The sequence below is a fragment of the Aphis gossypii genome, chromosome X, assembly GCF_020184175.1.
Source record: "Aphis gossypii isolate Hap1 chromosome X, ASM2018417v2, whole genome shotgun sequence".
Lineage (NCBI taxonomy): Eukaryota > Metazoa > Arthropoda > Insecta > Hemiptera > Aphididae > Aphis > Aphis gossypii.
The window spans coordinates 57,107,692-57,179,780 of NC_065533.1; the positions used below are offsets into that span (position 1 = coordinate 57,107,692).

At 25.8% G+C, this 72,089-nt stretch overlaps 3 protein-coding genes across 3 annotated transcripts in view; 1 reads left to right on the plus strand and 2 right to left on the minus strand.

Moving 5' to 3' along the window:
- Window positions 1-22,365: 22,365 nt before the first annotated feature.
- On the minus strand, window positions 22,366-25,167 carry LOC114130828 (uncharacterized). Its single transcript, XM_027995895.2, has 6 exons — window positions 25,084-25,167; window positions 23,698-23,886; window positions 23,174-23,246; window positions 22,943-23,091; window positions 22,754-22,865; window positions 22,366-22,664 (listed from the first exon to the last, which is right to left on the minus strand). The coding sequence occupies exons 2-6, from the start codon at window positions 23,860-23,862 to the stop codon at window positions 22,513-22,515; spliced, it is 651 nt and encodes a 216-aa protein (XP_027851696.2). The 5' UTR covers window positions 23,863-23,886; window positions 25,084-25,167; the 3' UTR covers window positions 22,366-22,512.
- Window positions 25,168-52,932: 27,765 nt separating this feature from the next.
- Window positions 52,933-60,894, plus strand: LOC114130156 (uncharacterized). Its single transcript, XM_027995063.2, has 2 exons — window positions 52,933-53,483; window positions 59,525-60,894. The coding sequence occupies exons 1-2, from the start codon at window positions 53,045-53,047 to the stop codon at window positions 60,016-60,018; spliced, it is 933 nt and encodes a 310-aa protein (XP_027850864.1). The 5' UTR covers window positions 52,933-53,044; the 3' UTR covers window positions 60,019-60,894.
- A 7,666-nt stretch (window positions 60,895-68,560) lies between these two features.
- The window catches only part of LOC114130157 (uncharacterized), a 17,124-nt gene continuing 13,595 nt past the window's right edge, over window positions 68,561-72,089 (minus strand). Inside the window, exons 3-5 of the mRNA XM_027995064.2 lie at window positions 70,140-70,253; window positions 69,311-69,395; window positions 68,561-69,237 (exon numbers count right to left, since the gene is read on the minus strand). Coding sequence (XP_027850865.1) covers window positions 69,156-69,237; window positions 69,311-69,395; window positions 70,140-70,253 — 281 coding nt within the window. The 3' untranslated portion in view covers window positions 68,561-69,155. The remainder of the gene's footprint in view (window positions 69,238-69,310; window positions 69,396-70,139; window positions 70,254-72,089) is intronic.

Below are 72,089 nucleotides of genomic sequence, written 5' to 3' on the forward strand. Positions count from 1 at the left end.
CTTAAAAAATATTTCTAACAAGACTATATTTAATTATGAAGTAGGTATTTACTAATTAGGAGCATAAATTATTACGATCTATTTTAAAGTTCTGAATATTTTAGGATTCTTATTAGTATAACGATTAATGAATAATTTTTTTGTCTATATAATATTATAGTACGTATATTGTATATTAGGAATGGGCTGGTTCCGGTTTTCGATTCTTCTTTACAAATATTCATTGGTATCGGTAGTTTTTTTTGTAGTCATACAGGTTTTTGAGATTTCTGTTTTATCAAATAAAAATTATAAACACTAATATTTTGTATAGGTGATTATAAATTGTATTGATTTACATGCAGTTGATTTTAGGATCGCATAGTAATTGTGACATGTAAACGGTATATTCCAACGGTACCAATTTTTTTACTCGAAAAATGTAAATTTTACCGATAGTCAGCAAAACTGTGGATTACATCAGGAGTGTAATAATTATAATTTAGATAAAAGAATTAATGGTTCTTATGGGTGACTGCCATTTATACCGTTTGGACGAGTGAAATTATTTCTATCTGCGCATAAGCCATGTGCATTTTTGATGCTCATGTGATTTTAATATTTTTTATTTTATTAATTATCGACTTAACAGTACTATATTATATTATTTGAATAATGTTATACAAATGTCTTAGAGTTCACTATAATTATTATCAATATTATGTATATTGCGTATAAGGTTGTATTTTATTCCTTTTTATTTTTTGAATAGTATAGTTTTATTATTTATAAATTTTTTAGATTAATTTAGCCATAAATATATTTATACTTATTCGCTCAAACAGTACTTATGATGGTGGAATAATCACTCGCCCATATGACCACAGATTGAGTCGATTCGCTCAATGAACATTGCGTCTATATTATAACTTTATATTTTATTCAACTTATTCTTATGTTGATTGTTTTATTGTATAAATATTTATAACAATTTATATTATATTCATTTAATTGAACAGTATAGACAAGCCAAATAATTGCATACGTATTTTTCAGCAAGAACACGTACGTAATCTATACATTTTAAACAGCATAATAATTATTTCATTATTTAATGAATAATACTGCTACGTGTTCTGACGATATTCTGTATAATAAATAGAACACGCATGTAGGTACGCTGAGACGTACATAAATCTCGATACTACGCCGTAGGCTTTAATGACCAAACACTAGGGTAGAGATAAAAAGCGATCAATTATTATTAGGTTATTGGGAGAAAATGACCAATGTACTCGATTATAATAATAATTTAAACTACAAAAGTAATTATTGTAGTAATATTATAATCGGTGGCGGTGACAAAATAGCTTTTCATAGAAGCAATGACGGTTGTGGATGACGTGCGTGGGCGAATCGTCATCCGGACTACGTCATTGGATCGCAGGATCATCGCACGTATATACATAAATTCTAAAAGCACATAACCAACGGCCGATTGACGTAAATCGCGGGAACTCGATGACGCGCGTTAGACCGACCGGCAGGGACATATAAATAACACGGGGGGGGGGGGATAGGGCTTAGTGTATAAAAGGGGGTCTGAGATAGGACTCTTGCAGACGTGATTCTCCAGAGTTAACACGAGCACCTTCACGTCAGACTGTGAAATAAATCGGTCCTGGAGACTTAGTCTAATTTTCAATTAAATAAACATTATTAGTTATTTTTTCAATTTTTAAAACACGGAAATATTTTCAATAAATAAAACACTTTGAATTATTTTTTCAACTTTTATTTTCACCACATCACACTTCAACATCAATTAACGATTACTTATGTGCATGGCCCGTTACATTACCATATAATATTACCATGCATGCGATGCGTTTTTCGATGATGATTTGTCAAAGCAGCATATTATCATCATCAATCCAAATTAAAATTTTAAATTGCATTTAATAATTATACACTCATGATCGTCATTGATACATGTATAATTTTAAATTAATTTAGGCAAATATTATATAATTCTGTATTTATGTATAGTTATACATTTAAAAAAAAAATTAACCATCTACTCGTTGAGTGTTCGGAGGTTAAATTATTCTAAATTGTTTTAAATTAAATTAAATTTAAATAAAAAGAAAAAAATCTTATTTAATAAAAATTAAATTCTTGGAGTATACATTTATTATTTTGGTGTATAAAAAATAACGGTAGAATTTAAACGGATAAATTTTTAAAAATGCGGAAATCGAAGGAATTTCCATATTATGTATTTTAATACTGGTTTAATTATCAACGTTTTAATGTTTACGTTTTCCTAGTCTTACATTACTAATTATAGTAAAAATCATCTGATTAGAATCAGATGTTATTATGTTATTTAGCATTCGAGTAGCGCAGACATTGATGTATGTTCTAGTATTCTACTTATTGAATATTCTTCTTAATTACATTCTTTTGCGCTTTGTATATCTGACAAAATTGGCGTCGAATTTTCGAAAAATTGATTTGCTATAACGTTAAAAATTAATTTGCATGAAGCAAATAAATAAAATCAGTATTTTTTACTGTGACAGGTAGTTGGAACTTGGTAGTTGCCATTATTAATATACTAACCAACTTGAAAAAAATGTAATATATTTAATACAATGGTGCTTATTTAAATTAACAAATTATTTACTTAGATATTTAATGTTAGATTTTATTAAAAATGATTGTTTTTTGTATTAATTTAATATTTATATAAACATATATTAATATAATATCTAAGTGAAGTTTTTTCAATCATTTATTAACAAGAAATGTGTAATTAAATGTTAAACCTAACACGAAGAAATGATATTTTTAGGTACTTTGTTATTCTGTAGATATTTTACCATTAAATATACTATAATTATAGTTATAAGCTTACCTATATTCCACGAAAAAAACATAAAATAATTGGGTATATTCCCATGTTCATTGTTAATGAACAATTTAACACTTACCTACATATATAGTATATTTTAAATTATTGATCATTATTCATTACACGCATATTATGTCTAACAAATTACACTTTTTTCTAACGAACTACCAAAATAATATTTATAATTTGTCTTTATCATATTGGTGTACATTTAATGCACATATATTTGGTGTTTTATATAATATTTAGTTTGTCAGCATTTTTAGAAAATAAAAATTGATTTTTTTATACTTTTCACCTTACTAAATATTGTTAACCAAATAGGATGTTTTATTTAAAATAAATTTTACATATTTTTAATATTCATACTTATAATTTTTTTCCGGTCACAAAATATTTGGGCTTTTTTTGTACTGTTTATACATTTATGTTGTTTTTTTTTTTACATTTATAGTGTTATTTGATGAATGTACAATGTACAATGTGCAATTTTTTTTTTTTGGTAATAAGATAACTTCATTATATTTATTTTGCTATAAATACAATTTTAAAATTAGAGAACAAATTTGAATGCAAATTGTATTTCTCTCTGATTGTCCGGATACATTAGTTTATAAGCACAAAGTTCATTTCATACACCAAAGAATTAAAAAATGTAACTTTTATTTTATATTTTGAAGACTTTATTACTGTTTGACAGTTTTAGTACATTTTTATATTTTAGTCATTATTTATATAATAATCTATAAAACTTTATAAACATTTAGTAAAAATTCATTCCAAAAGAATAATATAAATTATTATTTATTTTACCTGGTCACAGTATTCGTACTTCTATTACTTTATCGATCAGATAAATCATAAATATGACGCCATCTATTATAATGCAGCTTGTCAAACGAAATTATTGTTGGTACGTGTGTACACTTAGGTATATATATACTATACATATACATATGCATGTATATAATTAGATAAAGATAAGCTAATATAGTCTTGTCGTTAATTGATTTCCTATAGTGACTTTTGTAGTATTGTTTCACTAATAGTCACCTATTTTTTTGTCTGCGTCAAAATTATGGAGAATCGATTTTTTCTACCGATGGAAGCAAACTATTTTGTTTTGTTAAAAATAATTTGAAAAGCATTTTTAAATTTTTCATTCTATTTTAAATATAAGTCTTAAGCTTACATTAAATTGTATTTTTAAGCTTTTTTTTTTGTTTTTTGGAGTATTTAGATCTGTTTCCTAGTCATTATATATTTTTAAAGCGTTTTAAAACGTAAGTTCAGGTGTTGATACATTTTGACAATATCACACAAAAATTCAAAATACTTTTATTTTTAAGACTTAAAAATGTATTACATTATTTTTGCAGTTAGCCTAAAAAATAATAAAAAGTAGAAAATAATTTATTTAATGGTGAAAAAGTTCAAGTTAGTAGTAAATATAGTAGACATTTTGTTAATTTTTTTATTATTTGTTATTACGATTTTAGTTATTAGATTTTTTCGAAAATAAATTAACCGTATTAACTTAAACTTTAAACTTATTTCCATTAAATAAATTATTATTTTCTATTCACAGTGATACGAGTGCTCTCTTAATATTTAGACTAGTTTTAAGCAATTTATTCTACGAACTTATTTACCTCGTTTTACGATACGTAATATTAAGTTAAATAACATATTTTAAAATATATATCTATTAATGAGATAATAATGCTAAAAATTAGTTCCATAAACCCATTAAGTTAAAATTTAATTTAATTTTTAAATAAAACATATTAGTAAAATACTAATAAACAAATTAATTAATAATATTATAACCTAGTGCAAATAAGTTATAAAATAGCTAGTTGTTGCCTTCTTGACTATATAATATAGTATTATTTTTCGTATGATATATGATTTATCATTGAATTCAATTTTAACACATTAAATTCTATGGTTCTAGATTCAATGGCGGTAGGTACACTTGAAACGTACTATACAATAGAGCGACATTCTCGTTTTTATTTTTTCAAGGTTTGATCTACTGTAAAACAAAAATAATAACAGAAAGAATTTTTAACAAAAATAGATGTGATCATCAAAAACGTATATGGACAATTGAATCATTTCGGTTTCGCCGTCGAACCACGCGTGATAATATTTAATACTCCCGGCTTGCATAGTTACAACTTTATACAAAGCAATATCATTTTCAATGAAAATATTGTAATAGGTACTAAAAAACGTAATATTTAATGGTTAACTGATTATTATGATATATTGTTTTTCATATTACAGAATTGATTTTGAATAGATTAAAAAGTTGGTAGATAAAATAAATGGAAAATTTTATTTGAATTATTAAAACAAATGTCTTTAAGTAAATATTTCATATTGCTATAATATTATTACCTAAATCAACAGCTTGAAACTTAACGTGAACATTGTTATGCAATGAGTAGAATAACAATTTGTACAAGATATTTATATTAAAAACAAAATTATCTCGAAAAATGTTTCAGAAAAAAACAAAACTTTTTAACATATTATACCGACAGTGTTATAATTTTATTTTTTATTAGGTAGAAGAAATTTTCATGCTGTAAATACATCATTAGATTAAAAGTTCACAAAAATGAATATTTTTTTCAAAATGTATATTTGTAAGTCATAAATACCGGGTTTAGACTATGCTATCATTGGGTTACATAAATATTAAAATCAAAAACAAAATATAATTTTTAAACATATAATAAGTAAAAAAAAATTATTACTAAAAATATAATACATTATGTCTATGCGCTACCTGTAAAGGAAAATTTTTTAGCTAGGGGGACTCATATTTGCCAATATTTTGGGTTTATGTTTAGGTATATAATTATAAAATAGTATCTAGACACTTTGTCAAATTCATAATTCATAAATATTATATTTGGTGAAATAATACTAATTTTTAAACTGTTTTAAAATGCTACGTTTGGTGTTCGCATTTAATAGACAATATATATTTTAAAACTGTTTCCTTATCTTCTGGTTATTAGTATAATACCGGTTTAGTGGCATGTCGTGGAAGTTGGTTGATCCTACCCATTATGAGAATAAAAAATATTAAAATTTTTTTATGACTTAATTTAACATAATTTAATTTTATTAAAATAAATAAACATTTTATTCAAAATTAAACACATAAAATATTTGTGATATTGATGAAAAGTAATTTTACAAAAAGTGTTTTCAAAAATTAATTTTTGACAGATTGATTTGTTTAATTAACTTTTTATGAGATGTTTTCGCTAAACTGTCTTAGATCCTTTAAAGATATAGCTGTTGGTTATTTATAAGATATTTTGCAAAGTAATAATTTAAAATAATAGTCAGTATGAATAAATTGCGATATTTTTATGTATTGTACATAAAGAGTTTTAAATTCTGAACAGCATGTACTTACTGTAGGTTTTAAAATGTAATGTGTGTAATACACACTTTGCATGTTTTTTTTTGGTGTGTCTGAAGACATTTTTTATACCAAAGAAAAAAATTATCAATATTGAGGATAGTTCTTTGTGGAAAATTGAATCTATAGTTTGTACTTTGGAGAATCAAAGATAAACAAATCCTTGAATAGTTAAATAAATGAAATAAAATATCCTTAAAAGTAGAGTAAACCTCGTTGTTTTTATTCAGAATGGTTTTTCGTATTTAATGATTTATAATTTAACTACATTTTATCACAAATTACTACAGTAAAATCAAAGGTGAGGTAGGTACGTCTGAAATTTACTATATACAGCATATAATGACTTCCTCGGGTTATTATCTGTTTGTGATTTGATTGCAAAAAAATAGAAATGTCTTTTACTAGAAATTTGTAATGCATTTTACTCAATTTAGACGTTTGGTGACGTTGCCCCGTACCTATGTTTTGCTTAAATAAAACCCATAAATTACCATTGAATTACCTAGCTTCGGGCGGTAAAGTGTACACGAGACTTTAGAGAAATTTTCAATTGGACATACTTATATATTTAAATAGACAATCCAACATTCTGTAGTCAGGTACCCACTTTACAGTATATATAATATCCTTGAATACCGTGTGAAGGAGAACACTATAGGCTATTATAATTTATAACTTTTTTTTGAATCTGCCAGCGATATACCGCACTTCACGAGGAAATTCAATGTCCTGCAATATTTTAATGGGATGACAATGAGAATGTTTTATTGTGTCGTTTATAAAATTTCAGTGTTACACAGTAGTGTGTGCCTAATACACATGCCTCTATATAATACGCTTTGGTCGACGAGTAGGCAAGTCAATAAGCCGGTTTCGGGGCAGTTGACCTATTACAGTATATGCACTATTAACACACCTGATATGCTTAGATCTCTAAAATTGGAAAGTGTTTTCTAGTCCAATTCTATACACTGTCCCGGTGCTTTACTAGATCGTTGTTTCATACACTTTAAAGAGTGCATACCGAAACCTCTATGACAGACGACAATATAATGCGGAGAGTTCTAATAATAATAATAATAATAATAATAATAAAATAATAATAAAAAAACTGTTAACAATAATACATTCTAGATAGACACCTAGCTACGTGATGCTTTTGTCGTCATTATTACGATTCGTGCCCATGAATTGCTATTATGATTACTACTATTATATATATTTTTTATTATCAAAGCACACAAATAACGAGATGAAGAATGCTGTTTTCGTTTCGTATTTTCTGGATATTTAATAAATTACTCATCTGGACAAATGTTTTATTTATTTTTTTGCATTGCTTAATATTATACCTATTATCTCGTGTTTGCTATTTTCAGGGTACGTGTTTAGTATCTCTCTCTCTTTTTTTTATTTGTTTAAAGTGTAAACTAACATTATAATATTATTGTATCTCTATATGAGTGTATATTTTTAGATGAAGGGTGTGTAAACCAAATAATTATTTTAAGTTGACCAGAATACTGTTCGCGATTTGTTTGAATGTGCGCTTTGTGCAAAACATTAATATTAGGATCCGTATCTTAATAATAATAATTTTATAATTTACACGTATAACTAGATCACTGATCCTTTTAAAATGTTAAAATGTTTTAGTCGTCGATAGTAATTAACAATATTTTTACCGGTTAATGTGACACTTATTCATTTTGAATATTTTTTATTATTAAAAATAAAAATAAATTATTTTTTAGTTTAAAATTTATTGAATTCTACATTTTTAATTAAAAGTAACCGATTATTTATTTAACCATCGGTAGGTAAGCGATTTTTTTACAAAGTTAAAACTCGAAATAACATAATTTAATTTAGTCGAAATCCTTTATAATCGTAGAAATTTACCATACTTACTTAATAAATAATAGGTAGGTAATTATAATAAAATATAATATAATATTATAATGTTATACAAATGTATACATCATAAATTTAAAGTTTATATTATAATTACTATCAATATTCATAGAACATATTTTGTAAATGTTGATTATTGTTTTATGTCCGGTTTATTTATTATTATTTTACATGATATTTTTGATGATTTAACAATAATAGTATTTGACAATGTCAATATTTACAAGTAAATACTGATAAAACAATAATTTTTGTATTTTACAACAACATACAATAATAATATGTTAACATTACATATTATATGAGTAAATAAATAAAAATAAATGCTATTTTTAATTTTAAACAGCGGCGTATGGGTTAACATGACGTATTGTAATAAGTGATGTGTGAATGTTGACACTCATTTTTAATTTTTAAATAACAGATATAGAATCCAAAAACTCGTTCAGATTAGTTTAATCAGCTTAAAAATTTGAAATCCAATATGGATAGTATTTTAAGCAGGATTTATACCCAATCATTTCTTTGCAGTTTTTTAGTGTTTGAAACACATAGAAAAAATCCATACATATTGTTAAAACTTTTTAATAAAATTTAGTTATATTTTTTTGTTACTTATATGAATACAATACTACGATATCTTTCAAAGATTGACATTTTAAGTTATTTAAGTATTTAAGTACCTATAAGGTTTCTTTACACACATAAAATATAAACATAGATTTTTACGTACCTATTATATATTTCAATTCACGAATTAAACTTTTAATTTGTAAAACCATTAGATACATTATATAAAAATTAGCCAAACTAACTTGTTATAGTTAAATTAATTGTTGTATTTAATTTATTTACTAAATTATTTATTTATTTATTAAAAATAAACAATTTACAATATAAGTAATTATATTTGAATAGAGAATACAAGAGGTATGGTAGACAGACAAAATAATTCATTTATCAGTGGCAATTTTTTTGGAAGGATTGTTATTAAGTACTAGTTTAATTTATATAATACATAGATTTATGTATTTTTATTTGATATTTTGTGAATTATATTTAAGATGAACACTACATAAGAAGCGGTGGTAAGGATTTTCGTAATTAACGTTTTAGTCAAGATTTTTAATAAGTGAATTTTGATAGAGTCTGAAGTAATCATGGAATTTTTTTTTCGATAATGAAGAAAAAACTAATAAAAAAATCGAAGTGAAGTTGTAAGATTAGAAACGTAAGGACGTACTCCTATATAACCAGGAAATTAATAATATAAATTGATTAATACTACGAAATTGTTAACACATTTATTTTAATACTTATTTATTAGTTATTATTAATATTTAAATCGGAAAGAAATAGAAATACTGATAAATGATACTACAGTGGACAATGTAAATTTCTATTTTAAAAAGTGTAATAATAGGTACCTATAGGTATGTTGTGAATTTTCTAATGTCCTGAAATTCTGATCTACATATATGCTTATAAATTTTGTTTGTATCTGACAGATATATTACAGTGAACTAATTACGATATCGTTAGCTCTAATTGAAATTCTGTAGTTGTATATCAATCAATATTTAAAATGATCATAAAAACTCAATTCATTCAAGTTAATTTAACATTAGTTGACGTTTGGACAATGCATACCTATAGATTACAGATCATAATATATTAGGTATATACTAAGTACTTACATCAATTCGGTTTACCAGTGGCCCGCGGCCATTTTATTATCATTTTTATTATTTTTATTATTTAAATATAGGTCATTGTTTTCGTCCGTGTATCAATTAGATAAATAAAAGACATAGAATAGTTGATTAACAAATTAAAATTATTTGCTTACAATCTAAATGTATTAAGTTTTTAGTTGTTTTATAGTCTCAAGCTCTGAGAAATGCCTTACTTGTAATTATTTAAGAATGATAAGTAGTGAATTATTATACATATTATTATTAATTATTGTTTAAGAAGTATTTATCATATATTTCATTGATTCATTCAAACACCATGTACTTACGTTTTACATTTTAATTAAACTTAAGTTAATTTGACAAGATTTTTTATAAATATTTAATTTAAGAATATTTTGAATTATTAGATTATATTGAACAGTGTTTCCCAACCGTGGGGGGAACTTTAGATACTAGGACAAGGAGAATAAAGTAATAATGAAATAACCTAATAATATTAAATTAAATATTTGTCATTGTGATTATTTGTATAATATTATATAGTTATTTTGTATCACTAAAACTAAAAAAAAAGATCTTTTTTAAGAAGGGCGGTGGGGAGGGTGAGATTTTTGAAAATTTACAAAGGCATAGAATAAAAAAAGGTTAGGAATCATTGACATAGAAACATATAATAATTGAGTTAAGTTAGGATTCATTAGGTGCATAACTATCAGTTTATTTTAATTAGCTGATATTGGTAACTACCTATAAGGAATAATTCAAAATAAATATACTTAGGAATATTATGATATTTGTAAATTATTACCACCATAGTAGATATATATCATATATTTATATGTAATATAGTATTATGTTATTATTTTATGATTTATGGTGTATAAGATAAAAAATAAAAAACAAGTTATCAATAGGTATGTAGGGAATTTCAAAGAAACGAGCATAGCATGTCGAGTAAATTAATAGATACTAGTTAATTTAAATATTTGTCAAGTAAAACACAAAACATTTATAAATATTTATAAGAAAACTACGACGTATTAAATAATAATTAATATTACATATTCTATACAAATCGACCCTATTTATACTTGGTTTCAGACAATTATTAATGATTTAATATTATCCTCTGTATAAAAAGTTTAATAAGTCAGAAACTTTTCGTTTTATATTTTGATACATCATAAATAGTGATTCATTTATGAATAAATACGTTTTTATACGTCACTTCTTAAATGGTTAAATGGTATAAAAATAAATTCTAGAAATCAGAATTTGAATACATTATTAAAGGATAAAAGGAGTTAGGAGATTGCTTATGCTTAGTGAAGCACACCGTACGTAAAAACCAATATTTAAAAAATTTAAGTTCCTAGAGTATAGTAATATGTTTATTTGTTTTTGAGGTCACTACGTAGTTTCCTGTGCACTTTCCTATTTATGTGTCCTCCTTATATTGAAGTGAAGCGCATCCGTGGATTATTAGTAGATGCCTAATGCTTGTGTATTTTACAGATTTTTGAATTTGATTTATTACACGATAACCGATGAATACAAACAACATCATCATTCCTCTGTGCTCATATAAATAACATAAATATTGTCATATTATACTATTATCCTATACCGTATTGTTTTATTACGTGTGTTATCTTTAGACATTTATAACCGAGAAAGTTTAGTGATTCTGAGTACCGTTTTTTCACTCCATTTATCGAAATGAATCTAAATAGTCGGTATACATACTTATAATGAAACAGGTTATTTTGTTGCTACCAAAAGTACTAATAGTATAGTAATTTTTTCTTTTGCGCTGAAAGTGCAAATGCATTTGATTTCATTTTATTTTTATATGGTTTTACGAGCAACGGACGAGTGTTTATTGTTTATTCTAGTTTCATTGAGTCAAGTTTTTAAAATAACGTTGTCCCGTATTTATATGGGTAAGCAAATATTGGACACTATAATACCACTAGGGGCCGGATGTAAATGCATTCTCGTGTTTTTTTTTCTACTAACAGCAGCTAAAAAAATATGCCATAGCTATGATTAGATAAATATTTAGATAATATAATAAAAAAAAATGTATAAATGAAGTAAAAAAAAATGTCCTTTAAACATTTTGTGTCATTTTATTATAATGTATAATATGAGCGTCAATTTTAGATGATTTTTAATTGCACGCGTAGTATATTTATTTTGATTATAGTTCATAAATGAATAGCAGTTAGCATTTTAACCAGACTTTTAATTTTCATTAAATATTTGTCTGATTGTTTCTTTATAAGCGTTATCAATATTCGATCTATATGTATACTTATATTTTATATTATTAAAGAATAGTTGATATTATTTGTCAACATTATTACCGCATGTATAAGTTATTTTTTTCATACTGGTTGATTTCAACTTTAGTTGTGTTAATAAAGTATTCGAATTGAATAATTTAAGTAGTTGGAAGTTATAACACGTACAAAAGTGGACGGTTTATTATGCCAGCTATTTGAAGACACGCTCAAAACCCGAATATCATTTTAAATATACTAGGTAGATGTTGTTCACATATAAACCGTTAGTCGTTTACATAATAGCATGTAAGTAGCTATTAAAAATAACCCCTAAAAAAAAAATTGTCTAATTTTGATTCGTACAGGCAGTTACATTGAAAATCTGTTTACCAAGTATAAATATTTTTTAAAATATATAATTAATGGTGATGGGTTATAAATCTATTCTGTATATATTTTACATAATATTATACAAGTATATAAATCATAACATAACATATTATGATGTGAACCTAGTACCTATATTAAATAGTCGAGAAGTCGGTAACCCAACTAGTTCATGGTATAAAACATTAGAGTAATTTTTTCAAAGCAATGAACAAGCTAACTAACTAACTCTTTAACTATAATTCAAAACCAAAAAATGCCAAAAACCGTTAAAACAATTTTGATTAAAAAAGTTACTTATTAATAGGTAATACGAAAAAATAAATTTGAAATCGAAAAGTTTGAAACCTTTTTAAAACTAAATATCAAAGAACTTGTAAAAGCCATCAATTTCATTCATTTCACTAATTATTAATTACTAAAAATAAATTGTTTTTTTTCTCTTAAATATGAGCTGTTATTTCTTCTAATAATTTCATCCGAGTTCTGTCTATACATCATTCTCCGTATAACAAAGCAGAAAAAGGTCAAACTTTTTTTTTTATTATGTGGAAAGGAATTGGAAAATCAACAAGTCGGCGAAAAATAAAAAAAGGATTTTAAATTACTAAAATAATCGTTTCTTGTGTTTTAGTTATAAGTAAAAAATGTTAGTAATTGAGAAAATTAACAAAAATTAGTGAAATAATAAGAATATTAATGCAAATTCTGTTTTCTGAAAAAACGTCCTTGTTTTTTATTTTAATTTAAAAATAATAAATATAAAGACTAGAATTTTCACAAAGGGACATAATATAATTTTCAATATATTATTGTTCCTTTTTGGTATTTAAGTATTTTAAATTGTCAATGTTTTTTTTTTAAATTTATGTTGATTACATTTTTTATTTGAAGTCCAAAAACATGAACACAATATGAAATCTATATAATAAATTATTTTTATAAAAATATATTAGTACAATTATATGTATAAGTGTTTGAAGTCAATTTCGACAAAATAACGGACATTTGCAAACTCTCTTGTAGTTAAAAATGTATAAAAACTTTACTTTTAATAACTGATATAACTGATGATTAAAAATATAATACAATAATTTTTGTAAGTTAGAAAATTCCAAACTCATATTTTAACGAATAATAATACATTTACTAAGTAGGTAAAAAGTTGTTGTAGGACAATATTAATAATTTTAGTCATAATTTGAAACTAGTTAATGGTCTATGTGTAATACATTACATTGCAAATATTGATAAACATTCACCTAATCTTGTTGTGTACAATAGTGCTATTTAAAACATACGTTTATAATTTATCTTACAGGAAAGTGTATTTTTAAATGTTTAAATTATTAATAATTAATAATAATTAGGCAGTACATCATATTTTGAAACCATATTATAGTTTTTTTGATATTAAATATTCTATTAAATACTAAAGACTAAATAAGTATGATCAAGATTTAAAATACTTGACTTCTTAATAAAATAGGTACCAAATATGTGTATTGATATACAAACAATAAAAAATATTAACAAAATATCTTTTGTGAAAATCTCAGTTATTTAAGTTAAAATCATAGATAAACATCATTTATTAATAATAATATTATCATTATTTATTATTATTATTATTATTTATTTTTTTTTGTAGTCTAATAATACTCAGAAAAACGTACTGACTGATAATAAATTAATATTCGTAGAGCATATTCGGAGTTCCGTACAGTTCAGTAAAACTGGTTTTTTAAAAATGTATGTCTGTAGAAAAATCCCTAATAAGCCATCGACGGCGATTCTTAACAGAGTGCCGGCGATAGTTCGATAAAAAAAAAGAAAACACGACGTCGTTTCAAGCATATAATCTCTTTCCACCAGTTTAACAAGACCAAGATATTAGTGTCTTACTGCGGTTCATAGAGTATAACAACGATATTATAATATAATATATTATGGTTGACGCGTATAAAATATAAATATAATAAATAGGTATGTTTAATGTTATAGTTAGTTTTTCTAAGAAGTATTTTGTACGCTAAGCATTTAATGTACATCTAAATACGGTAATAGTGAATTTGTGGTAGAGTTGAGTTGTACGGGCAATATGATGATTATTTCCCACTCACTTCGCCCAAAATACTTCATAATAATGTATGTGATTATGTGAAATTGTGAGTTACATATTATGACTTACGTGACGTTTCAAAAAAAAAAAAAAAATAAAATAAAATATTGTTACTTTTATAACAATTTTAATATATTTTTCTTATATACATAAATACTAGGCAATAGACATGCATATTAAAAAATTATATATCATGCAATTTTATTAAAAAAACAAAATTATTGTCAATGATTGTACTTATATAATATATGTGTAATATTTAAGTTTCTTAATATTTATTCCTAAATATCTAATTTATTTTTGATTATTAAAAATAAATAACTTACCTAACTTAAAATATTTATCAAGAGTAATTAGTATGATCTTATTCAAAATGTTGTGTAGACAATGCGTTAACGCATTATTTACCTACTCAACTTTCATGAGTAGATAAATACTATTGTTTTGATTGAATTCTACTCCATGTAACACATTTATTCTAATTTTAGCACTTATAGTATAGTATTTTACACATGAGATATACATAACATTACAATACATTTAATTATCGATCATACTACTTATTAAGTCCCGTCCACAAGTTTATAGCAAAACGCGGTGTAATATTGACAGCTATAATACCATGATAATTCATAGTAGGGCTTTGCGTCCGAATTAACCCAATACCCGGTATCGTTAAAGTACTCAAAATAATTATAATACCCAATAAAACCTGAAATTAAAATATTATATTGAAAAACCAATACCAAAACTATGTATGTTATGATTTTTAATGTGAACTTTTTTATACCCAATATATCGTAAAGGTCAATCACAAATTAAAAAAAAAAATAGTATTTTTAAATATTATAATTAAATTTCGAACAATATTATATTCATATTTTTATTAAACTTTAATTGTTTATAAATATTTATTTTATATAAATTTTAAAACACCCAATATCCAAAATTCGATTAAGACTTAAAAGTAAAAACATTATTTTGATGCAATATGGACACTTCATATAGGTATGTAAATCTAACTGCATTATAATTTTCTAGAATCTTACTTTACCTATTCGTATTTCAAAATTAGGTTTATTAATTTAAATGTATCAGTGTCATCATATTTGATGTATGTTAAGCATTAAGTTCATATTTAATAATGTGTGAAGTTATGAAGTTGAAATAATTTTTAAATGTTTATCTTATACAAAAAATTAAAGTAATTAATAATTATTAAGATCATTAGAGTGGAGGTGGAAATTACAAGGTGACTAAATCGCGAACATTATATAATGATAGATCCGGTCATGTGCAAATGCAATGCAATTTTTAAAACTTTAAATTGTTACTATTTTACTTCATAAAGATTTTTGCATTAAAATATGTTTTTTGAGCACTTAAATCCATAAAAAAATATACTTTACATAATTATTGTATAAAATTACACATAAAGTCATTTTATTTTTAAAGGTTTACCTCTCAAATCATTCTTAAAAATACCTATACCTAATTGAAATGATGAAGTTTTATTTCGTTTTGATTCTATTATTATTATTTTTTTTTAATTGCATATTAATATGAAGAATTTACTTTAACATGAAATTCCGATTTTACTAGATCATCCTTGTTTTTTTATAATAAAACGTTGTTGTTATTTAAAAAACCGGCTTATAAACTCTATATTTCCGCAATACACGGTGACCCATCGATTGGTCTGATAAATAATATGATTATTAAATGATCCGTCACGACTGGTCTGATGTAAAAAATATATTCTGTAAGTTCAAAAAATATCTGCCAAAAACCATATTGAATTTTTATAGCTAGGAAATGTTTTAAAATTGTTTTTCTGTTTATTGGAATCAGTTGTACGTTAATTTATTTTTTTGGGCGTTAATTTGGCGAATTGATTTCAATGGTTCAAATAGACGAAAATATGTTGATTCAATTTAGTAGCTAGGAGTTGATAATTTAATACGAGATTTTCCATAAGTTAAGCTAATGATAATTATAAAAGAACTTAAATTCTGGTGTGTTTAGGCCATTAAAACATAAACCACCTTTTTCACTAACCATTCGAAATGATATCCTAGGCTGTCAAATCATCTTCGTTCAGAATCGTTTTTCGTATACAATTATACCTATCATTGCATTCAAATTTAATACTCCTATATTATATAATAATGATCCATACGGCACCTAATGTACAGCAGAGCGGTACCCACTTATCCGCTTTTTTTGTTTTATAGTTACATATTATAGGTACATAGATATAAGATTTAATAACTTATAAAATGTGCATGTATAATGCATGATTTATACCATTAAAATACGCAAAAAATAAATGTAATATATTTTATATTTAAATAAAATAAATAAATAAACACAATAAATTTTTATTATTTGGTAACATATTCGATTATGCATGTATTCAGTACTTATATTAAAAATTAGAACTAAAACCTGTTAAAAATAATTTCAAGATATTTATATGTAGTAACTGAAAAGTAAAGATATGTAGATATGTCAGTTAATATAAACTATTTAATTGTATATAAGAATATTAATAACAGAATTAAAATATTTATAGTGTTTTTAAACATGTTTAAAAATGCATAATAATCGAAAAATTTTCAAGTATGCAAAAATATGCAATAGATATTAAATTTTGTGCATTTACTCATTAAGTTTAAGTTTAAATGTTTATTTTACATAACTGTTTTTATTTAGTTAATTTATAATATTATGTAAACGCATAAAAATAAATGTTAATAAATTATTAATTCTATCTTATGTAAAATAATACTTATTATTGAGATATAACTGAGAAAAACAATCATTAATACAGCTAAATTTGATGATATTGTAGCAGCCCAAGGGTGAGTAACAGTAAGCGATTATTTTGGGAATGAGGTAGTTGTTTGGAATAAATTGACAAAAATATTTCAAAGTGTATTTTTATTTGAAAATATTTCAAAATGTCTGACAATTGAAATTATTTCAAAATGTCTGACAATTGAAATTATTTCAAAATGTCTGACAATTGAAATTATTCTAAGTTTTTTATTGAATAAAAATATTTCTAAGTCTTAGAGACAGAATTATTATACTGGGTGAATATAGGTGCTCGCTCTAACTCTAGCAATTCACGTCTGACAAATGCCTATCTGGAACCCCCTTATAATAATATATGTTTAGTGTATCACCGACAAGTCCCTACTGGTCAGTTGCATGTGCAATGTGCATCCGTCGCGTTTCCACGCTATATGCTCCATTATACGCCGATTACGTCCTTTTGGAATATAGGCATACGATTGTGTGCGTCCGGATGACGATTTACCCTCCAACACAACCAGTAATATAATATATGTGTTTTTATCCTTCGCCTTTAGGCCTAGTTGTTCTGACTTATACTTAATAATTATTTATTTTAAGTATTTAGTATATGAGATATCAAAGCACGTAACAATATTAATGCATTTAGTATCGAAGTCAAAATATTACTATTGTATTGAAGTATACAATTATATAATTCATTGATTCTATTGTAATTTATTTATTTATTTAAACAGGCTAAAAGTCCAATACACATAGTACAATATGTGTAATAAAATAAACGAGACAAAATATAATTTTGAACGAATAACAATAGTTATCAAAAGGAAAACAGTAGAAAAATAATAATATTACAATAACTCATGAGTATAATATAGAAACATAAACGTAATACATTACTGATAATACTTATCTAATAATATTAATACAAAAAGACATGTAAAAAAATGAAAATCTAAACCGTATTAATAATAAAAAAAATAAATTACCAATAGTAATAATATATATACATACCTATATATAAAAAAATATATCCACGGAAATGTAGTCTAACTAATCATTTTTTGATTAGAATCGTTTTAAGTATTCATTGATTTATTATTGATTTCAAATTTAACACATCAAACAAAGTTGAAGTAGATACACTTGAAACATACAGCAGAGCGATTATCGTTTTTTTTTTTTTAATTTTTAATTAAAATTTTGGTTAAAATTTTATTACATCTTTTACTTTCTAGATTAAATTTCATCATACACAATAGGTTATACTTTTGTTATCATTTACGCAAATCATATTTTTTAAACCTGTTATAAGTTTCTGTTCATTAAAATTAAAATTTAAGTTGGGGATACCATAAAATAGCTAAAACAAATAGTCACGGGATATTCATTGTCTTTGTACAATCGTGCATCCCCACTTCAAGTATTAAATTATTTGACTAGCGGACTGGTAACAATTTTAAAGTGTTGTCACATCTAATTACATACGGGAATTCGAGTTCTAAGTACCATAGGTCAAAAATAATTATAATAATAACATCAGCTTCTGTAAAGAGTTTGGTGTATTAACACCGGAAGCAGCTTACAACAATTTGGTGTCCATCTGTGTTTTAGTAGGGAAGTACCTGACTATATAATTATTATTATACACGGTTATTATATTACCTATATTATTATAGTAATGTATACAGTATACTTACATGGTATTATATCATAGGACCTCTACTCCTTATTTTGCACCATGTGCTAATGTTCCATTCCTATAGTAAGTAGGTACATGGTTTACAGATATTTTGTTTTGTTTTTATTTTCATTTTCTTATTGGTGGCTATCATATTTGCTATAATTAAATATATGTTATATGTAAATATGTTATCGAGGTAAAGTCATAGGTTTCGTAGAGAGTGAAGATACCATATTTCCATCGAAGTAAAACTGATTTGTGCACTTTGCTTACTGTAGTTACTGATCAGCAAAGGTGCACATTGGGTGTGCATTTAGGTGGTGCTGGAATAATTAATGGTACACAGATCCGTGTGTGGTTTTGCCCTACACTCCCTAATACTATAATAAACTACATTGCAATTATTTGAAATTTTATAATTAATATTAAAAATAAAAATAAATATTTCAAAGTATTTATACAATAAATTATAATAATATGAAATCACTATAATGTTAAACAAGATTTTATTTTCTGTTTAAATACTTGATAATTTTATTGATTCACTAAATAATATTAATTAAGATTAATAATTTTTAAATTTTAATCCTACCAATAATAATGATATTATTTATTAAATCTAAATAAATAAATAACATGTATTTATATGATAATATTTTAATAAGTGTGATCAATATGAAAAAATTTCACAAACAGAAATCAATTTATTATATCACGATTATTTTTGTTCAACAAAAAAATTAACAGAGACTTTGGTTGGTCTGGTGTAGTGGAAGAAATGTTGTTTAAATTGGAACAATTAAAGCTTTACAAGTATGTTATTATTTTACTTTTGATTTTTCTGCTTAGCATTTTATTATAAAATAAAATATGTTTGTATTTTTTGTTAGTTGGGAAAATAGTATTTCTATTATAGATGTGATTGCTTGTGTGAATATCTATCCATTATCTACCCATTAGTGATTTAGTGGAGGTTGTATGGTGTAGCAAAAGAAATGACGTTATGCGAATGACACTATGGAGTATAGACACTTACAGCTGATAGTTGTTGGATTGAGGTTAAACAGGATATTTATGCGTTTTAATTAAATTTAGAATAATAAAATATAAATAACGATATTATTCCTTGAATTAATTATTTATATTATATAGTAACTTGTAGGTAATAATAATAATTATTGTTTTTTTTTTTAAAAAAAAAGTAATATTTTCATCGAAAATATTGCAATTCTCATCGTTATTGAAAAACTCAACAATTTCATCGGTAATTATTTGTTTATTACTATAGATACTTGACTTTAATAGACATAATTATGTAACTAAATATTTATGAACTTAAGTTTGTACCTAACAATTAACATAAAATAAAATATTAGGTATACGTTCTAATGTATAGAGGCTTAAAAAATACCAAAACTATCATACATTTATCGATAAATATTGAAAAAAAAAATCAAAAATCGTTAGTTACAATTTTTTTTTATAAGCGTTTATAGTTAAAGTAATATATAATATAATAATAATAAAAAAAAATATATAATATAATATAATATATTATATATATATTTATTATTTATGTATAGTTAAGTAATTTTGTAGTTGAAAAATCATAAAATTTGTTATGTTTATAGTTATTTAAATTGGCTTTTTATTTACATATTTTAATTTTAAAAATATTTCACTTATTTTAATGTTATAATTAGGCATTTGAAATATTCGTTTTTGTTTATCTTTTTTTTTAAATATCGATTACATTTTTTTTTGGCCGAGTCAAAATACTTGAAAATTGAAGTCTCTCATAGATTAGTCTAATAGTGATTCAAAAATTGTAGGAATACATAAGCACAATTTTTTTTATAAGTATTTGAAGTTCAAATATTGGCAAAAATTTGTCAAAATCATGAATATTTGCAAATTATTTTGTAGGTATAATTCATAAAAATTTTTTTTATCAGTAGATAAGAGTTGAAAATTTAATACAAGATTCTCCATATAGTTTGGCTTATAATAATTATAAAAGAATTTAAATTTTGGTGTATTCAGGCCATTAAAACATAAACCACCCTTTTCACCAACCACTGGAAATTATATCCTAGGATGACAATTACCGTTCAGAATCGTTTTTTGTATACAATGATTTCCTATCATTGGAATTGGATTTAAATTTAATACATCCATTATAGTGACCTATTATACAGCGGAGCGTTACTCACTTGACCACTCTTTTTTTATATTGTATCTCAAAATCTTTTAACACTTGAATTTTTCACCAATTGTTTGTATTAACGTTATCTATACATAGTTAAATTTTCAAAATATTCTGTTTTTTTTGAGCTATTTATAGATAGCTAAAATTTTCTAGTTTTTTAAGTATTTTTTTTTTTTTTTGAAACGTCAATAAGAAATTTTGGACAGCCAAAACAACTTTAAAATTTAATACAAGGTTTCTTATAAATTGTGCTTATTGTAGTTAAAAATCAAAATCAAAAATCATTATTCATTATTTTTTTAAAAAAAGGGGGGCGGTAAACATAGAGCCTCAGAGCACCGGGAAGGCTAATTCGCCAATATGAATTAAGATAAAATTATTAAATATCTTAATTCATGTCCACCACTACTGTTATGTGATATCTATGTTCAGTGATAGGGAAACCTTACATAGATATCTCATTAAGTGAAATTAGTTGTCCATGAGAAATTGAAATGTTCCACAATATTTTCTATGATTCCGTGAAAAAATGAAAAATTTTCGCAAGGCAAACAATTTATATATAATTATAAACCGTCGAATCCTGGTGTCAATTTTTCTACCCTAATCTGCCTAATCTAACGCCTAACCTACTGAGACAATACTGAGTAGTGACGGTTGTTGAATTTTTACCATTTAAATTGTTTCACCGACTCAGCCTCTCCCCCTGCATACACCAGAGTACTCTTGAACCAATATAATATACTCATGGTGTAGGTAGCTATGGCTCTATATAGGTATTAACTACCAAAACTAAATGACAACTTATAAAAACATGGCAAAGTACGGCCACAAACACGCTATATAGACATTAAATTACATTAAATATAGGTAGGTAATTTAAATAAAACTAAAATATTGTATTGAAATATATAGATATTATATATTTATATTAAACAAAAAATAGAACATAATACATTGTTAAATGGTTATTCACCTTAGGTTATTATGATTTGATGATAGTTTATTCTTATCTTGTACATGATTAGCTTTTGTAACAACGGGCTATAGAGTCCATTGGTTTACTAGGTTGTTCATAGCTAATGAAGCAAACTCTGGCCATGGGAAGTTCTCCTGAGGAGGTCCTTTAGGTTTTGATATTGAACCATTTTCTCCAACTTCAATTTCAACATCTTCGGGAGATTTTTCTTTTTTTTCTAATTATATGTATGACAATATTTATACATACATTAATATATTATATGAACAATATTGAAAGTTAAACAGTTCAACACTTTTAAATTACCAGATTGTTCACTTAATTTTTTTTTCAACATATCGCGGAAGAAGTTCTCGCATGCCTTTTCTTTGGCTTTATTCTTGGAACTATGATTTCCAGAATGAATTTGACCATCAATCTACATTTTTTTTAAAGAATAATTATTTATCATTAAGTATATTATTTTACTAAGCATAAAATAAAATCATATCTTACTTCAATTGTAGCTGTATAAATTTTATGCTCTTTTATCTGAATTGATACATTGTTGTACAACTCGGAAAATACCATCGATGCGTTTTTAGGACATACTAAACGACGCATTCGAGCATTCAGTCGTTTCTTCTTTTCTGCTTTATTAATTTCTGTTATAAAAATAAATTAAAAAATTTAAAACAATCAATTCACTAAAATACCAATAACTTGATTTTAAAAGCATTGACTTACTACATTTGGGTGGAAATTTTACATCAGTATTATCTCTAATTGATTTTTTTCCATCACAGTTTATCTGTTTATTCTGTATAACCAATGAGATAACATATTAAACAATTTTATAAACACGGCGAAGAAGTATTTTCAATTTGCGCAATACACGTATACTCAGCAGATAATACATCAAAATAGTTTAGTATAAATAATAAAAAATAATAATAATATTTAAATTGTATATTAATTAATATTGTCATTATTATTGTTATTGTTGTTATAAGAGGACAGTGTTTGATCTGCCAAGGTTTATGTAATTGAAAAAATCTCTCAATGAATTTATAAACTATCGAAATTATTAACAATAACACAATACATTTAATATTTGACCATAAACTTATTTTAAAACTTAGATTATAATCTAATTAAAAGTAGACATATTTAAATTTAAGAAAGTACATATCAATAAGTATAGATACTTCATATTAAGTATCAAATATTTATGATACAATTGCAATTTTTTTTTTAAATAATAAGCTTACTGAAGTAATTCCCCCATTCTCCAGAAAAAGCATTGATAATTTCTGTTCTTGCTGCGAGGATGATTGTTGTTGTGGTGGTGGTGGTGGTGGTGGTGGTGGTGGTTGTTGTAAGGGTGGTGGTTGTTGTTCGGAAGATTCAACATTTTCCACATACTGGTTTTCCATACTGATTAAAATGACTATTGCTACCTTTAAAATATAAATTTTAATATTTTATTAGTAAGTATTAAAATTAGATTAAATTATCATTATTGTCTTGCATATAATAAGTATATTTACCAATTTCTGTACAAATTATAAATTACAAATTTAAAAATAAAATAAGGTGTACCTATAAAACAATTTTTAAAGTAATGAATTATTTTACTCAACTGTAAACACTAAATACACAGTAATCCTATTGTATTTAATCAACCTTATGTATTTGAGTCTTAGATCTTAGACAATAGCAGTGGTGGCTATAATTGCAGCTAAACAAACATGTTGTTGGTGATTTTACACACCGCAAAGCGATTTCACACTAACAGTTATTGGCGTATCATTTAAAAACAAATAATTTTATTTAACATAGGTCTTTTTATTATTAAAATACTTATCATTTTTATTAATTTAACGATAAAATTAAAGCAAAATTTTTCATGCTATTCGCGTTTATAGATTACTAAGATATTATGGTGTTTATATTAGCCACATGTGGAGTCACTATAATGGCATGTTTAGCTGCAACTCTGGTTTTGTTCTACAAATACACTATATAGCCATTAATTTCCAAGCTCATTTAGGGATCAATTTCTTAATTAAATTATTAGGAGAAAATAATCGCTTCATAATTTTCTTCAATAATTAAGGTAAGATGTATAAACAATAATTCTTAAGTTTGTAATTAACTTATCTTATATGATAAATATTGATGTGATTTTATTTTAAGTCTATAGCCACAACAACATGTTTTTTTGTTTGATGAACTAACACAAAAGTATTGATAATATTGTGTAAACATAGAAAAAATAGAATATATTTTTGTTTAATTGTTATAACTTATTGAGTAAAAATTAAGTAGTGTACTCTCGACTATCCACGGAATAGGGTGGATTGGCATCCACGGATAATCTGCAAAATTCAAATTCAAACAAAAATGTTATAATGAAATATTATATGTATTATTAAATAAATTAAATCATGTAATTTAAAATAGTATTTCATGAAAATTATATTAGATCATGTTTTGTTATTTAAACGTTCATATGATATTACAAAAATATTTAAAATTTTATAAATTTTTTTATAATTTTTATATAATATAATTGTAAATAGAATGAAGATGATTCCGCAAAATATTATGGATGATTGAGAGTACATTGTATTGGTTTTAGATAAGTCACTTACGTTCTGCTGCAGCACAAATACAATTTATAAATACTTAATATTTAAAAAATAAACAAGAATAGTCATATTTTATTTATTGTTACAACAATTTTTATATAGGAATAATATATTATATTTTTTAAGCCAACAAACTGTATGCTAAAAATAATAAAATAAAATATTAAATTCATATTTTAAACATTAAGCTTGTCACTGATTAATGCTTAGAAAAAACTGGAAAAATCGTAAAAAATTAAAAAAATTCTGATATGTATTATTTCAATTATTACCAACCATACATAATGAAACCAAAAATAATTATGTAGGTATTTAAATCTTTACTACCAAAACATTGAAGTGTTTAGTCTTCTACTTTTAGTATATTATATAACAATACTACTTTGAATCAGTTAATAAAGTGACAGTGCTTAAATAACACTATCACCTTACTCAATTTGACAAAGTGTTTCCAAACTTTCTAAAACATATTTCATGGTAAATTTGAAGTGTTTTAAAAAATACCTTTTTTAAGTCTAAAATAATGTTTTAATTTATTCAAAAACGTATTACTTTAAAAAACAACATAAATTAATGTTTAATAATCTAAATAAAAACATGAAAAAAAAATGTTTACACTTATAATACTTTAATATGTAGATTGTAGATATATCCAAATTATAATAAGCAAAATATTATCGAAAAAAAAATTATCCATAAATTCAATATATAAGTGACATATTACTTATAATTTGAATATCATCAGGTTTAGGTACCTATTCAATTTAACACAATATATTGTGCTTTGAATGCAGTGTTTAGATTGGGGGTCCTGATATGAAGCCTGGGGGTGCTAAGCACCCCCCCCTATGTGCACCTATGTTGATGAGCAAGGTTGGGATTTTATAATTTGAAATTGCATATACATGAGCTATAATATTACCTTGAATATCGCTAAATATGCAATAAAACAACAAAATATGCAAAATAAAAAGGAAATCGTTCAGTAGAAATTGACAAAAAAACCCGTACAATACAATATAACATTATCATGACGCTTTATAATTGTTATTAAACTACATTAATATGTTATATCACATCATTATTATGACGTGTAGACTATGTGTGAAGTGCGTATATCATTATCGTTAAATCTGCTCACTGCAGTCCGCACGCCGATCGATATTAATATTGTTAATGTTTGCGATGACGGACACGTCTTCCCATCGGTGTCACTGTCCGCCCGCAGCATCTGCATCTGCTCTGGCACCGCGGGTATATTATAACAAGTAGGTATATATATATATATAGGTACCATATAGATGCGCAGTCTCGTCGATCCATTATCACGTCCTCTCTGCCCGGTCGGTAGTCCTCATTCCTCGTTCACGTGATGCCCGGTTGTGTGTCCGTCTCACGAACGGTATAGTTTCGTATCTACATATAGCGAATTTGCGTTCAGCTGAATCCGTTTTGTGTCGCTAGTTTTAATATTACAGTAAATTGACCTATATTGACCATTATCGAAGACAAGGCGTATTGGGCGACGTCCGAGTGTAAGTCGGGAAGGGTTGTATATAAATTCAAAACCGACAAAATCGAGTTATAAGTATTACGAGGACGTGTAAGACGTCAAAAATTTAAAAACACTCATCATGACTCGTTAAGTCGCTTGAAAATAGCATATTCTTACATTTAAATTTGAAAATAGGCATCGATTTACTGTGAATATAATATTATTAAAATTAACAACACGGTATGTATATACCTATGTTGCTAAATGTAGATTTGGTCGTGTTGTGTGTTTGTAACTCTGTAATATGAAGACAGCTCAATATATTGTGTAAACCGCACGTACTCTTATTTGTATTGTATTTTTAAGACGCGGATTTAAATATCTCGGAAAACCAGAAAATTCATATTTTAAAAAATATGTACTATTTATAATGCGTAGTAATAATAATAGAAAACTTTAAATAATGCCTTTACAAATTAAATAAAAACTTACATATCATTGTAAAATAATCTCTGTCGTCAGAATCTGAAATTATTATTTAAAAAAATCTATATTGTATTAATTAATATTTACATAATTTTACGTTACACGATTGATGCAGGTCATAAAATACAAAATGACTAAGTGACTTTTTTTTTGGTTAATCAAGAGACCCTACAACCCAACTTTCTGTTAAGTTTCAAAACTTTCAGATTTAATTCCGAAAAACACATTTTTTGAAGTTTAAATGACTGAGCTATAATATATTATATTTTACTAACCTAATTTTCACGTGAAGAAAATTGTTATGAAATAAAAATAATACAACGAAGCAAAATAAATAAAATCTATTATTTTTTTATCAGTGGTGTAGTTAATGGTAATTTTTTTATAAAATGTTATCAATATGAAAAATATACTTAAAGTTTTTAAAAAACTGTCTTAAAAGTTATAAAAAAAATGAAAATGAAAAGTTTTAACTTTCGTTTCTCTGGCGGTCAAAACGAATTTTATTCTTAAAAAATAATGTTTTGGGAAACGTGTAATGTCTTGTCAGAAAAATACAATTGGGAATTAAATATTCTTCCTGTTCGTGTGCCCGATGTAATATTCAGTATCCTACCTACCGTTATATACGTACATCCATCGTAATTTTTTTTTTCAATCAGTTATTTTGAAACATGATTTTCGAAAAATCGTTAGGTACCTACTGTCACGGTTTGTATACTAGAACTATAGGTAAAATTTAAATAGGTATTCAAAAATTTTATTTGAGATTCAGTCTTGTAGCTCGATTACATAATTTTTTCTATTTTACGAAGGATAGTAAAAATTATTATATGTACTCAATAATATGTACTACACAAAAGTATCTGTTATACAATATTCGAAATTTGTTACAAAAATAATCTCACTCTGGTACCAAATTTTTAAATTTCAGATGTCTTACTATGAAATTAAAATTGATGTTTATATATATGTTTCTCAGTGATGATGTACGCATAATGCGTATTCGATGGAAAATCATTGCCTAAAATATAATTTATGTGTATTTAAACTTATAAAAATAAAACTATTGATTTACGTTAACTATAAACTGTAGTTAAATAATAAAAAAAACATTTAAGTCGGGTGGTTAGACGAAGAATATAATAATTTTAGGTATATAATATCCCATAAAATAGGTGTTCGTACGACGTCAAACCCGGTGGAGACACACGCAGTACACATTTAACATAATATTATACCTATATGCATAAATATAATATTACGTTACGGTGATATAAACGATTCCAACAGGACAGGTATTATATTAATATGGTTAACGGTAGGTAAATACGTATTATGTTATATATATTATATAACATATGTTATATAATGTTTATGTTATGTTTATTATGTTATTATGTTATATATACCTACATCGGCTATATCGCCCAATAAGTCGACTCGCAACTATATTCTACCACCTTTTCACCCATATTATACCAACTAAATCAGTTATTACGAGTTACGACTTTATGTAGAGTCCCACGTTTCACGAGACCGTCTGGCGTCTCTGATCATTAATAATAATAATATTGTTCATGTAAATGTTGTTATATCATATTATTATATAATATTACATTTAAGCGTTACAGTTATAATATTATTATATACCATTTGTTATTATTATGGTACAAAATAGCGCAGTCGCAGGATCGGAATTCCGACGCGGATATGGAAGTCGTTTCGGTCTACCGTAAAAAAGCTAACAATTTTTTCGCTTTTATTAACGATTAGACTATGATAGATTCATTACAATCACGGGTAGATTTTGCTAGTATGTAGCGTCATAACGAAATGCAAGTGATTTTTCTCTCAACCATAATATTAGTAGATAAATTTGATAAATTTTTTATGCACAAGTGCACAGTATACGGATTCAGAAACGATAAAATTATTCATCAATAATGATCTACTAACTAAGTTTTTTTAGCCAAGAAAATGTATAATATTAGAATTTTTATCGTGGAGAAAGTTTTTAAGGACGCCATAATTTCATAGTAAAACTATTACTATATAGGTATATAATTGGATTTATGTATTAAATTGACCTAATTTTTTTCTAAACTTCACTATCTGATCTACGTCAATAAACTAAAAATAAACATAATATTATTTTATATCAATTATTCAATCGGTTTTCAGTCTGATGTTATTATAATATACATTATACGTATTTGTTTTGTTGAAATTGAAAATTTGTTTTATGGTGAAAGAACTCCCCCGAAAATAAAGGATACATTTTCACTGAAAATTTTCGCGTCATACAACGCTCAATTTGATTTTTCAGGTTACGTAATCGTGAATAATATTTGTAAAGAATCATCTATAACGCCGCTGGAACTATACTATAATTGAGTTGAATCATTTCACTGACATTATAATTCCCAATTTTATTTTTCATTGTATTATTATACTTATAACTTTTGAAGGTACACACTTTGTCAGATAAATTTACATGATTATTTAGATAGGTAAAATGGTATATAAGTATATTACTTAGAGTACCTAGGTTCTATATAATTATGGAAGTAAATATGATATTTTTTATTATTTTCCTAGTGATATTTGTTGAAATTGCAAAGACTTTATTATTCATTATTTATATATTAGTATATTATATTAAATTATAGATTAGATTAAAATCTTTGTCCATGGCGATTTTATTATTTTGGTTTTATATGTTTTATGTACAAACACAATATACAAACTTATATTATCATTATTATTTTGATTATTATGACATAATACATATTTTATATATATTTTTTCAAATAATTATAATTTTTTACTCATAAATACCTACTCTAGAAAAAGTAAACATTGCTCTAACGGTATTTTCCTTATTTATATATGTAATATAATCCAAATCTGAATGAAAACCTTCGTCTGGGATCGATATTTAATTGTGAATGCCTATTAATTAAAACAATTCAGTTTTATTCATATTCTAGTATAAATATTTTAATATATTGGTCGTATTTGCTTACACATCACTTCATAATTGACGACTGTTGGTATATAATATCAGTATTATTGCCATTATTTAATTCATTTTTATACATGTCACATGATATGTAAATGTAATTAATGATATAATTACTCTCATTAAGTTTAAAGTAAAATTCCTAGAATTGCAATTTTTTTTTAATATAATTATACACTTTGAATACGTTGTTATAAATTTAAGTTAAAAAAAAAAAATGTATGATAAATTTATAAAGAAATATTATGTACTTATATATATCGCATACACATAGTGTAATATTGAACTTTCATAAAATGGATATCCATTTCATAGACTTCGATCATTGTAAGACATTTTTATTTTAATGTAATGGATACAAATAGTATCAAATTCATGAAATGTAAACTATTATTTTACACTTAGTATAATTCTTTTTTTAATTTACACCACCTATATACAGGTAACTTTTTATGAAAAGAATTTAAAATGACATTTTGTTACTTGCTAATTATAATTTGTAACAAAATATTTTACTATTATATTAAGATATAAAATGGAGTGTAAATAAAAAATAAAACACACTAAGTAGGTACAAAGTATAATGGTGCATTAGTATCTATCACTTTCGTGAAATATTGTATCGAACCTGAATAGTATCTACCTTAACCATATGAACGTACATTTTTGATTTTATTTATAATATTACAAATGATTTAACCATTTACTAATAAAAATTAAAGAAAAAAAATAGTGAATTAAATAGATAAATCAGGTAAAAAAAACATTTTTAATAAAAAACAAGTATTTATTAAATTGTTTTTTTTTTAACTTGAACGATGTCTAAATTTAATTTGTATTAAAAGGTAAAACACAAATTTAACGAAGGTAGGTTAATTACATATTTGGAGGTATTGGAATTAGTTTATAATTTTATAAATATAATTTTTAAAACCAAATAAAAAATTATTTGTATAGCAATAAATGAATTTAAATAAGCCAGATTTTAAACATTTCTGTTTTAAATTATGAACAACTAATTTATAAAATAAATTCTATTTTTTCTAGTTTTCTAATTAAAAACATACACTTTATCAAGAGACATCTTATAGTATAATTACTTGCACTTAAAAATAAATTACATGGGTACACTGGGTACCTACAACTGCCAAAGTAAACTTAATATTCAAATGTGTGTCAAAATAGTAAAAATAAAATAAAAGTCAACCACATAAAAATAAAATGATTATTCTTGATAGATCTGTCATAATGATAATGATCACTGGTTAGTTATTATTTTGTTTAACATAAATTAATCAAATATATGAATAACGTGATTTACACCATCGATAACATAATAACTCATACACCACAAAAAACGTATAATAGCAAGGTATTCTAATAAGCGTTATTATACAAAATGCATGTCTTAAAATTACTAAACAGAGGAATTTTTTTTATTTGTTGTTCTAAAATACGAGAACTTATGTGAAGTGTCAAGTACAAGTCTAAAGTATGCTTCTGAGTTTGAAAGTGAAAATATGTAGCTTAAATTAGTATTTGATAAAATACAAAATAATTATTGTTCAATATATTATATTACATAATATACTATCTATATAATAATTGAAATTGAAATATACTGTTTATAAATTACCTATAAGATATTAGTAATTTTAATATTTAAATTTAGACTAATGTTAATATTATTAAATTCAGCATCGTAGTTCATAGAAAATAATAAAATGCAAAAATCTGCATTTAGGTTAAAATGAATATAACGCATCCTTATAATCTACAAAAATCATAATGATACAGAGTCGTCTTAAATAAAATTAAAAATAACTATTATATATGTAAAGTGCGTATACTCAATATTCAAAATTATTATTGATTACGATACAAGAAATGTCGCAAAAAATAAATTCTATTTTTTAATTAATAGGACGTCCACGATGTCGAGAACACGAGAACGGGTGGACATACAAATATTATGCAAATGGTCTTAGTTTCTAGCCGATAGAATAGAAGGACTGTGCTGACATATCGTGAACATATTTTTCTATACGTAAATACAATTAGTGTTTACGTTTAAAAACTAACATTGCTTTTCACTTATTCGTTTATTTATTTTGAAACTACCTGTATTTTATGTTTTTAGTCACGATCGTGATGATCGTGAGTTAATTTTTAGTCGGTTAAAAATGGAAGTAAAACGTTATGATATAACACATTTATTTCATACGAGATCACAGTACGCTGGTGCTTAAACGTCATAATTAATAAACATTATAAATTGATGATGGCCGATAAGTACCTACCTATACTTATTAATTAGTTAGTAAACTATATAATATTATGACTGTTACGCATCGCGCATTTGTGGGTTAATGGTAACCGATTTGTATACGTAACTTATTTAATAAAAGGTCATTGAACACGAATATATTATTATTACACATCGGCAATGAACTTACCAAACGTGCCTGACTTGTTCTAAAGTCAATGTCAAAGCCGAGTGTGATAAATTTTAACGAGCTGTTTTGTTTTTATATGTCCCGGGACAACATATTATACATATAGATAGGTATAATGGTTACTTAATCCGATGCATAAATAAGTGATTTTTATAATAATAGAAAAATCAAATGGAAAAAAGTTTATGTTATTTAAGTTTCTTTTCGATTTTCACTGTACAGTGTTTGCTCAAATCGTGAAGATCGTATAATGCTATTACTATAATTATATGCTACCATCTACGTACATTACGCGAGCATTTCTGCGTTTTGTATTAACAACGATAGTGACTATAACTACTAATAAACCCATATTCTTACTCGCATAACTATTTTTTGCTATGAAATATAATGATACATCTTTAAATAATTGTAGACATTAATTTATTTTTGTTTTAAATTACGTTGTTTATGCACTTATTATTGATAATACCTAGTTGAATAGAAAGTTATTTTCAAAAGAAAATGACGTCTTATTGAATTGAGTTTTGAGATATAAAAATAGCAACGATAAACAAAACATATATTTGTTTGAATGCTTTTTTTTACCCCTACTAATATAATTTAGAAAATTCAAGTTGAAAACACTTCACATTTATTAAAATAGCGATAATATGAACAATAATAATATATTGTTGTGTATTTAAAAACTGGTATATGAGGTTCAAGCGGTTATAATATTAAAAACTACAACACAAACATTTGCAATTTATTTTTTTATGTCGAAGATTAAACGATTATATTTTAATTATTTATTTTTAAAGAAATATATCCGTGTTATAATCAACTACATGAGTTATGCCTTATGCCTAAGTGTTTAGTTTAAGTTTAATTTCACCAATATTGATTCTTAGCATTTATAAACTATACACCTGTAGAATTCTCAGCTATTAAATATTTTAATTTATAGAAATTTGATTTTTGGCAGTTGTCTGATGTACAACATACTTTATTAATTTATAGTATAAGTGTATGCACGATGGCGTGCGCTTAGACTAACAATTTCCCTACCTGAGGGTTTTGAATTTGAGCGGTTCAGTGTGTAAGTGAAATTAATCTTTTGTACATTATAATGATCGAGCCGGAATGAAGACTTATTGCATTACATAAATACAATTGTCATGTTTACGTTATGGTTATAATTATTATAAACAGTAATAAAAATTAAGTATTCGGAAGTTTGATAGGTTGTGATTATATACGTTTTTGGCACATAATTATACAGTTATTGACTATTAATTTTACTTTGGTAATAACGGAAACAAATATCTATTAACAATATTTTTGTTTGACTGTTATAATATATCATTAATTGTTTTTTAACGGGAAAATAAATAATACCGAGACTATAGTAAGTTATAGTAAAATATGGACTAATTAATTATACTATTAAATAATATACGTTCGAAATTATATAGCAACTTAAAATTACATTTTTAAACTTTGAATGCGACATTTAACGCAAGTAGCAAGCTTGAAGAGAGTTATTCATGTTTTTAAGACAAATTATTAGTTAATAAATATAAATTAAATAAAACTTGTTTATACGATTACTATAATATGATGTTTAATATAATTTTATTAATCATAATATCACATAATATTTACTGATAAATGGTTTACAAAGAATACAAATTATGCAAATTTGAGTCACTGAAATGTAAATAATATTTTTAAATTTTTATTTGTAGTTCATTGTACACACTGTACGATTGTACAAACTTTTGTAACTTTTAAATTTAAAATATATTTTTTTTACCAGTGATTGAAATATAATAGGTATACAAGCCGTTTACTTGACTTTTGTTTACTAACTTACATATTTCAATATTTGATACATCACTAATAGTAGTTATATAGATATTGATTAAAATTATTTAAATATTGTACCTACATTATTTCTACAAAGACTCAAATGTAAGCCACATTTGTATCAGTGCTAGATTTTGTAAAATTAAATAATTAATTTTTGAAAAAAAAAATATTTTAAATTACTCTTACCATTTTGTGTTTTAACGATTAACATTAATTTTATTTTATAGCAGAACTTTATTTACAGAATACATATTCATATCGTGTAAATCTAATCAACCCACGAGTCACGACTACCAAAAATACATTAACACTTTTTTCGTTAATTGTTTCAATGTAATATGAGTGATGACTTTTGACCGAATGGTGTCAATTAAATTTGTACGTGGAAAAGTTAAAGAATATATTTTTTATTGAAATACATATTATGTAAAATATATTCAAATAATATGAACTAAAAGTTAGTTATTTAAAAAGTTTAGTCAGATAGTTATCTATTCACGAATGTCGTTTTATTATAACGGTGTTTTAATACAAGATTCAGTTGTAAATTACGAAATTAAATTAAATAATAGTTGTTAAAATAAATTAATGTATTATACGAGCATCTGTGGTGAACCGTTATGAGATTACTAATTTGATTTCCGTAAGTATCAAGGAAATTTACGTTATAACAAGTTTTGAAATAATATTATAACTAGCCGCATGTTATCGTTCCCCTCCAATATGACATTTAAAGGCTATACAGCCATTCGATACATGAAAAAAATATTTTAAGATCGTTTTTGCTAGCGACCGAAAACATTTTAAGTTACCGTTATTTAGAGGTAGGAATATCTCATCGTATTCATACTTAACAATTTTGTCAAAACCGGTACGAAAATACCGGAATTTATTCCATTGGTTTTTTCAATGGGTGATCTAAAGACGCAATACACTTTGATAATAATTGACATCGATCTTCAATTTTTCAACAGTTTTTGACGTTGTAATACCAATACCTAGTCGAATAGATCTAACTTTTCTAGTAGATAACATAGGTAATTATAATATGCACCAAATCCAATCAAATTAAATTAAAATTCGTACTTTGATTACGGTTATATTGTATCAATAATGTGGATTTCACACGACTATTGCGTTTATCTCTGAATAAATAACTGGTTTAATCGCGAAATATTTTATGTCTGTTGACGAGGCATTCGGACTTTATAGTTAAGTAATGGTGTAACGGTACTGAAGTTACCATCACGTAACAGTTATACGAGAACTACCCGTTTCTTTTGCCAAATATGTGTAGTATTTTCGACAATATTGATTAACTTTAAAAATGTGCAGTACCTATTCTCGAACCCCTCTTTTACATGGTATACTGGTACTGTCTTCAATGTTTAAAGCTGAAAATTATTTCTGAACGGTATGATATAATTTTGATGGATCTTTTTGACCAAAAAAACATCAAAACAGTTAAATATATATATATATATATATATATATATATTTGGATCTATTTACCTCTTCTATAGGTAACAATATTACGTTGAAGTAATTTCGTATTTTTTCTAATATAATAATAATTGTGATTTTGCTATATTACATTAGACATGATTGGTATTTTAAATTATTATCATGTAATAATATTCTATTTGTGTAAATATTAAATAATATAGTCATCCTAGATATTATAAACAATAATAGTTGTTTATGAAAATTTTGTTTTTTGTTGTTGTAGAAATATTATACAATTGAAGAAAGAAATGCAATTATAGTCAATCTTGGAGAATTTTTTTCTATGGAAATGAATAATGCATTAGCCACGCAAGACTACTGTCGGTTAATGTTAATTTATCTAGCGAAATATAGAAAAAATACAAACATAATTAGATAATATTTGTATACGTTAAAACAAAAAACGTTGCTAAGACATTACCATTTACTAATCATATAATATTATTGTACATGCCGCATAGACTTATAGGCACTAACAAAATGTAGCAGTAAATCCATCATTATAATGTCATAGGTACATTATTAATATTTGTACACCATAAAAGCACTGCACATTTGTAATGCAATGCGCTTTGAAAAAAAAAATGTAAACATATATAATTATTTGAATGGATTATAGTATGCAATGTATTACGAGGTAAGCAAAAATAATAAATATTATTCTCAAACTGTAATAATATAATAAAAATGTGTCAGAGTCATGCTGAATGGGTCGTAACACTCGTAACACCAGTTTCGCTGCTTCAAAGCAGATGCATTAACAGTAGGTAACTATATTTCTTCTCATTATACGACCATAGGCAATTTTTCAGGGCTGGAATTTTGGGATCGGCGAGTTTTGGTCGTAATAAAATAACAGTACTGACCAATAACCGGTGTTTTATGACCAGTGTTTTGTACCCAATTTTCATAGTGCGAAAAAAATAAATTCATATTTATACAACCCATTTAAAACGTCTACGAGCAAACTGTTCACTGTTACGATTAAAATTTAACAAAATGTTAAAAATTTAATAGGTATATACAGTTGATATTATACAGCTATGAAAGCCTTTAACATAAAATATGAGTGTTGTGTACAGCACTACAACAGCGAACATGAATTCGTTTAATTTTAACGAACGAAAAAATATCTTATACAAACGCTTTTTTCGTTGAGCTGTCGGGTTAGTTATCTATATAGACAATCGATATCGGCGCGATAAAACATGATTTTTATTGTTATTTGAATTAATTTATTAAATATTAAATAATCGGAGGTAAAACTGTAGTATAAAAGGTGAGAAGTATAAATAAATGTAATCTGTAGCTATCAAGACGTATACTTAGTATTTTTGAAATATATATGTATATATATATATATATAGATATGCAAATTTTGTTCACATACAATACAATTAGCTGGTCTGATGATTTAATTACTGGTATAGAATACAGGTATAGGTTAAATTAAACCGTTTAACATCCGTTGCGTATCCTTGACCGGTTGACCGGGTTATACAATAATATTTTATATATTGTTGAGGATATTTCGACTAAATTATTTATACTTTTTGAGCAAAGCTGAGATTTTTCATTGCTTCAATATATATCCAATTTATCAATCGTTGTTTTTCAAACTTAATACAATACTGCACATTCCTTGACTTTCCTCGACAAGGAGAAAAATATATATTTTATGAATTCAGTTTCAGTTTACCCAAAAACTTTCACTTTGATAAAACTATTGATACAGGTACACGTTGTCGTGATCGTAGCAGAGTGTACAAAGATCGTGTGACTCCGACAAGAATCATTATTCAGTGGTATCTAATGTCTATAGTATATAATAATAATAGTTAAGACTACCTGATTACACCGTCGTGACCATAAAACCATAAAAAGTATGTATGTACAATGCACATTGGGAATCTATTTGGGCGCGAATAATGAAATAACGTTTATCGTATGTAAAGATACGTTGATATAAATGCCTATTATACGGATATATTACACATAGGTGGTTTATTTTTATCCTGTTTTCGCCTAGTAGAAAGTATCTAATTTTTCTTAAAAAATTTATAAATATATTTATAATATGTATTATTTTGTAAATTCAGGATTTTATTTTTATATTATAGATAGCTACCTAAGTAAATTGTTTTACATTTTATGGAAAGCAAGTAATTTAAGATGATAATCGAATTTTAAGTAGCGTATATTGACTCTCTCTTAATATTTTATTGCTTAATTTTTCGTTTTTCAACTACTGTCAACCCAACTTTAAAATTAGATATAATTTAAAATCAGAAATTCCTTATTCAATAATAAATGAGATAGGAAATATATTGAAATTCTTTAATTTAAAATAGTCCTAAACATCTATAATATTTTGTCTACAATCATCCTAACAACATATAGGTATCTATTTTCAAAAAATTCGAAACTATTACACTATTGATTAGTTTTTAAAATAATGTTGTTTTACACTTTTACACAAATAAGGTATTGGGTTTTTAATCAGAAAAAATAACATTCTATTTTACATAAAATATTTAAAAAAAATATATTTAAAACTTTACTGTTCAAACATTATTCCTGGATTGAATAATTTATTACTAACAAATAAATATTAGTGATTACTGATTTAAAATTACATATTATTTATGTTGTCATTATAGTCATAAGATAATAAAAGGGGAAAGTATGTAACCACTATGTAGTATAGTAGGTGTCGAGTACATCTCGTCATTGAGTAAGTGACTGTAAGGTATGTGATAAATGTTTATTCAATAATAAATCATTTCATACTAGTAAAAATTCCGAGCTAAAACGATCTATCGGCTGATATAACAAGCATTATTATAAGTATATTTTGTGATATATATTTTATATTATTATTAATGTGATTTATTTTATTATTAGTATTACCATTAACACAGTAGGTATAGGATGAATTATTTTATTTCAGAAAACATTTAATTTTAAAATGTCACTGTGTGTGTAAAATATAATAAAACATGTAAGAATTTTAAATCCCTACGAGAAATATTTTGATTTACAATAAAATTCGTAACCCACTTAAATCGTTATTCTTCGTTTAGACACATGATTTCGTAAATAGTCTGATTTTTAAATGTTTATCAAAAAATCAATACAATTTTGTACAACCTAAAACTACTTATTTTGATTATATTATTAGAACCTAATATAGGTCAAAAATAATGGATTGTTGTTAAACATTGACTATACTTTAAAACTAAGGAATGTGATTTTCTTAGAGTATGCGCATGGTTAAAAAAAATATTAGGAACATTAATTTAAGAGATACAAATTTTAGAATTATAAATAAGTGCAAAAAAAATAAGCGTGGTGTATAAAAATAATAACTGTACATGAGAATTAGGTATTTTAAATATTAAGTTGATTCAGTATCGTTATATTATGAGCTATAAAAACATATACATAATATTTACACGGTGTATATCTATATAATGTAATGTAGCATAATAAAAATTAATACTAAACCATACTATTTTACGATACAATAGTCGTAGACGTTTTATGAGTATGCGATAGATGTAATAATATTCTTATTGCTATTACATAAAATGCTTTTCTTTTTTTTACACATATACAATAATAAACAATCATTGTATGTAGTAGTCTTTAAAATCAAAATATGGGAATAATTTATTGTTCTATTCGTATAAATTAATAATAATGTCAATGTTGTTGAGAAGTTGTGTCAAATGTAGTGTTATAGTACCTACTTGATGATCAATCAGGTATTTTACAAATGTGTCGCGTTCTTCTTTCCTCAGACATAACCATAAGTTGAGCGTATTGGATCACGTTTAAGTAAAATAATAATAATAATAATAATCATTAACAAGTAGGTACAATAAACATAGAAAAAATTAAATAAATATAGAAACTTTGTGTTGATTTTCGAGCACACATAGTAAAGTGATAAGGTTATAATATTATTATTTGCTTATATTTTTGAAAATATTTATATAATTTATCGGATAAGAGTTTTAATACTCGTATTTTAAATTTGTATTGTTTGTGTAAATATGATTGTTAATTAATTTTAATTTAATTTTCTTGCTTTTAAAATTCACGTGCCCAATAATCCGCATGATTCGATGTATAATATATGTATATATATATATCTTTAAAATCCAAAAAATGATTTTTAAAAACAGGAGAAAGTGACAATGTTGTATAGTAGGTGTGTCACCTATATTGGGCTACTTAAATTTGAATTTAATAAAATTATTGTAAACGATGAAAAACAATTTTAATCGAATTCATCATAATATATCCTTATAGAAATTCATAAAGATTAATAGAAAATTAATTCAGCTATATGCTATTTTTATTTCTAAATTATAGCTAAAAAAATTACGAGGAGCTCTGTATTATATTTTTAAGTTTTTAAACTTCACATAACAATATTATTAATATTTATGGATAAGTCAAACATTTTAAATTATCATTTTTAAATATCTAAAAATGAGCCAAAATAATAATAACTATCAACATTTTAATTTTTCTATGAGTTTTTTACTTGTCTTACTATTTTTGGAAATCTAACAAAATATATATAGGTAGGTACACGTGCGTATTGTAAAGATCACATAGTTGCTTGCATTATATTTTCATTCGGAGTCTTGAAATAATACATTTTAAGGTAACTGATAAATGTACCAATACCCCAATACCAGATATTTAATCTAATACAATAAACTATGCATGAAAATAATATATTATTAATCACATGAATACAGAAAAGTAAAATATTGCCAATGATATCAGAGAAGTTATTTTAAAGGTATTCTGACCAGGGACGGTAAACAGAAAAAAAGTTAAATTGTGATGAGGTGTAATAAATCATTATTGATTTAATCATTAAAATTATAAGTTATAATAGTTTAAAAGTTAAAAAAAAATTAAGTTTGATTTCGTTTCTTGTTGAGTACTGAAGGGGGTTTGAAGCACACACCTTATGCTCATATTTTAATAAATAAAACTATAGGTAAAGACATTATATTAAAAAAAATGTTGTTTATCATAAAAAATGTATTTGCTAATTAAAAATGAGCAAATTTTTGATAAAAAGTTTTATCAACATTCAAAATAATCAAAACTCAAATGATACAAGTATACAAAATACGAGTATCGTGAACGGTTTGTAAATTAAACGTCTCGAAAATTATATGGGTACATATTCTTAAATTAATTATATTTACACGTCTTTATTTTAAGGTACCTGCCTAATATTATATTAAGTTAATACGCATCGTAGGTACCTATTCATTTTTCAAAATTATATAGTTTATACCTAATAATTATATACGAACTAGAAGTAAGTATATGTACGGATGTAATAATGCGTATTAAGCGAAGAATAACGCCCATCGTTGGATTCGGCATACTTTTTTGAGCAAAAACCTGTCCGATGTCAAGTTAAAATATATAGGTAGGTATGTATTATAATATTACCAGTATTTCTGCGGTCGGTCATCCCATTATTACGGCATATTACGATTCCCGAGCATCTAGGCACTGAGTGTACTTGTTTGGGAATGTGCAAGTTACGAATGCTCATTTGCATTCGGATATTACGTTTGCTGCATTATAAACTATATAATGACTTGCATTAGTGGTGTGATCGGTTATCTTATATTATATAGTTGCTATTTTTCAATTTTTTAAATCACGATGACCTAACGAATTACTTTTAACGAGAAGTTGCCGTATTAATATATTATATGGGGCATAGATATACTGATACTAGTAAATTGATACACCGAATAAATATAAAATATTTATAGCAATAATTATAAATTTCAATGTGAACCGACGGTGTGGCCCCAGGAATCTTCATATTATGTTTTTACTGTTTTTAGAAAATTTCATTTTTATTATTATTTCAACTCGATTATAAAATAATTTTAACAGTTAAAATATTGGTTTAAAAGATTAAAGGTAATTTTGAAAATTTAAATGTATAAAAATATAATAAACAAAACAAAACTAAATTTTTTAGTCGGTATGATTAAAACATGATTTTATGTAGAATAAATTATTTTTTGATATTATAATATATTTTAGTTATTAAAATGAATGTATAAAGTACGTTGTGGTTATAATTTGGGATAGTGTTATAGATACGGATGTGTAATGTGACAAATCGCAGTGTTGTTGTGAAGTGTGCAGAGGGTGGATCATCTAATGAAAGTGTATTGGAATGAGAAGGAAGTAAGGTGTGGCCAAATCGGCGACGGGAAAGCAATGCTATACGTTTCATACTCTTAGAGAGAATAACCAATTAAAAATATTAATATCCCAAATTCACAGTGAAAATGAATGCAGAACACTTAAAGAATAACCTAGTTAGTGTTCAATGTTTATTTGTATATTTGTATTTTTTATAAATAATTAGAAATCAGAAAACTAGTATAACAAAAAACCTAACCATGTAATTCCTGAGATCTGAGGTCTGCTTGTAAATATTTGACAGCCTAAAGCTATATTATTATATTTTTAAAATTGCAATAATATTATCGTATTATATTTTTTTTAAATTATTTTTTGATATAAAATAATTGTAGGTATATTTTATAAAATAACTATGCATAAATATAATTTTTACAAAAGAAAAATAGTTGGGTTTTATTGATGTTTGATATTTATATACTTTCACGACATATTATGAACTTAAAATTTTATTACTTAATCTAGTTCTCGATAAAAAATTATTGATGATATTAATATTATTTTACATAGCCTACTAAAATTAAACTGAATTATCCATACATTATACACAAGTATTAGTAGCCATTAGTGAAGATCTTATTTTTCCGACTATGAAAATCAACGTATTATAAGAAAATTGCTTTTAATTAGGTATTCTAAAGTACTGACGTTTTGGACAAATTAATGATAGCTGGGATAATAACATATTACTGTTGTTTGTTTTTTTTTTTTTAATAATTATTAATAAACCTATTCAAACAGTCCTAATAAACGTGAGAAATGGTTTATGTGTGTGAAGTATTTCTATTTTTTTATGAGTATTAAGTATTTAATTTATAATTGTAACCGCAAACATACAAATATATTTAATGTGTAAATGTAGTCATAGCTATTCTGTACATGGGTTTAATAGAATATTTATAATATAGTTGTAAAAAAATAAATAGGTACCCATAGTATTTTTAAGTAGGTAATCAAGAATCAAGGAAGAGAATGCTATTTGGAATTTCATAGCATAATTTTTGGGAGCATTCACGTTTCTGAGTTATGTTCAAAATTTTAAGAAATTTACATAAATTTAAAATAAACAAAATAATCAAGAACAAATAGATTTTGATGAAAAAACTCTTGTATTGGAAATTCTTTAATTTTCTTGGTAACTGATTACTAAGAAATGATTAAATTTAATTATTTTAATCTGACCTAAATTTATCTCAATTCTGTAATGTCACTAAATTCATCGCAAATTTAATCCCCATATTATGTATAACAAATATCTTTACTTTTGTTTTTTACTTTTTTATTAAAGAAATTTTTAAAAACATTTTTATTTGAACAAATATATATATATATATTTAAAACTAAACCTAAGCTAAGCTCGGTCAGTGGTCACTAGGTGCTATAACATAACAAAGACAATAAATTGTTCTTTACTAATTATTTATGTATTTATTATTTTAACAAAATGAACTCAAAAATAAAATAATAAAAAAATATAAATAAGATTTAAAAAATTTGAAAAACATAATATTAAAATAAGAAAAATAAAATAAAAGATTTTCCACGAAACCCATGGCTGACTAAAGAGTTTAAAGAACACGTTAGCTACTCGCGTGTCTGATTGGTAAAAAAACCAATGGAACAAGGAAATAACTCGATGCAATAAGAATTTGAAATTAAAAATATTGCAGGTAAGCCAATATTGACTAAAAAGATATTGAGTAGAAACATAGATTGGACACGGTCTGGGATCAGTCATACATTAAAGATCTCGAGTCAGTCTAGAGTTGGTGAGTACCTACTTGTGAAGAAGACGAAGGATGTTTAGCCTATTACTTGAAATTCGCAGAAATCATATCTGAATATTTATAGTTTTAAATATTGCTGTGCTAATTGAGAAAACAAATATTGTAAGAATCTTGGTCTTAATAAACGAACAGATTTAACTAGAGTACGTAAATATTATGTGTGAAGTATGATGTATAACCAGTATACTTGAAGTTCAAATTAATTTTTTTTTTTTTTAATTGATTTTGTTATTTTATCGTTTTTAGGTAAACATATATTAATCAAAAATATTAATTGTATTTACAGATTTTTATGATTTCAATTAGTATTAATTTAGCATACTTACGTGTAATAATCGTAACGATTATATCCAACCGTGAATGATTAATTTATTTGGACAATTTATTATTTCTTAATAAACTATACCTATTATATCTAATATTAAATTATCTGAAATTTTTAGTATTTATTTTTGGCTCTAAGCAATAACTGTCGATTTAAATTTTAAAAATTCTTCAGCCGTACTAATCGGTTAATATTCGTAGGTATAATATTTATCTTCTCTCGGTGTATTGGTCATCAGATCTATTTGTCCGGGTTAAGATCCGGTTTGTACATCCTATACGTGTTCTATTCACAAGTCATTGTTTTCCTACGAAAATATTTGTGCTGCAAGTTAGTTATGATTTGTAAACCCCACGTGGCTACATTAAGATCGATTTCACTTTTATAGTTTATGCTGGATACAGAAAATATTATGTGGGATCATATTATTGTACAATATACTCTACTCATCTACGTAGGTCGTGACACAAAAACAAGTTGTTATAAAATTGGAAATTAAATTAGAAAGCTTCAAGGGAATATTATAAGGTAATACCTATGTTTCAGAAGTCTATACCTACTGCTATACACATGAATTGGAGATACTGTGGTACTGTGTATTTAAAATGTAATCGAGGTAGAAGAATTTTAATTATTGGTTGTACGCGTCATATAGGTTATAGTTATAAATATTTGAATATATTGTAGAGTATGATTTTCAGATAAAAAAAAAAAAACTAAATTATAATTTTTTCAGTGTACAGTAATTAAAACTTTAAAAATTCGCATAAACGACAAAAACCGTTTAAAAGAAATTAATATTAACACAAACATTAATCGTGTTTACTCGTGCTAAATTATTATTCACGTTCATAATTTTACCAGTATTTCCGTCAACACAGTCAAATCTGGCGGTACCTATATAGCAGTCGAATAGTAGTAGGTACTGATGTTGTATTTCTCATTTCGAGAATATATATTTTTTTTATAGTATATCTATTCCAAAGACCTGGGTAGACTTTTGGCATTCAGAGTTAACGATTATAAAATATACAATATTATTCTTAACCGTTATAACTATTGAAACCATAACTAGTTTACGGGTGTGACGCACGTGTGTACAGCGTAGAACACGTTTATAATGTTTATATTACATTTACCAGAGCAATAAATATATTGTTCAAAATTACTTTAGGTAATCTTTGATAAACTAGAAGTAAAAAACGTAAAAAAAAATGTATATATATATATAAGCTAATTCGTTTTATAACTGTTTATTTATAAATATAAAAAATAAAATGTTTAAATCTTTCTATTTATTTTATAAATGATGAAACATTGAATAATTTCATCGATAACAATTAATAGAATAATATCGTGTCACATAGTCAATAGGCAGAGGCGTATTTAGGATTTTGCTGCCCTGGGTAAACATTTTTTTTACAACTGTTTAAATTTTGTAAAAAATAAAACCTTCCAGTTACATTTACTGCCCCCCAAACAAGTGCCCCCCCCCTAAATACACCACTGTCAATAGGTAGTCATATATATTTACAATTCAGAAAAATGCATTTATTCATAGTTCATAACTGCATAAATAATGTAAATATATAATATAATACGCTATAGAACAAAAGTCGATTTCAATATTTATGGTATAACATGTAGATATTTTTTTATGTATAATTTGTGTGTGAATAATTCATTTTTAATTTATCAAATATTTTGTTAATAATTGTTTGGTCAAGTATAGGTCAGTTTGTCTTATTCAGTTATTCTATAGATATTAAGAATGAATAATACTTAATAAATGAAAAATATTAATTAATGAATTATGAAACAATAAAATGTATAATCATGTATGTATGTAGTTGTATTTTTATAACATATCACTGTAATTATGAATGTAAGAAGTCTGTGATGGTGTATTAGTGTTATGTGACAGTAACATATATCGGTCACCACGTGTCATATGTAGGTAATATATAAGTGTATTAACTCAGAATTCCTATTTCCTTAAAAGGTCGAGGTCGTAGGAGCCATCTGTAAATATAAGTAAACATTAGATTAGGTACTTGAAAGTTTCTAATAGGATAGAAAGGTATTATTAGTAATTAATTTTACTTATAAATTTTAATTTAATTATTGATTTATAAGAGTTCTATCACTTTTTATAGAAAAAATGAATTCTATTTAAAAGGTGCATAATTGTTTTTTTTAAATATTATTGTACTACTAAAATTAATTAGGTAGGTAAGAACTATCAAAATTAATTATAAGTCTCTAAATCAAATACCTATATAATGGACTACTTTAAGATTGACTTTGATGTACCAAAAATAGTAATCTGCAACTATGATAAAAATGATATTTGTTTATAAAATAAAATATATAAATGGGTTGTTAATTTAAAAATAAATAAATATTGATTTAATCTGAAATAGTTATGTCTATAGGTATAGTAAATAGACAGTTATAAATCAATAATAAATGAAATGTGATTTCAACAGTTAAATTATGACATATAGACAAGTAAACGATGATGAATACAGTATAACCTATCGTATTTATTTAATAACAAACGTAAGGTATACTGTTATAAGTTGGTTTAGTTTTTAATGATTTACAATCTCAAAGATAATTAAAGTTTGAACGGTCGGGTACCTATACTTTATCTTAATTCCAGAATTGAATGAATGCGGATAAATTGTTTAAACACTTATAAAGCGTTAATTAAGTTGACAGTGTTAAGAAATCTGAATATTATCACTTTTCTCAAAAAATATTTTCATTTCTATAATTTTATAGTATATGATAATAAATTACAGAAAAGTTGTACAAATTACCCTAATATATTCACAAAATTTGAAATATTTAAAATATTTTGAATATGTCATGGTGGTAAAAGAAAATAATTTAAATAATAGTGAAATGTTTCGAGTTTCTACGTTAAATCCTTTTTGATTCACAACAAAATAACAAAAATCTTTAATAGTGAAATCGTTATTTTATGTATGAATATTATAGACCATAAAAAATAAGTCAATAATTATACTACTTAATTTAAATGAAGCTTATATTGTGTGTGGATTGTAAATAAGATTTTAAACAAACTACCTAAGTATCGATGCCAATTAATTGAAAAAATATGTAGATATGTGGCTTTATTTAAAATTCAAATAACTTTATAACATAAAACTTAGCTCTTACACTACTATTACTTTCTTATTTAGAAAAATTGGTTTTACGTACAAATTCAAATTACTTACCCAATGTAATTTTTAAATTATTAAACAATTTAAATCTAACGTCACTAAATCCGATGTGCGACCAAATACCAAACTTATAGTTGAAGATTGGTGTATTATTCATACTGATTTAAAAGAAGGAAACAAAAAAAAAATATATAAATATATACTATATATATAAAAACATATATATATATAACATAATATATGTAGTAAAATTATGCATTTGTTACTTTACCTAAAATCTAAATTATAATAGTATCTAAGCCAACTAACTTATTTTAAATTATAATTGAAAATTTGAAAATTTCTTGGTTTATGTATTTGAGTAATATTAATATCTACTAATAAGTACCTATATGAGTTTTAGTATTCTAAACTTTTTAAATTGTATATTTTATTTTATTTTCATTCTTTACACCTATCTATCATAATAGCTCACAAAACTTCTATATTTTGTTTTTCATATATAATTGGTTCTATACTTATAATCAAAAGAATTTGTTAAAATTTAACTTATAATATTTTTATCTTTTTTTTATAATGTGTATTTTAAAATGAAGTTTAATAATAAAGGTATTGATTATATTAATTTAAATTGTAATATGATTTATCAAATTAATCAAATAATGTAAAATTTCTTTAAAATTGAAGTTCTAATGAAAAACAATATTCCCTCATCACTGAAAATTTCAAAAATATACCAAGGAGTTTTATGTAATATTTATTATTTTTTAGGAATATCTAAAATAATAATAAATTAAAAGAATAACAATTTTTATTTTAAAAAATGTATTATACATAGATAATATCTTATCTAATATGTTTTATAGGTTAATATCTATAAAATACCTATGTATTATGCGCTCATCGATGATAAATTATTTAACTATGTTAAAATATAGCGTGTTAAACGAATATCAAATTAATAAAATAAATTTATAATATTATATAAATAACGGGTTAGGCAAGTTATTAATATATCAATGTATACCTATCATATAGGAATTCTTAGACTGTCACTTCACTAACACGCAGAAGACTTAGTTTTTTAATACAAAAACCAAAATGTTAGATATTTTAAAATTAAAATGTATAAATTTAACTAACCAATGAATAAATATAATATGTAGTAGTATGATAATGTGATATACCTACAATAAAAATATTAATAAGTATCTATTGTTTAGTATATTTTAGTAAATCATTATAATAACGCGGATTTTTTTGCTTACTTCATAGTTTGGATAGGAAATCATCAATCATTTTTTTTAATCACTTGATCTGACACTTAAACATATCTCTTTAACAAATTAAAAGAATTTCTGGGAGGGAAACTAAGAGGTCAAGCAGACAGTAGAGAATTGGCTAAATAGGTTGGTGAGAAATTTGTAAATACGAGTATACAAAATCTGGTCCCACAGATTACAAAAATGTATCGCGTTTGAGAGTGGTTATATTGAAAAAGTAAAATAGTAAATTATATTTGTGACATACCTAGTAAATTTCGTTAAAATTCATGTACCTATAGGTTCACGTTTTTCGAGATTATAATATTAATGTGTTAGTTTATTTTCCTGTTTTCTAGAATATACTATAGTAAAATTAGACTTTTAGAACTAGGTGAAAATTTAAAACTAAATTTGTTTGAAGAATAGCTAAAAAATCTGTACATTTGGAAGTTCACATATAAACAAGTATAGCTAAATTAATATGAAATTACCAATAAACATTTTATTTTTATTTTATAAATAAAAAGTAAACTAAATGTAAGTTATGTATGTAAAATGTAATAGAAAAATATTTTATTTTTTGTAATTCTATAAAAAAAGCTTATAAGTATAAGATATTCATAGAATTCATATAAGATATTGTATAAAAATTAAGAATGTATAGATTTTAGTTAAAATTCATTGTCAGACTATAGATATTAGAGATTTTCTACTTTAAATTGTATCATTATTGAGAAAAAATATTGCCAGTAAAATAAATATTTTATTTATTTTTTAAAATCTCAATATAATTATTATTATTTGGAGCGAGCATATTTAAGGATTTATGTATTATTAACTAAAAGAAGAAATATTTTAAATGTTTTTTGTTAAATGGGTAATCGTTAACAGGTGATTTATTATTTTAATTTATAAACTGAGGTGGCGCGTGGAGTTTTGAATTTTGTTTCAAGATTCCGAAGTGAAGAAATGAACATCGACTGACTAGAATACTTTTATATTGAGTAAATTTTTAAAAGTTTTGAAACATTAAGTGATTTGGAAGTTTTGAATATAGAATTAAACGATAGAGATTAAAGTTATATTTGAATAATATTATATTATAGTATAGTATATTATAATATTTTATGTATTTAAGCAGTAATACAAAGGTTTTTTTGATCCTACTAAGTTTATAACGAAAAAATAAATTGATAACAGTTTGATTTAATCTTCGGGTTCAATGCATTGTATTATGTCATCGAGGTATTTTGGTGTTAAAATATTATGAAGAAGGATTTTATGAAATATTATATGAATCAGTACTTAAATTGAATATATTATTTTAGTATTTACGCACTACTTGGAAGTATTTATTTTTAATGTGATTTGGTTATTTGTATCATTCCTATGTAGTGTGTATGTAATATATTATCGTATTATACAGTTCCTTAAAATAATAAATATAGGTATTAACGTAATGTCTTACTGATACCTACCAATAAAAACTTCAGTTATTAATTTTTAATATATTCAAATCTTGGTATTTATTTTGTTTGTTGTGGCTGCATTTTGTCACTTGAGGTATAATATTATTCCTTGTGATAAATCTCGGTTTACGAACTAAAACAGTGTTGGTATTTCTATTTCAAACTTACATCAATAGAAATGCACAATTAAATCATAAACAAATCTAAAAATTTTACTGACTCAATTATTGATACATTATTGTTTTTCCTAACTTAACTCTGTGGAAATCAATTAGTATGCGCCGGCTTATAATAATAGATTAATTACCAAGCAAATATAGTAGATACCTAAGCTATCAGCTGTAAAAATAAACATTGAAATTAATTATAATTAAGAGAAGTAGTAAGTACTAAGTAACAAGCACTTTGTTAACAGTCGGTAGGTATAGATAATTAGGTACATATTTAATATTATAATTAACGACTTAAGATTAATCAATGGCTAATATTTAAATGTTTATATAATTACAGCAGTAAAGTAAACTTTTCCTTTTATAGTGAATATAATTTGAATAAATTAAATCTCTTTCACCGGGTAATTATAACATCAATAAAATATGATAAAATTAGGTATCTATTCATAATTTTAATTATCGTACAATGATCTCTCAAATAGTTAATCAATTCAATAAGTTAAAATTTTTTAATTTTACGCTCAATTTTCCGAACTAGCAACATCCTGCTATACTAAATAATTTCAAAATCTACCAAAATATAATTATATAATAATAATACTACCTTTATCATAATACCTATTAATATTACTGACTACTGTTAGTCGCTACTTGATTATAATTACAAACCGCTATAAATAAAGTGAACGTGTTAAGCAGTGGTAGGTAATGTTGTAAATACTTGTAATAATACTCGGTAATAACTGACAATATTGTTGATGAACTATGAAGTCATGTTATATTAAGTCATTTATGAATGTACAACGTATTTTATTAAATCGTCAAGACTTCATTTATTATTTAATTATTAAAATCACACGCACAATTAATGTTACATTATGTCTGTACTCCTAAGCTTAATATTTTGCTAGATGCCACCTCTCTTTATAACTTTTAAACTTTTAAAATATTTAAACAAAAAAAATAATCGTAATAAAATATAATTTAATAATGTATATATTTTGTAATAAGACACACGCATTCCACCTGTTTATACGGTACTTTAGTGATATCTACTCGTAATAACTGCTGTACGTCGGGGGTGTTTTTCAGGAAGAGTGCAAAACGTGCGACCGGCCCACTTGTTTGTATTTATATATACATTATTTTGCGACGCCTTAATTATTATTAAGTATATGCTTTCTTTCCCTTCTAACGTGTATTGTACGTGGTGTGTTAGTGATGATATAATAGTCCCGTAACTTAATAATAACTTAGTATAATATCAATGTACCTAATTGAAAATATATTTAAACGGAAGAACGTGTAATGGCATGACGTAGGACTTGATGTCCCAAACACAGATATAAAATTATAAAATTATAATGCTAGAGTATACTTAAAGATTAAATTTGTAAGTCTTTATTTTATTGAAAAAAATTATTTCGTTTTTTCCTGTTTTAATGCCATCAGACCCGGATTAAGGGCCCCCCGGAAGGAGGTTCAAAAGGAATCCAAGTTAACTGGGTTCTTAAACTTTAGATTTTTTTAAGGGCCTCTAATAATAAAATATATCTAATGCCTTAAAAATCTTTAAATATATATAAAAAAAAAATGACAGTACGCAAGTCTTGACAGTCCTTCCTACTCGGGGATTTAAGATCAAAATCGATGTAGCGATAAGCGTATACGATATGATATAAAAATTGTCTTCAGCAAAATTTTAGTATCTACTCATTATGTCGTCTGAGAGCAATTTAATGTTTTACTTGAAAAAAATAAAAATACAATCGTCGACGATTTCCATTATGTGGTCTGAAAAATCTTAATCGTCGGTCGATCGTCGCACGACAAAAGTAGTGATGTGGACTCCAAATTTTGACTTTCCTTTAATAAGGGGAGGATGGGGGGTGGAGGCTTCGGCCTAAATACTCCGCCGTAAATGCTATGGCCGATCGGCATATGAAATATTTTGCAGGGGACATCAAGGATATTATATTATAATATTATAATGTGTGTTCACTCTCGACGCGCGCTGCTAAATGATGCGAAAGAAATTTCCAAGTACCTACGCCCCTAAATTTCTAATAACCGTGGCTGCTGCCCGTTGTCATAATTTATCGGCATTATAAGACGTCGTATAGGTACATTGTACACAGGTACAACACATATTATAAATTATTGTTATAAAATTGACGTTTTCCCGTCCTTGACTGCTGTCGGCGGAGGAGAGACCGACCGGCCGTGTACACGCGCATTGTACTCGAGTACAAATTTCGTAGTAGAAATATAAAATCGGTAAACGGAAAACGAAGCCTCCCGGAACGTGTTGGGTAGGTTTACCGCGGGCGGGCGGCGGCGGCGGTGCGGCTATTGCGCATTTTCTGATACCTAAATCTAATATCGCGTCGTACGCGCGCGCGCCGCCGCCGCCGATTCTCTCCCGCGTGAGCTACTTCCGAGAAACTGGTCACGTCCGGACCGGGTTGCCCGACGGCGGCGGCGGCGGCGGCAGCGGCAGTGGCGGCAGTGGCGGTGGCGGCGGCGGTGCTTCTATAAAGTCGCCGGACATCCATTCACATCCATTCATTGCACTGCTCATCGTCGGGGACCGCGGTCGGCAAACGCATCGTAGTTCCACGCACGCTCGCACACACGCTCACACAGTTCGCCGTCCACCACGATGGTCAAGTACGCAACAGCGTTGGTGTTGGCGTTCACCGTAGCCGCGGCTCTAGCGGCGGAACAGCCGGAAGTCGTTTCCAACAATGAACAACAGCAGCAGCAGAAAAACGCCGCCGATGACGGCCTCTCCTGGACCGAAGTGATCGCTTGCTACAAGAAGCCGCAAGCGGCCATCGGGTGCCTGGAATCGCGCATGAGCCGCGCCATGGTGTCGATGCGCGAAACGGCCGTCGGTCTGGCCCACAGCGACCCGGAAACCGCCCCCGAGGACGTTGCCGGAGTCGGCGATCTGGTCCAACAGATCGGCGAGTTCATCACGTACGGCATTTCCAGTTACTTCCACGGCGGCGACGGCGGCGGTGGTGGCGAAGAAGACGCTGTGTCGGCCCCGTCCGTCGGAGGATCACCAGTCAACTCGCCGAAAGACCTCGACGAAGGTGAGTTGTTTATTCTAAAAATAAACTAGATTAAATGTTAACTGTCCGACGACGTTTGTTGTCGATTATTATTAACACGCATACACGCATTAACACGGTATCGTAGTTTGTCTTATCGTTACGACAATGTTAAGTTATACTATAATTATTATTTGTTTTTTGATGTGGGGGTTTAGGAGCTTTTGGGGGGAGCTAAGTCCTCAAATGTACCCCGTCCCTTATGATATCGTATACATTATTTATGTCCAATAACACCGTATTGTCGATCGACGTCCAAAGTTCTTCGGTTTTCGTAATATTCGTCCAACAGGTGCCGCCGATTATTCGTTTCGATCGTTTCCATATGCCTAGAACATACTGATCATACTGAAAAATCTACTTTACTCCAATTTTATAATACGATATTGAACTGCGGTTTGAGTTGACTTTCCGACTGGCGTTTACCACCACACCTTACTTCTATACTTTAAACTTTATTAACTTTATCAATAATCATCTAACCCGCGTTCAATTTGGTGGCCAGTTTGTAAAAGGATTGTTTTAGGCACAAACTGGACATGAATATTACATTATAATCAGACGTCACGCGGACGACGGTTAATGGTACTTTTTTCTCTTATTTATTCACCCCAATACACGCATACAGTCAATGTAGGTGTTCAATTCGAAACTATTCGTGGTTAATTTGATACAAATATTATTGCAAAATTTTTAGTTATCATAAACGTTAATATAAAATACATTCTTCATATACAGGTTAATTCTTTTATCACGAATCGTTCATTATTTAAAAATCTATTAACGTTTTTAAAAATATTTGTTTTAAATAATTTTCAGTCGAAATAAAACTATATTTTTCCGTTAGGTTAGGAGTAATTTACACAGTTATAAGTATATTAAAAACTCAATTTCAACTTAACGATAAGAAATATTGAATAAATGTTATTTTATTTCGACTATAAAAATTACCTTATATGTAATAATTTTCTAAAACACAATTTACTAAAAACTATACGATCTAAAAAGAATTTACATAAGACTTTAATAAGTATTATAACATATTATTTTAACAATCTACATACTATTATTTACATCTTTAAACATTGATGACACAATCGCGTAACGCCGATAATGACGTATATACAAATAAACACCGAAGAACTTGTTTTTACAACATGATTTATGACTTCAATAATAAACACAATATGTTTTCATCGCATTATTCTATCGCCACTATTAAAAGTTACTATTGACTAAACGATAATAATAAATACGTTATTTTTTATATGCCATCGTGTGTGTGTGTGTGTGTGTACATGTTAAATACAATTGTTCAATCGATCTCTGGCGCCAGATAAAATAGTATTTTATTGTTATACATTATATTTACAAATTGTGGTTTGCACGTAGCTAAAATAAATGCGGTAATTTTGTAGCATGAAATATTTACTCTTTGAATCAAATTAATGCAATTAGGTGAATTGGACAATCGTGATTCGGTTACGCGTGAATGCAAATATGCATATAATATATATAGCTATAGTTATAAATGACAAACTTATAAATAAAATTGTATTTATTGCATAACCTGTACCTGTTGAAACAAAAATTAATTATTCAATATTTAATAATTATGTCATAACATTTATACGCAAATGTTCAAAATGTCTTTTCAAAGCCTAGAAATATGATTTATGAACATAATTAACAAATTTATTTTAACAGTTAATAATTTAAAACTTGTTATTAATATTACATTTGGCGCATTTATTTAAATATTATGATAAAGTTTTATTAGCACTGTAGACGACAATCAAACATAAATTATTAAAAGTAATTATTGAACAATACGTACAGATAGAAATTGAGAATTACAATTTTAACCATAATCATTGTTTCTTTGCAAAGAAAACTTATTATATACATTTTTTAACGCATCAACTATCACCTATTTTTTATTGGTTTTCTTCTATTCATCTTTCTTAATAAACCACTTAGAACCGAATAATACAAATGAATAAAATAATACACTAGGTAGATATGTATCTTACGTATCAGCTGTAAAATTCACATAATATCACACATGTGTACGTACCAACGAGAGTATATTATTATAGTTGTAGAAATGAGTATATCGATACACGTGGGAGTGACATCGATCAGAGTACGGTCGATCGAACAATACGTCCGTAGTAAGATAATATTTTTAAATTAGCTTGTATCTTGTCACTCACAAAACTCATCTAAACACAATTACCGATCTACGATTGAGTTTTCCAATTTCTGTTTGTTCGATATTTGCCCAATGGGTTCTATTAAAATGTATTATTTTTATATCTCTGTAAAGTGAAAACGTTCATGTTCTGTACACTCTAAAGGAAAATACGTATAACTTATGTTTTAATAATCACACTTGTGATAATGGTCCACAAGGCCACAGGAACACGGATACCTACACATATTATATTATACCGCGCCACGCCGTCGTGAAGATGATACAGTATAGGACTTTCACCGGAGTTATTAACACCACTCGTATTTATACGATTTCTCGTAGAGATTCTATCCTAACGTTCGTAATAATTGAATTTGTTTACCCTCCATCAAAGGCTCGTGACCGTTATTTCTTTTCAACCACTGTTCAAAGTTAATTTATTTTGAATATGACATACGGCCGTTACCTGCTGATTAACCAAACGCAAAATTATAACCATTAAATATATTCATGTAGTTATACGTGTATAGTTTTTTACAACGAGAGCGAATTAAATAGCCTTAAGCCTTTGAGTCGACTCCAATGCGTTTTGGATTTTTTTTAGTACCATAATGCAGTATCGAATCGACTTTATGACCACCGGGACCACATTATACTATGGCATAGACAACGTCCGTAATTTAATATTTTGTTAATTTTTTGTGGGTGGTCATTTTTTTGGAATTCACAACTAAACCAGTTTCTATAAAAGTGTTACGGATGAGGACAGATAACACGCAAACGTCCGGAGAGCGATTTAAGCCCAAGGTGTCAAACCAGTTCCTCCGATCCGAAAAAATTTACGATAATTTATGTATATGTTTCACCGTGGTTTTAGACTGATGGCTGCACATTTAAAACACCGCGTCAATCAGGTTAGGTTAGTGTGGACTGAAGTGCGTGTCGGAGAGTTCCCGCGCCTATTTGTATTTAATTATACAACTATACCTACGAGTGAATTCGTAATAATAATGTCAAAATCCTATCAATGCTGTTAATATAATTTTGATCTACCGACCGCGATATACAAACCGGATACCCGCATATTTTTTCATACTATAACGAATACCTCCTAATTAAACATACATATTAGAGGATACTTAAAAACAAAAAAAAAACCCCCAGAAGAAAGTATATATGGGTAGTGTTTTATTAAATTATAACGGAAGAGTTGTCCATACTGGTATAATGGCTCATGGGTGTATTTTTAATTTACCGTTCCGACAACACAGTAACAAAATAATATATTTAAATAATAGTAATAATAATATATAGATCTGCGTAAAACTCGTTTGTAAAACAACCGATCGTACAGCAACTTGTGCATTCTCGAACATTTCAAAAACCGTTAATGGCTTTAACGGGAATTATTAGCGATTTAATATTGCTATAAAATTAGTTATGTGGACTAACAGTTAATGCATCGACGATAGTAATGGGATAATTATTATAATATTCAAATAATATTGAAATGAAATGAAATAACTGCAGCGCGTATTATAAAACATTATCGCATCTCGTGTAATTGCAGGTAATGAATATAAAATTATCATACGTAGTAAAATATTGTTTTGACCTAATGTTACTTGTTTTTATTTTAAGCTGCTAACACGATGTGTATAAAAAATTGCGAGGATACATAATGTTGAATATTTTTACTCAATGAAACCGTTTATACGTTTATAATTACTATCGCGACGTGTTAAAGAAATTTTATTTTTCAAACGCGTTTAACACTTATAATTACACGACATTATTTAGAGCGTAAAATATAAAAGTGAATTATCATATTTCGATTTTAACTTTACATTGCACATTTTCCATATCTACTTTCATATAGCACGCGTGCGTTATTATAATATGAGAAGATAACGAAAGAAAATCTATTAGTCTAACATTGCAACATTAATGAACGGTTTAAAATATGAATAATTATTAGGCGTGCACTTCAACTGCAGTCTGATATTAATCAACACAACATATACATATTTAATATTGAAAACGATCGTGTAAATTTTACTTTTTACTGATAATTTATAAACCATCATGTTACCGTCTTACCTATTTATATCAGATGAAAAAATAATGTTATGAGATAGAAATAAACGCATTTAGATATGTAATATACAACCACCACATATATGAATAGCTTAAAAAATAAAATAATAAATAACACTAAGACAATGTAAACATTTTTAAAGAGACATTATATTTTTTAAGCTTATAAGTATTAAAGTTGAGTATATTTTAGTATTAAAATAAACAACAAGAGAAATCGTGAACAATAACGCAGGTCTAAAAACAAGTACTAGACATTTTTTTAAATAAAGTATTGAACATAGAATGTCTCCTTTACATATTCTTTCTAGTAGTAAAAGTTTGTAAGAATTTCTGTCGGATTAGGTATACCGTATATACCGTATTAAATTGTGTCAACCGGATTAACCACAACATACCAGCAATCAATTATGCGTCCAGTTGAAATCGTTGACTATAAATCTCATTAATCTCAAGACTATCGTTAAACTAAACCAGTTTTATACACAAATATGCACTCTAAAAAAAAATTGTCGGTTTCGTTGTCTTTTAGTGATACCATTTTTGTGTATTTTACCTTTTTTGTTCGATTGAGTTTAAAAACGTGTTTGCTAATACAGCGAAAGAAAGAAATTATACTGAAATTCCGTATACATATATATTATTAAAGATAGACTAGAAATTTTTTTATAGATATGTTAGATTTTATACATAAATAAAATGATGATGAATTTTTTAAATTTTCTTAGTCTCACCGATTTTACCTAACTGTTTAAAACGATATAAGGTTTAACGCAGTATACACATGTCATGTATTTTAATTTATAACAAATTATTCGTTTAATTAACAATCTTTAAAGTCACTAGACAATTTAAATTTTAAATTTAATAATTAATAATTTTATTTACGAATAGGAGTTACACATATTTTAATTGTTCATAATCACCAACCAAAGAAGATAGTCAATAATTTACCATTATTAATTCTTATGACAATCGTTTTCAGAGTTAAAATCAAATTAGTTTTAAAATATAACAAATTTAGAACTTTTTTTTAATATTTAAATGATATTAAAATAGAAATCTAATAATCTTTGGTTTGTTCACCTATATTAGCAATTAATTAATTGCAGTATGATTTTACTATTTCATAGCTATTTCATGTATTTATTATTTCTATTCGCCCCATTGAAGATGACGTCTTGTCCGGTTTTATACGCATTTAATTGGACACGTGGGTAAGAAGTCAATTGATGTGCAAGGTTAATGCCACTGTCAAGGGTATAATTTCCATAAGCAAGTGATTATTTATACGAATGTTTTTATTATACTTGATTTTATGTAGGCCAACCAGGTTTAAATCAACATGTGTACGACTTAGGAACCGGTTGTAAATAAAGATAGATCGAAATCAGCCGACAATAAATTAATTAAACTAGGTCACGTATCCGCCGCGCCGTACGAAAGCAACCATTTTTTTCGATCAACGACCTTATCCCTCCATCAAGATTGTCTTGTTTGTCTCTCGTGTTTCCATCTTCTAAGTATTCTGACTATTCCAGTTTGCTTTTTCTACGATGCTATACCATAGTGTTTACATGCACCAATGGGTGCACGTAAATATTAAATGTACCGAGCGTAGAGCAATTCAATTAACATATTAACTAATTAAATTTATTTTTTTTTTTAATCCAACTTTAGACCATATAAAAAAATACACTCTTAATATTTAAACTTTCGGTTTTTGTAGGTAGAGGACATCATAAGAAGAAGAAGATCCAAAAAGAAATCAAGAAATTCGTGTTGAAGGTTTTGTTCGGTATCTATTTGTTCAAGCAAAAAATCAAGATGATCATTATGACAATCCAATCGATATTGATGAGCAAGTTCTTGATCGTTGCAATGATCTACGCTATATCCAACACATTCAAGATCTGGTACGATATCAAATGGGGCAAGCACGGTCACCACGACAAAGTTGTGTACTACGAGAATGCTCACCACCAACATCATTATGAGCCACCAGAGCACGGAGAGTACGACGATCATCACGGTTTCGGAGGTAGCATCTGGGGTAGAAGTATTGTGGCCACTGAGCCTTCTGTGATGGAACCAGCTGGTGGTGCTGGATCTGGAGCACATGGAGATGGCATCAGCCGTTATATCAGACGTGTGTCAAGGACAGCACAGCCCCAAATTGGAGCACAGGATATGGCCTTTGGAGCTCAAATACCGAGTCAATAATCAGCCTCACCTTTCAATTTCTTTTCACCTTAACCAAAACTAGAAAACTTTAGGAAATTTTTTTTTAAATACCTATATCGTTAATTTTTCTAACTATTAAATTATCTGTAATCTGAAAAGACTAAAGAGTGACGAGTGTAGTACAATGAATAATTGAATATGCATTCGTCGATTGATAATTATTCAGAGGAATGAGCTGATCGAGAGAATCGGCATTCTTACAAACAATCTCTATCGTCTGACTATATAAATTAAAAGACGTTACGAGAAAACATTCTTATTCTATGGAAAGTAATTTTCCAGTAATTCCTAACTAGGCCATAATATTATCATTAACTTGTATGCACACTCCTTATTTATTATATATACTTTTATTTAATTAGGATCATAATTGTCCTTAACAAAATAAAATTAGAATTATATATAGTTTGACAACTCATTAGTCTGGTCAGTTAGATTATATTTAATAATTAATTTGAAACTTATAGTGTTAGTGTAAAAGACTTTTGTTTGTTTACTTGATTTAAACTAATATATTGCACTTAACTTAATGTTAAAAAAAGTTAGTTTGTCGTTTGTATGGCGATCATGCATGACGCATACCTAAATATAACATGCATGACATTTACGGGATAAAACCTGGCCTAAGAAATTGCTCAATATTTTTGGTTTTAACAACAATAATTAAATGTCAATCTATGTATTGATTTAATTTATACATCACAAGAATGATATCAATGTGAAAATTATTATTCAGAATACTGATATTACGCATTCATATTATATTATATTTATTGTATTATTTATTTATTTATTTATTTATTTTAATTTATTATATTATTTTTATATTGTAAAATAAACGTTTTCATCCGAACAGTTTTGTTTTCATACTATTTATTTTAGCTGAGTATTATAACCATTGGATACATAATTGGTATATTTAATAAGCGCCTTTTATAAATTATATTCTATTTAACAGTTTAGAATGCTGCAAATAATTAAGAAATCAAGTGTTTGCAAAAATAGACATCAATTTTTAATGTGTCGAGTTGCTAATTTACACAAAGAAGTATAGAAATAAAGAAATAACTAAAAAAAAATTAAACTTGGGTGTAAGAGGATAAGTGAAAATCATAGTAGATAATATATATAGGTATATACGATAATATATACCATTGATTATACATACATACTATATTATAATACTATGTAAAGAACTATGTATAATCAATGTATATACCTATCTACCGTGGTGAAAATTTAATTTATTTAAATTTGTGTATTTTAACAAAATTTAATACCAACAATCTACGTACCTACGTAATATTATGAAATGATTATATTATAGAGAATTGCAATAATTTATCGATGTTGTTAGGTATTATATCTTATTTTAGTGGTAAATTGCAATCGGATTGAAACCAATTATGTGTATGACGTTATTATAATGTTATACATTGACGCAAAATATAATTTATTGTGTATAAAAAAAAATTAGTCTTTGTTATTTAGTTTTTATATAACAATTACCTAAATTATTGAACATTGTCTCTCTAAAGTATAAATGATCCAAAACAATTAATTGGGTATGATAGAAAGTAAATATTTTTAAAATCTTTTTATGGCAGAAATGTCATCTATTTTTTTTTTTTTAATTGTATACAGATAAAATTTACAGAAAACACATAGATAAAAAATCAACTTGCCCTTTAACATCGAAATTAATTTATAAATAACCAACAAGTTTCAAAATTTTTACTCGAACCATAAAGTCTACCACAGCGTTTCTCAACCTGTGGTACGAGTACCACTAATGGTGCGTGGAAAGCTCATATGTGTTAAGTAAAGAAAATCTCCCTTTATAAAATTCAATGTATATAACATTAACGTTTTCATGATTAACAAAAAAAAAAAAGGTCAAGTAGTACGTAAAAATGTTCAAATTGTGTAGGTGGTACGCGAATATAAAAAGGTTGAGAGCCGTAACGTTGGCTCTACCATGTTCTTACTAATAGCTTATATTTTAGTTGTCTCATTATAAACACGATAAAAAATATTCGTAGATTAATGCTTGTTATAGTTTTGAAAATTAAGAAGAGTGTTATAAATCAATAATAATAAGTATATAAACTATAATCACGTTAAAAATAACGAGAATAATTAAAATTAGAGAAAGGCTGTCTATATATTGAACAATATCTTATGGTATAATTATAGTACCATATTTCAGCCACAGTTTTAATACATTGTAGCTATAGCTGTATAGTATATGCCTGTGTATGAAGTCACAAGTTAATAAGTTTATATACGTTATAATATCAATTAAAACATTTTTATAATCATCAATTATAATATAATTTATATGTGTACTATGATGGATATGATGGATTCAAACATCTAAGTTTCTACACAAATAAGTAATAAAATTTGTATCTGAAAATAAAATTTAAAGTAGATTCTTATGCTGAGTTTTTTATTTGGTAACAAATATTTGAAATGTCTCAAAACAATCTGCCTTTAGTAGAAAAAAATATATAATTTGTATTAAATGTTTAATTTTTAGAGATTTTTTAAAAATATTTATTTGACAAATTTTAAATAAAATTTATTAAATATAATAATTTGAATTTTTATAGCTAAGTTTCTATGAATAAACTTCAAGCACGTATATGAACGTTTTTATAGGTTATATTTCAACGGTATTTGACTAATTTTATTTTTTTCAAGCTTTTGATTTTCTGTACTGTTATTATAATAGAAATTTTAAGATTTCAAATTGATCTTTGTTCATATTGAAATATATTTTTCTTAGTCTAAAATACTATCAAAATTCAAAAGTATGCTGCCACCGTTGTTTTTCAATGATTTTATTTTTTAACATTATTACTATTTTTTTGTTAGTACAACAGATTTAGTTTTTGAATATGTAATGATATATCATAATAATAAAAATAACAATACTATATGTAAAGTTTGTAACACGCTATATAAATACCTACTACCTATGTATAAATAATACATAATATAAAATTGACTACCACCAAAATACACATTTGAAACTTTTCTTCTTCGTCCAAATTATTATTTAATAATAAAATGACACACAGCAATTAGTTTGATATTCACCACAAGCACAAGCGAACTCAAATATACAATTATATTCACAAATGTCTTCCAATAGTAACAGATTTTCAATGTATAAATAATTTTTCAAGATATTGATAAAAAAATCTTTTTTACATGTGCTCAAATCCCCAGCTACGGTAAACTTATCCATAAATTAATAAAGCCTTCCCTGGATTATAAAAATACTGTAGTAAGATTTTCTTGACCCAGTCACACTGTCCTATAAAATTATTTTTTTTCAAACTCTTTTATAAAAACTTATATAGGAATCAACACTATACCATGACTTAAAAATTTACCATTACCTCAATAAATAATACTTTACTTAAAACAATACTATGTTATTTAAAAAATATAATCAATTTTAATTTTCAATAGAGAATGACATACCTATCTAAAATTTGAAAATAAAATGACTATAAATAACATAATCATACTATTTTAAGTAAATTATACCAATCTTCTTATTTTGTCAGTGCTCAATGATGTCACCTTGTACAATTTGCGAGGACAGCAACAATTAAGCTACTATATAGTATAAGTACTTACCATAAAAAATATCGCTCATATAGACCACTAAAGTAGTATTATTGAACTGTGTTTTTTAGCATTACGCTTTTAGGGGGTGCCTAGTACCCCCAGGCTTTAAATCAGCACTCCCAAGTCTAAATACTGCATTCAAAGCACAATATATTGTGTTGATGCAATGATGCTTAATAAATTTTAATTCGTTAAACATGTGTTCAGTGTGGTACAATAATTTGAGTGGTACCTATCCTTAGATGGTCACAGGACGGTCAGAAGAAGTGAAACATTAAATCGATCGGTATTGTAAGACTAACCTCTGACTTGTAAGACTGTGTTGTATCTCATTTACTACACTGTGAGCACCCGGAAAATGCGCGTTTGTTTGTTTGATCGTCAAGATGTCCATCATTAAATTTTGGTTTTTTTTCCAGATGCTGTGATTTTCATGTTCACTCTCACTGTTTCTTCCACGGTCACTCATATTTAATCTCGATTACTGTCATTCGCAACTATTGAACTATGTAACTATTTACGTGTATCTATGTACAAAATAACAACATCGTAACAACCGATTACTATAAACAATCACTGTATTGGCATTTTTCCTCAGAATTCACTGTCGTTAGCCATCAGTCATCATTTCTGATGAATCATTGGACTGTAAATGTTTGGAAATCGGAGCTCCATTTATTGCGGTGGGCTTAGGCATAACCTGCCATAATACCTGCTATTTTTAAGAGTTAATTATCTATGAATATTCTTGTTTCTTCTTTAATTATTAAATATTCATAAATCGTATTCGTGTTGCAGCAGAACGTAAGTGACTTATCTAAGACCAATACAATGTACTCTCGATTATCCGTAATCTTTCGCGTAATCATCTATATTCTATATACAATTATACTATATAAAAATTATAAAATTTTAAATATTTTTGTAATATCATATGAATGTTTAAATAACAATAAAACATGCTCTAATATAATTTTCGTGAAATAATATTTTAAATTAAATGATTTAATTTTTTTAATAATTCATATAATATATAATTATAACATTTTTGTTTGAATTTGAATTTTTCAGATTATCCGTAGATGCCAATCTACCCTATTCCGTGGATAGTCGAGAGTACACTGTACTTAATTTTTACTCAATAAGTTATAACAATTAAACAAAAATAAATTCTATTTTTTCTAAATGCAAAACAGCTAAGCTTAATATAAATACGTAAATTACTAAATTTAAATTTGTTACGGTGTTATAAATCCAGTGTGGTTGAAGCAATTACTTGTTGTCAATAATACTTATTTTTATACATTTATTTTTTTTTTTATTTATATTTTTTTTATAAATATTGTCTATATTTAATTAGAAAAAGATGAAGAATCTCCCTTGGATGATGAGATGGCAGTTGGAGAAAATTATTGAATATCAAAATCTAAAGAACCCCCTCAGGAAGATTTCAAATGGCTACATATTGCTTCATTAGCTACCTATGCATAACTTAATAAATCAATGGGAAGTACAGCATGTTGTTACAAGAACTAATTATGTTGGTACAAGAAGAATCAACTGTTATCAAACCACAACTTAAGGCGAATTACCATTTATTTACTAATAATTACAATTTACTCTAAAGTAACAATAATTGTTACAAATTGATAGATTTTGAAATTATTGGAATGGAAGGTAAAAATATAGGGTTATGTTAAAATTATAAAGTTAATACGTCAAATTAGCAGGATTTTTATTGATTTTTAAAATTATTATTATTATAATATTAGTTGGTTTTATAATATTATATAGTTTTAAGAATGAATATTTTCTATAATATTGTTATTGTTAAAAAAAAAAAATGTAATTTTTGATGCGTCTTAAATTATTATTTATTTATTTATTATTATTATTTATATAACTACATTGAAGGACATCAAATAAAGACATTAAATTGCAAACCAAACTTATAAATGCTTAATCGATGCAATTTGCAATTAGAATATTATAATTTATTATTAAAATAATTCATAACATTATGAAGTAAATGCTCTTGCAAGAGAATCGGTACATGGTTGAATCGGAGCTATTGAATTGGTTCCCTAACTCAGGTAATCGTCATTTTTACGTATTTAATTGGCTCTCAAGATTTTTAAGTTAAAATATGTTTCTTGATTAGTGTTATCTATAATATAATAAATATTTATAAATTTATTACTACTTGTTTATAATTGTTACTTTATTTAATTAATTAATTTTTTTTTAGTGCGTTATTTAAAACATTATTGCTATTTTAAAAAATGTTCAATGTTAAATATATATATATATATATATAGAATATAGATATAGATAAAGCTATACTTGCAGGATTATGGCCAAATCAACACGATGGCTCATGCATACATAATTAATTACTTCAATTACATCAAAATAAACATAAATACGATGTTTCCTGTAGATAATAATATTTATGCACAATCAACAATACTTCTATTACAGTACATAGATATTCCTCAGTAATTTGTCAATGTGATATAGTAATATACTATATAAATATTAGATAGTAAATGTAATATGTAATAAAATTACTTTTACTTTTGAGAGCATGCACTGCATCGTTTAATCCAAAAATGTTTTTAAAATGTAAAATCACATTTGATTAATTTTCGAATAGTACCTAAAAACCCCATTTAAACAGTGAATATGTATTGAACTAATTAAAAATAAAAATGTCTTCATCCAAATATGTATAGTATATTTTAACTTAATACTAATAAAAATTATATAGGCGTGTAAAAAATATTTAATTTATTGACGTAGACATTTTAAAGTTATAATCTGTGCAAGAAAAATTCCATCTTTAGGCATTAAGTTATTAGATACGCCTAGGTTAAGTATAAATAAATTTAATACATAATTTAAAATAATAAAAAAAACATTCACTACTTACAAAATAAGAGAATTCATTGGTGTTTTACTAAATTTTGGGAAAAATATTAGCTGAAAACTGAGGTTTTAGAATTGTTGTACATATGAATTGATTACCTAATCATAAAAATGAAAAATATCCATAAAATTACCTAGCTTCAGTCCATTTATGAACAACCTTAGTTAAAATTGTATTTATATAGAATCGAGATATGCAGCTGCAGCATATGCCTGATGCACATTAAACTATTTGACAGGTATGACTTTTATAATAAAAAAAATTGTTGTTACAATTTTTTTTTTTACTTTTATGTAAAATATAGCTACTATACTATTTGTACTTAACTATTTTATATCATTTACCTATACTTGTATTAAACCCATTTTTTTCATAATAATTTTTTTCAAAAATCTGTTCACATTCCACTATACTTTTCAAAAATACATATACCTGAGTTAAAACGGAAAAAATTTAAAAACAGTTGTTTATAATGCGATTATACAATTATTTTGATTGTATAAATTTAATGTATAATGATATAATATATTGTACAAATTACAATTGTCGCCTAGTATAGTTAGTTGCAAGTTAGTTTGTAGTGTTTTCCAGTTCTATGATATAATTAAAGGTAATTATTAAAATTACGGTTAAATAACTGAATGTATTTAATTGGTACGTCTTAAATCAATTAATTTGATATTTATTATTAATGATGGACATGGATTGTATATTAGGATGGTTGTACCTATATAAGACATTTAACGTTTTTTTGATACATTTAACTCGCAACCTGTAAAATATAGCAATTTTCACGTATTTTATTAGTGACATAAAAAATGGCTATGTCGAGGAAGGATCCGAGCGGTTTGTGCATTAGAGTATCAAATGAAAATAAATATTGAGTTTAAAGATTAAAAACTGTTCATTTGGGTGTTTTAAATCCAGTAACTGTGCAGGTTAGGTACTCGTTTGCTATGTTTCCCATGACGCCACAACTATTATTTTACGAAAAATCCGTATGCAAATGACTACGAAAGTTCAAAAACAAAACAAAAAAATGGCTGTCCGGTAAATTAACGATATTTTCAATATAATTTATTAAGGTAATCAATCTTAAGAGCCCAAAACTGCGAAGTCAACGAAGATTTCCCATTAAGCTGTGCAAAGAAAACGGTACGCATGGCGCACTCTGGCTTCCAGCATTTGGTTTATATATTTGATTTAGTTTATAATTATTTATGATTAACTGTTTTGATATTGTTTTTAAGAATATTTATTTTTTAAATTATCAATTATAGGTAATATAAAGTAATAATACGTGGTATTTTATTGCAATGTTATTCATTAGGTATCAAAATATTCGATATAAGTACCTAATACATTTTTGGAAACTACAAAACCTTTTTATTTATTATTTTTAACAGTGTTTAACTTAATATTTTTAAATATTCTGTATAGTTTTCTGACTATTTCTAATTATTTTATCGTGAAAAAAAATAATATACCTATTAAATCTATTTAAAACTACGAAGAAGAAGTAGTTAAGTAGGCAATTCCTTGAACATAGCATACTTTTATTCACTATATATACCGCCTTAAAATATTCATTGATATTTTTACTTGTTTTATAGTTTGGTAAGGAAGAATACCTACTACGTTTTTATTGAACACAACTATTTCTAAGAATCAATTAATTATACTCTTTAGTTTGCAAGTACAAGTTTCAACAAGTCTAAAACATATTATTTCCTTCATATTCAATAATAATTTACACTCAATTTGATTGTTGTGTAATATTTTTTCAAGTATCAGATACCAGTATTTTCTGAAATCACTAATCAATATATTGATGAAGCTGCTGCTTATTAATTACAAAAAAAAAAAAAAACAATATAAATAGGTACTTATAAAATATAATTTAGGTATTTTCATTACTTTTAATAATAAATAAAATAACAGATAACATATATGTTTAAGATATATATTCTGATCCTACGACAATGTTAGGTTATTGATTTAGATTGAGTTAAAAATAGCATATTTAAATTTTTTAGAAAGATATTTACACAATAAAATACTATTTTGAATGTCTACAGTGTAAACCAAGTGTAATTATATCACATCTGATCCATGTTGTAATTGTTGAATTTGATAATTACTTTTTTGAAAATTAATGTTGTTAGAAATAATTTAAATTATCTACTCCAGTACTCCACGTACCTAATATTATATTTCAAATCGTTAATATCTATTAAATGTTTGAATACATTATAATATATATTTGATAATAATTAATATTTTTGATAAAATTATAAGAAATACCATTTACTATTTATAAGTTATAATCCTTATTTATATATTTACGATGTTTTTAATTAAAAGACCAATAAGGCTCGCTAAAAAAATGAATACAACATGAAATATTCTAGTAAAATGAAATATTATTAATTCACAAAATAATTTTATTATAGTTGCTTAAAATTCTAGTCGTAATTATATTCAGATCAATTATTAAATGTATATATTTTAATCTAGGCTATTGAGAAAAATGACTAACAATTTAAATGGTTATGTCGTTGTCGGGCTTCATCTGAATTTTATCATTGACATAATTTAGATTCGAGCATGCTGTTGGGTGGATCCTGTTTTAATAAAACAGTTGTATCTACATTAATGAAACACGTTTCACAAAAGTGTATTAACTATATAATTTACCTTTTGCAACGAAGTAAATTAGGTAATCCTGTGAAATCACAATATATACCATAGGACGGCAAACAAAGTGTAAAATAGTACGGATCTGAAAAACAAAATATCAAAACCAAGTTTTAGTTTTAAAAATTTTAGATTTTTTATAAGTAATTATATATATTAAGGTATTTTTAAATACGTTATTTCATGATATTTAACAAACATTAATTTCTCTAGTACAATAAATTTGAATATTTTCACCCGTTTTCTTAAGAATTAAATAGTATAATTTTCACGTTTATAATTTACGTTGTAATTGTTTTATTTAAATGATTACAGTAAAAAAAGTTAATTAGAAATGTTGTGTTAATTTTTTTAATTTGTAATCAAAATATTTTTGATCGAAATACTAAAAAAAGTTATACATTTCTAATGTTTTTAAAAATACAAAATAATTTAGAAACAACCATCAAATCGAAGATTTAAGCATTTTTGCTGCCATAAAAGACAATGACATGAAAAAAAAAATATATTTATTTTTTTAATAATATAAATTTAAAATTTTTTAAAAAGTTAAACTATTAAATATTTATCGATTAAATAAAGTGAAATACCTAATTTCATGAAAAATCCTGAATTATTTTTTAACTTTAACTTTCAAATTTTACTTTTAATTTGACCTTAGACTTTTTGATGTATGTTTTTCATTTATATAATGATACATTTTGAATTAAAATGCAATAAAATAATTTCATATTTATAAATATCATACTTCAATAAATTATTATGTTTATATAAATATTTATTTTTGAATAAATTAATAAATGCATACAAATGTATAAAAATATTTTACCTGTAATTGAGTTAGTACTTCGTTTACCATACCTTGATATGTAAAAACCTCTTTCTATCCTAGGTGGTACATTGTCCACTGATCGTGTTTTTATCATGGCTGCATAACGATAATCTTAAAATATCAAAATATCATTATAATAATGGATTCAATTTATTCTTATAAAATAATAAACACAAATATATTATTATTGTTTATGCAAATAAAAAAGTAAACATATTACAAATAAGTAGGTACATTCCACTAGTTTTAATTTTTTGATAATGAATGAGTACTATTTTATCTAAATATGTTTAAAATGCTAAAAATCAAACTGTTTTAATATATATATTTATTTTTAATATTGCAAGTGTATATGACTTATATTATGCTGAAACCAAATTATGTTTAGACATCACGTGTTTTTGTCACTTTAGAAAAGAAAGTCTAAAACGTAGCTCCGTGAAAAAAAGGTGTCATAAATGTTATTCATTATCATATTTATTTCATAAGTTAATGCGATTATTTTTCTATAATTTTTAACATATTATTATGACGTAACCTTTTTGGGCATTTCTTGATGTTTTAGAAACTTTTTCAAATCTGCAAGATACTTTTTTCAATTTTTTCTTATCAAATCTATTGTTCTTCTATAAACCAGGTTATTTTGTTATAGTTATATAGTGATCCTAATGTTACATTATTTTAAATGTATAGTATAATAAATATATTTAATACACATTTATTACTGTTTTTATATCTTAAAATAATTAAAAAAGAGATGAAAATATTTCTATTTGAGTGCAAAATCATTAACCATTCTAAAAACAATCGTACAGCGTGTTTTCACTAGGTTAGGTTAGGTACCTATAAAACTTTTAAAACTGTAAGAAATATATTTTTTAAATTCATATTTTCAGAATATTTATTGTGATTGTTAAGAGCATTCAAAGCTTAGCCCCAATGACAAATGTATTTTGAACTAGGTACCATACCAATAAACTAAAAATAAAACTTCAAAACTTCAAAAACAAATCTTATTACAACAATATACCCAATTTAAATCCTGTAAATAGCGTTCTCAGAAAAGCTACCAAGAAATTATTTAACCATATTATTATAGAAAACTCACCACTTCGTCAACTAGATATCTTCAAAAATATAGATGACAAAGAAAAATGGAAAGTACTTATATTTTCACACATACACTTCTTTACCGTCTTTATTCCTCAAAATATCCAATTCAACCCTTAATATACCTACTAAAAGTCTGAGTAGATAATATAAATATTTTTTTATATTACACAATTTATATTAAACTTTGCATTAACGTGAGGAGTAAAATCCCTCCCCTCAAAATGTATGAAATAAATTTAAACCATACGCATAAACATAAATTAGTTAAAATTTCTATATGAATTGTAGTAATACATATATATAGTACGTTATTAATCTATAAATCCACTTGCGATATTTTGCAAATTAGACAAGGTCTATTGCATTATGAGGAGTAAATAAAATGCGATAACAATGATAAGTTGAATAGATGTGGTCATTAATGATCGTTATAAAATCTTACGATGAAAGTCACTCCGGTTTTACCAAAATCAGATTGTTCACAACTAGGTTTATTAGAGCAAAAGCCGAAGTATGACATTTTTTCCAAATATCGTGGCAATTCACGTTTTGACCAGACAATTTTGTGGTTTGGCCAATTTTAACTTTTTCCCGTAACGTAATATATATATTATGCATAAAATATATTTTTATAAAATATGTTAAAATGCGTAATTTAGTTGAGTTAATTTTTGTATATTAGTTATTTAGATCAAATTTATTTTGGAAAAAGGACATTATTTATTAATAATAAAATATAATGTGTTAGAGTTGTATTATTTCTAAACAAAATAAATTAAAACTGACTTAAGATGTAGAATACAATATAGAATTGAACACAAAATTAAAAACCTT

Excerpts from the sequence above, each read along its gene's own strand:
- LOC114130828 (XM_027995895.2), bottom strand. The coding sequence starts at position 23,862 with ATGGAAAACCAGTATGTGGAAAATGTTGAATCTTCCGAACAACAACCA. Across the intron at positions 23,247-23,697 it reads AGAATGGGGGAATTACTTCA|AATAAACAGATAAACTGTGA; the intron begins GTAAGCTTATTA and ends TTGGTTATACAG. Across the intron at positions 22,866-22,942 it reads TTTATACAGCTACAATTGAA|ATTGATGGTCAAATTCATTC; the intron begins GTAAGATATGAT and ends AAAAAAATGTAG.
- LOC114130156 (XM_027995063.2), top strand. The coding sequence starts at position 53,045 with ATGGTCAAGTACGCAACAGCGTTGGTGTTGGCGTTCACCGTAGCCGCG. Across the intron at positions 53,484-59,524 it reads GCCGAAAGACCTCGACGAAG|GTAGAGGACATCATAAGAAG; the intron begins GTGAGTTGTTTA and ends CGGTTTTTGTAG.